This window comes from Rhincodon typus, chromosome 11, assembly GCF_021869965.1.
Source record: "Rhincodon typus isolate 14 chromosome 11, sRhiTyp1.1, whole genome shotgun sequence".
NCBI lineage: Eukaryota > Metazoa > Chordata > Chondrichthyes > Orectolobiformes > Rhincodontidae > Rhincodon > Rhincodon typus.
Genome location: NC_063342.1, coordinates 30,551,196 through 30,621,849, shown reverse-complemented (window position 1 = coordinate 30,621,849; position 70,654 = coordinate 30,551,196). Strand labels below are relative to the sequence as shown.

Below are 70,654 nucleotides of genomic sequence, written 5' to 3'. Positions count from 1 at the left end.
GCACCCCCATCTCCTACCCACTAACCTCATCCCGCCTCCTTGACCTGTCCGTCCTCCCTGGACTGACCTATCCCATCCCTAACTCCCCACCTAAGTTCACCTTTTACTGGCTTCAACCCTGCCTCTTTGACCTGTCTGTCTGCTCTCCACCTATCTTCTCCTTTTATCCGCTTCCCTCCCTCTCCCTATTTATTTCAGAATCCCCTTCCCCTCCCCCATTTCTGAAGAAGAGTCTCGACCCGAAATGTCAGCTTTCCTGCTCCTCTGCTGCTTGGCCTGCTGTGTTCATCCAGCTCTACACAGTGTTATCCTTGATTTGGAAATGTCAATTGTTGCTGGGTCAGAATGCTGCTATTCCCTTTGTAACTGCACTGAGTCTGCACCAATTTTCATGTACTATAGTGGTTTTAGAACATAAGTTTTATAACCTTTTTGAAGACATGGGGATATAGGCAATAAATATGGCCTAATCAGTGATACCCACATCTCTTGGATTAAAACGACATCATTCAGAAATATATTCAGATGGAAGCTTTGAAGGGAGAATTGCCACATGTTTTTGCACCTGATTAATTACAGAATAACTTTAATGATGGGTGTACCATGGAAATACCTTTGAAATAATTATTTTTCAAGCTACACATTGATCCGACTATCCTTACAGTGCAGGTTAGGAAGTATTGTTTGTTAGTCTAACTTTCAGTATGGTTTGGTGCTTTTAGGTAGAAAAATATATAATGCTACGTGAGTTTCCTTTTCTTAACCATTACATGTCTTTTTGAAGGTGGAATGTGTAGGGAGGACCAAAGACAAGCCATTGATCATGTTTACTCCCACGTCGGGCGTGGAAGTTGGATTGTCGCATGTTTATCATGGTATGGGTATATTTTTGCACCTGATTCATGGCTACCCAAGTTTTGTTTTTCCCACTTTTTTCACTGTGATAAATTCCTACTCAGTAATAATTTTGTAAAAGTCATACTATATTGTATTTGAAAGCAATTTAATTTACAAAAATCTTGTGCATTGAATATTTTTATCTTCATAATTGTGGAAAAGAAAGTGCCGTAGAGGAAATAACCAAATTTACTGAAAATAAATCAAATGAACTGGTGCTTGGAGATAGAGAATGTACATTTTTGTTTTAAATTTTGGATGTGCCTGGAATATTTTGTGGTTGCAGCAGTACTGGTCACTCCTATAAGTGATTTTATGCATTTTGCATCAGAGTTTGTTTCTGTTCTTTGCAATAACCAATTGTCCATCTGCAGTGGCATGGTTTGAGATTACAATCCTTATCTGAGCTGGATGTAATGGGCTGGATATACTGGAGTTTTTTTTTAGAAAGAAGGGAACTCCATATCTCTGAGATTCTGATCATGACTCCTTCGGAATGGTGAGGCATATTTCCGTTCTGATAGTTCTATACTATCCTAGAAACATCAGGAAATAATTTGTGCAATTCTTTACCACAGGGCTATGGAGGTTGGGTCATTAAGTATATTCAAAGCTGAGAGACATTTTAATTGGTAAGGAATTGAGGGTTATGTGGATAAGGCAGTAAAGAAGAGTAGTGGTTTATCAGATCAGTCATGATCTCATTGAATAGCAGAGCAGGCTGGATGGGCTAAATGGGCTACTTCTGCTCCTAAATCTTATGATGGTAAACCACACCTCCTTTTACACAGCAGTGAGCAACCATATGCTAAAATGTGAAAGTCTAGAATCTCAGCCACATACCATTTGACAGCAGCTGTCAATGTATAAGCTAAGTGTAAGATTTGGATTGCGGAAGGGTAGGATGCCAGTTAGGTAAGGGATTTTGAGCTGGCCTGAGTTGGGGGAATTCCGGGGGCAGGGGAAGTCTTCTGGAGGAGGTAAACCTGGGGGTGTTTGAGGTAGGTATCAGGTGAGTTGAATAGTTACACGTCAGTGAGACTATCTGTTCAGTGATCTGAGTTTTCCTGAGTAATTGTTTACTTACTTTCACCATTAGTCGATGAATTCTCTTATTTAAATGAACACTTTTAGAGATTGGAAAGTGTAGGGTATTGCCCAGTGGAACCTTAAATTTCTATGGCAATTCCCTGTGAGTAAATGATAGGAGTTCTGCAGGTTCTTAATGCACAACTCAAACCCAAACTGGCGTAACGACTGACGATTGGAAAATCCAAGCTCTTTCATGTTTGACCTTTTCCAAGCCTTTTAAACAACTATTTGCTGAAATGAGACTAAATAGGAATCATTCAGCAGTTTTATTTCACAGATAACAAGTGAACATACTGAGGAACAATTGAGGCAGATTAGTCTCGCCAAACTAAAATTGGGATTAACATAACCATATGGCACAGCATGGAAAAGCCTGACTGACCTGAGCACTTTCTTTTATTAATTCTGATCCCGAGAAGCAAAGAAATTATTGACGTGAATTGCATCATCAACACAATTTGAGTGATAAGATAACATCTGTATATGAAAGTGTCTAATCTTTGTCCTATGCGTTTGCATTAGTTTGCAGACTTGGGACTTGGAAAATTAGTTCTCCGGCTATAAAAAAAACAGTTCTAATTTGCAAGTATGGACTTATCCTCTATTTTCCCAGTCAATGTCTGTGCAACTGAAAGCATTGCTGGCCATTTTACAACACTTTCAAATCATTGGTTAAATTTAACTGTTCCATTTGTAACTTATCAGGTATCTTTGAAATTTTTTTGTATCTATAGCAGCTAGTTGTATACTGGTTTCTAATGGAGGCAAAATGTTATGTATGATTTATTTCCATGTAATTTGTTTGTCTCTTAGATTGCAGTGATGACTTTCAGGCATCAATTTCTGGAGGTTTAAATAATTCATCAAGATCCAAGCACGATGATAAAGATGATTCAAATTTCACTTCTGTTTCTAATGACTATTTGCCACCAAGGCCACTTTGTGAACAAGGTAGCAAAGAACTTACTGATCAGCTCAGACATGAGAAAAACAGAAGCAATGTCTTAGATTTGGAAGAAACTGTATCCACTTGCGTCAACCAAGGTTCCAAGGAAGGCCATGATGATTCATCTGGTTTAAGTGATACAACTCTTATTGATATCTACCCAAATATGCTAGCTTCGATGAGTAACTTGCTCGACCGTAGCTACAAGGCACAGACTGCCTCAAGATTAATAAAGCACTATCGACGTCTCCAGTTAAATGGGTGTAAATCAAAATTAAATACAACTCAAGATGGAATAAGAATGAAGGGCAAGGTAGATGTCCAAAAATTAAAGGTGGAGAGTTATCCCATTATTGAATTGGAAGCATGTGATGGAACCAACCAAGTGACTAGAAGTGTTTGTTCTCTGAAGAAATTCAAAACCACAGAATGTAATTTTGATGCAAGCGTGTCCATGACTGATGTTGAAGTTTTTGGGACTGTGCAACAAGTAAATTCCAAATCATCTGAAATTGAAGATTCCAACTTTAAAAATACTTATAATGATGCAATTAACTCTCAATTGCTACCAACAACTCCTTGCAACCCAAAAAGTCCAGTACTAGTTACAAATTGCTGCAAAATCAGCAAAACATTGAGTCTAAATGAAACTTTTGATGGATCTTATTTACCTCAACTAGATACCGTGATTAATTCCAGTTTCAAATGTTTGAGCCCAAAACCTAATCTGTCAAAGGCACAGGCACAATACTCCAGAAACGCTTTTAATCATCCACCTGAGGCAAAACTATCTCCATCAAATAAAAAAAATTCTGTTGCAATTTCCAGCAGATCACCATTTAGAATGCTTTTGTGTTCAAGTAATATTTCCTGTACTGGCCAAAAAAGTAAACAGAGACATTCATTTTCCTCTGAATGTTCTGTTTCAGCCATGTTCCATTCAATACAGAGTCCACTTAAAACTCAAGCAAGAGAGATGGATGCATTTGAATCAGTGTTTCAAAGCTTGGCTCATAATTCGCTCTCCTTTTCAACTGCTGTGAAACTTCCCAATATATTGAATGCCTGTTCTGTTCCTGGTAGAACCGTTACATCAGTAACATCTGTTATCAATTCACCTTCCCAACTATCAAGAAAACGTGCTGCTTGTACAGACCAGACAAGGGAAGCTTCTCAATTACCATTAAAGAGATTCTGCTCTTTCCCAGAGTCCTCTAGTTCAAGACAGAATAGTCCAGAAATGTTAACGCTGAATACCATATTGCAAGAACAGAATTACCACTGTACAGCAATAAGTGGCTTTTATTCACCAGGCAGCCAGCGGCACAGAGGGGTAAGGTCCTAATTGAATGCTTTTTTAAATAAAAATTCTGAGTGAATGTTGGCAGGATTTTAATAGAAACACGACCATTAATAATTGAAAGATCAATCCTGGATCATCATAAAAGCATTAGCAGTGAAGTTGTGGATTTTTGTCATTTCAAATTTGAGTTTTTGCTTTATTCATTCATGGGATGTGGGCATCACCCGCTAAGCCAGCATTTATTGCCTATCTCCAATTGCTTAGTGGGCAGTTAACTGTTAATCACATTACTGTGGTTCTGGAATCGTATACCAGACCAGGTAAGACTGGCAGGTTTCCTTCCTTAAAGAACACTGAGCCAGATTTGTTTTTTTAATGACATCATGATTAAGGTTACATGATAGCCATTGACAAGCTTTTTAATCCCAGATTTTTACCGAGTTCAAATTTCACCATCTGCCGTGTGAGATTTGAACCTATGTCTCCAGAACATCAACCTGTGGTTCTGGATTACTAAACCAGTGCCTCCCTTAGAGTTTTTCACCTGTGTATCACTCAGCTGTAGCAATGGATATGAGTTCAAACCAAAATGAAGCAAGAACCCTGCTTCACAAAGTGCATTCGCTTAATTATAGTTTTTCTTTTGTTCCTGTAGTGTACTGATGCCAGAATACTAAATATGCTTAACACAACTAGTAACTGTCAGGAGATCTTCAGATTAGCTACTGAAATATTAACTGAGAATTATTTTCATCAAGTATTAGTAGATTAATTTTAATCCGTGGTTGTGAAGAATATTTTACTTGTTTGTTTTAGGACACCTTTGACTGTTGTATAAATTGAAGGTATTTTGTTTGAAGGAAATGGCATGTTAAATTTAAGTTGGTTTCATTGTATTTTTGCACTATCCTATTAAGCTTATTTAGGATACAGTAATCTGAACAAAATGTAGTATTTTTATGCAGGAAATTGTTCACAAAATTAGCATAAATGGCTGCAGTGTGAATCTTTCCTTGCATTCTTCAAGACCCTATGCTTCAGTTGTATAGGAAAATTCATTGTCATTTGTTTCCTATTTTGATCATTTTAACTGCGAGTGGCTATGGAAACTATCTGATCTTGATAGATTAATCAAGGCTAGTAATTAATGATCTCTAATTAGGACCGGCTAAAAATCTTAGCCTGAATTTGGAGCAGTTAAATTGATTAAATTAATGGATTCTGTAAGTTGACCTTTAAAATCGTAGAGGTTTTCAAGTAGAAACTTAAATTCAGAATATCCGTGTCAGTAAATCTCTTTGAAGGATAAATGAAATTGCAAGGATTTGGGGAATTTGCAGGGAGTGCTGCTAACTGGGTTGCTTTTCAAATAAGCCAGTGCAAAGTTGATTGGCCAAATGGTCTTCATCTATCGATTTAATGTTACCATCTATCATGTTGCTTATAACATTGAGATATCTGTAGTACAGTTCATTTTTTGACATCAATTCTGTTTCTAATTTTTCACTTGCTTTACCCAGAACTTGACTGTGAGCCCATCTATTAAATGGGAACGTGTCTGTAGAAAATACTCCAGTCATGGTATGTATTCAAATATTTTGCTCAGCTCTTAGTTACACTTCATGTAATGCGATTGCTTTGTAACTGAAACAGCTTGAGCCTTTTAAGTTTATGGGCATTTAAGAACAGGTGGGCATCAAATGTTTTACAAGTTTTGTGTTGAAAACGTATCTAATTTCTAAAGTAACAACAATAAATTTAAGGTACAACTGCATCCCTGTTACCACTTCAGCTATGACACAACTGCCCCAAAGTCAGCTTTCAGTATGCAGGATCTTTGGATTTCAGAGATTTGGCCCTTCAGTCCATTGAGTTTGTGTCAACCTATTTCCACTAATCTAAACTATGTTGGTGAGGGGTTCCAGAGTACAGTTGGGATCCAGAGAGAATGTTTAGCAAGGAAAGATGAATGTTCAAAATTAGAAGAGACAGCAAGTGAATCAGGAAGCATAGTCATTACAGGCCAGTTAAGGCACAAGGGAGTTTGGCAAGGTTGGATGGTATTGACGCTAATGCTAGGAGTCTGACAAAAAAGGCAGATGTGTTGAGGGCCTAAGTTTAAAATATGGAAATATGATGTCATTGTTATCACTGAGACAGGGTTGAGAGGGCCAGGAAATGGGATCTCCAGGTGTGACAGAGGGAGGTAAAAGAAGAGGTGGTGTTGCAATTTTGATGAGAAGTTTATTGTAGCACTAAAGACGGATGACATCTTGGGCTTCTCAAATGGAGCTCTATGGGTAGAACTTAAAAACCAAAAAGGAACAATCACATTTCTGGGTGCGTACTGTGGCCCCCTAAAATAAATAGAAGAGCAGATATGTAGGCCAAATTCAGGGAAGTGTAAAAATAATGGAATAGTGATAATAGGAGTTTTGAAATTGACTACATCTGTTAATATCGGGCATAGTACGAAAGGTTTGGATGGAATGGAATTTTTAAAATGCATCCAGGTAGCTTTTTAAGCTATTGCATAGAAATCTCTAAGGGGAGATGTGGTCCTGGACTTCATTTTAGGTAACAGAGCGGGGCAAGTGATTGAAATGTCAGTGGGGAAGTATTTTACAGACAGTGGTCATAACTCTTTTAGATTCAAGATCCTTATTGAAAAGGACAGGAATGGCCCTGAAATCAAAGTTCTCAACTGGGGAAATGTTGATTTTAGTAAGATATGATTTGGCTAGAGTGGACTGTGGGCAGATTCATTCTGTCTCTGAACAGTGGGGTATGTTCAAGGAGGAGAAATGGAGAGTACAGGGCCAAGATCCTGTAAACCCCGGATACTGAGTGATATAGCATTAGATTAAAAGAAAAAGGGAAACTTATGGCAGATGAGGAGGATTGAGCAGCAGAAACCATAAAGCATTGTGGGATGTGCAAGAAGGAACTTAAAAAGACGATTAAGAGGGCTAGAAGGGAACATAAAGCATACTGGCAGGAAAGATAAAGGAAAATCTTAACATGTATTGTACATTAAGGAAAAGAGTATAGCCCATAAAGGACCACAGTGGTAATTTGTGCATGGAGCCAGAGAATGTAGGTCTGATTGAAAGTGAATACTTTGTGTCAGTGTTCATTAGTGGGAGAGACAATATGGGTACAGAAATCAGGGTGAAGATCTGACATATAATCAAAGAAATTAGCATAGACAGAGAGGAGGCTCTTGAGTGGTCTGGTGGGCTTAAAAGTAGATTCATTTCATCTGGCCTTGGTTATTTATCTCAGGTTGTTGGGTGAGGCAAGGGAGAAAGTGGACGGGGGTTTTGCAGAAATTTTCAGTTCTTTTCTGGCCACAAGAGAGGTGTCGGAGGACTGGAGCACAGCCAATGTGTTACATTATTCAAGAAGGGAGCGAGGATAAACCCACAGGCCCATCACTCTAACCTGAGTGGTGGGAAAACTGTTAGAAGCAATTTTGAGGAACATAACTAATTGGCATTTGGAAAAGCTGGGAATAGTCAGGAACAGTCACCATGATTTTGTTAACGCATGTTCATGTCTGACCAGCTTGAATAAATTTTCTTGAAGTGACCTGGTATGAGAATGAGGGCAATGTTTTTGACATAGTCTATTTGGACTGGCAAGGTTTTTGTTAAGGTCTCGCATGGGAGACTGATAACTAAGTTATGAGCCCATGGGATCCAAGGGAATTTGCTAAATTGAATCCATAATTGGCTGAATGGTAGGAAACAGAAGGTAATGGATGAGGGGGGGTCTTTTCCAATTGTAAGATGCAACAAATATCTCTCCATTGGCTATCTGTTTATATCGTAACAATTGTTTAAGCATATAGTCAACTCAAGCATGAGATTGGATAACTTGCAGTTCTTCTTGACTTAATCTATTTTTAGGACAAAATTTAGGATGGTGGCACAGTGACGGTGTTACCGGACTAGCTGTCCAGACACCCAAATATAATGCCTGGGGATGTGAATTCAAGTGACTGGCAGAATTTGAATTCTATCTGAAACATGGAATTGAAAGCAACTTGGTGAAGATCATGACAAGTATTGTTGATGTAAAACCAAGTTGTATTAATGTCCTTTTGGAAAGAAAATCTTAGTACGGCAAACTTTTTTATTAACCAGCACCTATGGTATCAGGAGTGCGCAGTTGATTTAAATATTCTGGTCAATCAAGATGTTCACATAATCAATGTAAAAACACACACTATGTAATAGAAACACAATGCAGGGTGTATACACATCACTGTTGTACTTTATTTACAACATAAATCACCGTAAATAATAATGCAATCTTGCCTTAAGTAAAACTTAACCAAGAGGCAGCCTTTTCATTTGCACGCGCAACTGACTACTTGGATATCAGAAATTGCAATAATACAGTAAATTTCTGATATTTTAGGTATATAATTTGTGTTGGTTTATCAAGAGTGGTGGTTTGTAAAGTGCTGGCTAAAACAAAGTTTGCTGTGCTTAGTAATAATAGTACTCGATGAATTGATAGCATCAGGAACAGAGGGAACTTGGGTTGTATGTCCGCAGATCCCTGAGGGTGGCAGGACAGGTTAATAGGGTAGTTTAAAAGGCATCAGGAACACTTGGTTTTGAGTGACGTAGATTTTAAGAAACGGGGAGGTGATGTTGGACAGTGGAGAGCTTTGGTTAGGCCATAGCTGCAGTACTCTGTGCAGTTCTGATCACCACACAGTGGGAATGATATGATTACACTGCTGGGGATGCAAAGGAGGTTCACCAGGATATTGCCTGGGATGGAGCATTGTAGCTGTGAAGAGAGGCTGGATATGTGGGGATTGTTTTCTTTGGCACAGAAGGTGGAGGGTGACCTCATAGAAGTGTATAAAATTGAGGGGCATGTACAGGGTGAGCAGAAAGCAACTGTTCACCTTATTCAAATGATCACTGAGAGGGCGTGTAATTTTAAAGTGATGGGCAGGAGGTTTAGAGGGAATTTAAGGAAAAGCTTTTACAACCAGAGGGTAGTAGAGGTCTGGAATGCACTTCCTGGGAGTTTAGTTGAGGTGGGAAACCTTACAACCTTTGAAAAGTACTTGGATAAGCACTTGAAGTATTATACTATTCCAGGCAATGGCAGTAGAGTAGGTGGGAGTATATTGTTGGTGGTACAGACTTAATGGACTGAAGGGCCTCGTTACTGTATGATTCAATGATCTATCATCAATACCGGTGTTCCCTACACATGAATGCCATCGACCATATTGCCGTGGTCCATAACAACCATGTTTTTCTGAAGATAATGAATGTCTTAAAGTCTGTCCTACATTATTCAACATCTGTAACTCTGAAATCAGTCCTGCAGGCTATATTTCATTTGTCTACAGATTTTTCAAATGGAAAGTGCGCAGTGTTAAATTTAATTTGTTTATTTTTAGGTACTGCTTTGCCTGTCATAAATAGTTCGGGAAACACTGAGAGTTTATGTTTATCACCTAGACTTCGAAACAGGTATGCAGTGAAGTATTAGTTTTGTGGTACAGGTTATTCATATTCACTTACCCTACACTGTGACTGGCCTGATACCTAGACTGACCTAGGTTTATGTAGTGTGGGCAAATTAAGTAAACCTTGGCTTTTTTTTTAAATGATAGAAATTATCAAGCTCTTGTAATTTTGTGCTTTAATGTAAAACTGCAATATCATTGGATGTCAATTCTGTTACAATATTATTATGAAAGCTTAGTTTCTCCACCAAATGTAAAGTTTCTTAGTAATGCATTTCTGACCTGCTCTTCAATAACGAGTGCACAAGATAATGACACTTGGTGCTTGGGGCTTCTGAGGAATATATGCATGCATTTGGAGATGAAAAATAAGCATTGTGGTTTTACAGTACTATAAACAATGTTTAAAGTGAAACTGTTTTCAGTTCCTTTCCATCTAATTTGTTGAATTATTGTGCAATGGGGAGCAACACGCTAAACTGCAGTGCATGTAATTAATTTCACCATCTGCTGTTGATTAGCACAGAATATTTGATTTGTGCTCAATTTTAATATAATCACAGTGATCTGAGGAGTGTACAACTCTAAATTGTCCAGTAATTTGAATAAATTTATTTGTAGCGTTAATGTGAAATTCATAGACATTTGACTGATTTAAGAGTAGAAGAAACAAATTAAAAGCTAGAGTGTTGTATTTAGTGAGGGGAATAATAACGTTTTTATTTCCTCCCAACAGAGTGTCTAGAAAACTGGTCTATAACAAACTGAACACGCCAGTCTGACTAAAACTGTGAAGTGTGCCCCAAACCAGTTTTTGGTTGTTTCTAAGAGTTAATCCTTTTTATCATGCCTATATAACAAAATTTGAATGAGAAATTAATTACCTACTAAATGTATTTTGTTACAATTTTAGTTCTTATTTCACAATTTTGGTAAATATTACAGCTAATCAAATTTTCCACTTTTATGTGCTTTTGAACTTTTTTTTGCTAACTTTTATATATTGAGTTCAATTTTATGGAATTGTTATTTGTATATAGTAGATTATCAACATTACTAAGACCCCTATGAATTATTTGATATGAAAGCAACTCTATTCATGCCATCAGTTGAAGACTCATTGCATGGTGTTTTAAACTTGGTGTGATAACCCTGGCATCAGGGCCAAACTGATTCTGAAGCAAATCCAGCAAAATGCTCCTCCAGGAAGTCTTGATCCTCTTTGCCCCATAATTGAGAAGCATTCACGACAAGTGCAGAGTCAAAGAAACTTCCTTCACTATAGATTGCTGTTTGTGTGAAATTTTCCTTGGTTTCTATGACCTTGCCTGTAAAATGACTTGTAATTTCTTGTTCATGTTTCTTTGTAAATTTGAATTGTACCTGCATCAAGAGAAAATGCTGAAGGTACATTCATTTATTGTCTTGGCATTAGTCATGATCAATAAGCAGCCAGCATATATTTTGTTTCAATTTCTGTGCTTAGGAGATAAATTAAGAAGTAAACTTGGAATAAATGAGAATCCACAATTGTTTCTATTATAATGACTTCACAACTAAAAGAGACAAGGCCCATACAGCAAAGGCTGTGGACAACATATCCTGACAATGTTTGTTTGTTTGTTTGTTTGTTTGTTTGTTTATTCATGGGAATTGGGTATTGCTGGCTATTGCCTACCACACTGTTGGGGTCTGCAGCATTTCAGGCCAGATCAGGTAAGGATAGCAAATTTCCTCCTCTATTTACATTAGTGAATCAGGTGCATTTTTACTCCAGATGCTTATTGAATTCAAATTTCACCATCTATCTTGGTGGGATTTGCACCCATGTCTCTAGGGCATTAACCTGGGGTTCTGGATTACCTGTCCAATGTCATTGCATCGCTGCTTTATGTATTGGCTATACAGCTGAAGCCAAGTGCTGTAAGGCTAGCCATGCCACAGCAAGCTGTTCTAGCGCAACCATAACACTGACATCTATCTGACCAAAGGAAAATTGCCCAACCATGCCCTGCTGATAAAATAAATCTAATCTTGCCAATTACGATTCCACCAGCCTGTCCACAGTAATCAGGAAACTGCTGCAAAGTGTTGCTGGCTGTGCTATCAAATGACATTTATTCACCAATAATCTGCTTACTGATACCTTTGAGTTCTGCTAGGGCAAATGAATCCAGACCTCCTTGTAGTGTTGATTCAACTTTGGGCAAGAAGTGAAGTGCAACAGAGAGATGAGAATGACTGCCCTTGATGGCAAGGCAGAATTTGGGGTGCAGTATTAAGGACCTGTACCAAAATTAAGGTGGATGAGAATCCAGGACTAAATTCTCCACTAGTTGGAGCCATATTTGACTGAGAAGTGGCTGTGGTTGTTGTAAGTCAATCATCTTGCCATAACATTAGTTAGGCTATAGCTGGGTACTGTGCAGTTCTGGTTGCCACACTACAGGAAGGATGTGATTGCATGAGAAAGGATGTAGAAGAGTTTCACCAGGATATTGCCTGTGTTGGAGAAATTCAGCTATGAAGAGGTTAATGGTGTTTTCCTTAGCCTTTTCTGCACTAAGGGAAGATCTGATTAAATGCCCTTCAGAAATTTGTACACCTCCGTGTAGACAGGGAGATATATTCCCTTTAGAGTGATCAATAACCAGGGTCCTACCTTCATGGTAAAGAACAGGAGGTTTAGAGCAAAGTTGAGGAAAAATATTTTCACCCAGAGGATTGTAGCTATCTGGAATTCATTGCCTAAAAGGAATGTCCAAAGTGGTAGCTGTAAGACATTTAAGAACTGTAGATGAACATGTGAAATGCCAGGCCTACAAAGCTGTGGCCTCAGTGCTGAAAAATAGGATTGGAATAGAAGCATGCTTTGTGACTAAAACACACACCAAGGGGCTGAAGGGCCTTTTTTCCATGCTGGAAAAAACATTCTGACTCTATGTCAGCCATGGACATCATTGCAAGTGTGCCTCCTTCACTTTTGAAGTGAATTGATGGTGGGGAAATTGAAATGTCTGTTAAGATAGTGTTCAATGCTGTTAAAATTATCCTTCTGTACTTCAGCACAAGATATACCAATTCAATTCACTCCATGTGATATCAAGAAATGGTTGGAGGCACTGATAACATTCCAGCAATAGTCCTGAAAACTTGTGTTCCAGAACTTGCCTCTCCCCTAACCAAGCTGTTCCAGTAGTTACCCAAAAATGTGGTAAATCGCCCAGGTATGTCCTATATATTAAAAAGTAGGACAAATCCAACCCACCCAATGACAGTAGACTGATGGGACAGTAAATCATCAGTGAAGTGATGGAAGGTGTCATCAACAGTGCTATCAAGCAGCACCTGCTCGGCAATAAATTGCTTGGTGACATTCAGTTTGAGTTCCGCCAGCTGAGCCCCTGACCTCTACAGCCTTAGTCCAAACATGGACAAAAGAGCCGAATTCCAGAGGTGAGGTGAGAGTGACAGCCCTTGACATCAAGGATGCATTTGACCGAGTGTGGCATTAAGGAGCTCTAGCAAAACTGGAATCAAGGGGTAACGGGGGACAAACTTTCTGGTGTTAGAGTCATACCCAGGCACATAGGAAAATGGTCATGGATGTTAGAGGTCAGTCATCTCAGCTCCAGGGCATCTCTGCAGGAGTTCCTCGGTAGTGTCCTAGGCCCAACTATCTTCAGCTGCTTCATCAATGACCTTCCCTCCATCATAAGGTCAGAAGTGGGGATGTTCGCCAATGATTGCACAGTATTCAGCACCATTCATGACAACTCAAACACTGGAGCAGTCTGTGTCCAAATGCAACAAGATCTGAACAATATCCAGACTTGGGCTGACAAGTGGCAAGTAACATTCGTCTCACACAAATGCCAGGCTATGACCATCACCAATAAGAAACAATCTGACCACCATCCCTTGACATTCAACGGTGTTACCATCACTGAATCACCTACTGTCAACATCCTGGGAGTTATTATTGATCAGAAACTCGGCTGGACTCACCACATAAATGCAGTGGCTACAAGAGCAGGTCAGAAGCTAGGAATATTGTGGTGAGTAACTCACCTGACTTCTGAAAGCCTGTTCACCACCTACAAGGCACAAGTCAGGAATGTGATGGCTTACTCCCCACTTGCCTGGATGAATGCACCCCCTTCAACACTGAAGTTTGACACCATCCAGTATAAATCAGCCCGCTTGATTGACACTATCCACAAGCATCCATTCCCTCCACCACCAAAGCTCAGTAGCAGTGGTGTGTACTATCTACAAGATGCACTGCAGAAGTTACCAAAGATCCTTAGACAGCACCTTCCAAATGCACAACTGCTTCCATCTAGAAAGACCAGGGCAGGAGATATATGCAAACAACACCACATTCAAGTTCGCCTCCAAGCCACACACCATCGTGACTTGGAAATATTTCGACACTCCTTCACTGTCACTGAGTCCAGATCATGGAATTCCCTCCCTAATAGCATTGTGGGTCAACCCACAGCAGGAGGAATGCAGCGGTTCAAGAAGGCAGCTCACCACCACCTTCTCAAGGGCAACTAGGGACGGGCAATAAATGCTGGCCAGCCAACAATGCCCACATCTCAAAAAATGAATTTTTTTTTAAAAAATGTGTATTCTAGGATGTTATGGGAAAGTAGGGAAGTAATTGCAAGGCCTCTAGCAAACATATGTTATCATCTATAGGTGAGGTGCCAGAAAACTGAAGGGTGGCTATGTTGAGCCTTTATATCAAAAAGACTGCAAGGAAAAGCAGGAAACTATAGACCAGTCATTGGTGGGTAAGTTGTTGAAGGGGATTCTGAGAGCTAGGATTTACAAACATTTGGACAGGCAAGGACTAATTAGGGATAAAGTCAAATCACACAACACCAGGTTATAGTCCAACAGGTTTATTTGAAATCACAAGCTTTTGGAGCACTGTCCTTTGTCAGGTGAAGTAGTGGGAAGTGCATAGGCACAAATTTTTTTAGATGGAGACATCATTGCAAGAAACTTCCAAGTAATTAAGAGTGTCAAAAGATAGTACAAATCGTGTGAGTGGTGTGTTGACAGGCTGAATAAGAAGTCTTTGTAGGTGGTCAAAAGTGTCAAACGGTATCACAAATGTCAACAGCTAAATAGCAAGTAAAAGGATAACCTATGCTCCGATTAATTGAGGCAGTGTGACAATTACAAAAATCAAAAATAAGATGTTGCTAGAGATAAACCAAATGGCTGGAATAACACCATAGGAATAAGGGTCACATGACAAGGGTCTAACCAAAGTAACAAGTTATCTAAAACTGTACAAGCTAATTAAAGTAGAGAGATCATAACAAGCAATCAAGGTGATGGTGTCAAAAACAGAACAGTAAGGAAGATTTTACAAACACAGAACAGTATGGTGGGTTTACACGTAGCGCGACATGAACCCAAGATCATGGTTGAGGCTGTCTTCATGGGTATGGAACTTGGCTATCAGTTCCTGATTAGTGATTTTGGGCTGTTGTGTATCTCAAAGGCCACCTTGGAAGATGCTTACCCAAAGATCAGAAGTGTTCCACAACTAGGAGGGAACACGCTTGCCTGGCGATTGTTGCGTGGTGTCTATTCATCCATTGTCATAGCATCCACATCATGATTAGAGATGGTCAGCATGGTGTTGTGTGTGGGAAATTGTGTCACAAACTTGATTGAGTTTTTTGAAGATGTGATCAAGAAGATAAATGAGGGTACAGCGATAGACATCTACATGGACTTTAATAAGGCCTTCCACATGATTTCAGATAATAGACTTATTTGTAAGGTTAGACCACGTGGGATCCAGGTAAAGCTTGCCAATTGGATGCAAAAATTGACTTGACATTAGTGGATTGAGGGTGGTGGAGGGTTGTTTTACTGACTGGAGGCCTGTGGCCAGCAGGTGTTCCTCAAGGATCAGTGCTGGATCCACTATTGTTTCTCAATTATATGAACGATTTAGATGAGAATATAGGAAGCATAGTTGGTAAGTCTCTGGATGACACCAGAATTGATGGTATAGTAGACAGTGAGGAAAGTTATCCAAGATTACAAAGGGATCTTGATCAATTGGACTAATAGACTGAGGATTGGCAGATGGAGTTTAATTTAGATAAATGTGAGTTGTTACATTTTGGTAACTCAAACCAGGGCAGACTTATACAGTTTACGGTAGGGCCCTGGGCAGTGTTGCCAAACAGAGAGACCTAGGGGTTCAAGTACATAATTCCTTGAAAGTGGCTTCATAGGTAGACAGGGTCATAAAGAAGGCAGTTGGCAGGCCTACTTTCATTGGTCGAAGCATCAAGTATAGGAGTTGAGACGTCGTGTTGCGGCTGTATAGAACATTGGTGAGATCATCTTTGGAATATTGCTTACAATTCTGGTCTCCCTGCTATAGGAAAGATGTTGTTAAACTTTAAATGGTTCAGAAAAGATTTACCAGGATGTTGCTGGGATTGGAGGGTTTGAGCTACAGGGAGAGGCTGAGTAGACTGGGGCCTATTTTCCTGTCAGAGCCTAAGGGGAGACCTTATAGAGGTTTATAAAATCACAAGGGGCATTGTTTAGGTGGATAGCAATGGTCTTTTCCCTAGGGTAGGGGAGTTCAAAACTAGAAGCCGTAGGTTTAAGGTGAGAGAGGACACAATTAAACAGGGACTGAGGGACAACTTTTTCATACAAAGGATGGTGCGTATATGGAATGAACTGCCAGAGGAAGTGGCAGATGCAGGTACAGATACAACTTTTAAAAAATATTTGGCCAGGTACATGAATTATAAAGGTTAGAGGGATATGGGCCAAACACAGGTAAATGGGACTAGTTGGCGTACACAAGTTAGACCAAAGGTTCTGTTTCTGTGCTATATGACTTTATAATATCCTGTCTATTCTTCTATCTCAATACCACATTTCTGCCTTCTCTCCATACCCCTTGTTGCCTTTAATATCTAAAAACGTATCAATCTCTTTTTAAAAATATATTCAGTGACTTTGTCTCCACAACCTTATGCAGTAGAAATTTCTACGGATTGGCTGTATTTTAAGTGAAAAAATCTTTCCACATCTTAGTTCTAAAAGGTCTACCCTGTATCCTAAGAGTGGTTCCCCTGGTTCTAGACTCTCCAACCAGGAAAAATATCCTCCCTACATCTCGTCTTCCAGCCCAGTTAGAATTTTATATGTTTCAATCAGATTCCATTTCACCTTTCTAAACTCTACTGAATACAGGCCCAATTCAATGAATCTCTGCTCAGGACAGTCCTGCCAGCCCACTGAACCTCTGTTGCTCTCCCACTATGGTAAGTATATCCTTTTTTTAAAAGAGAGACAAACTGCACACAATACTCCAGGTGTAGTCTCACCAAGGCAAGACATCCTCAAATCCTAAACTCAAATTCTCTTGCAACAAAAGTCAGTATAACGTTTATCTTCCTAATTTCATGCTATTCAGTTCTGAGGAGGGGTCACTCGACACGAAACTTTAACTTTGATTTCTCTCCACAGATGTTGCCAGATCTGCTGAGATTTTCCAGCAATTTTTGGTTTTGTATTAATCCATACCAGTACATTATCTCCTATCCTTTAATTGCTTTAATTTTACTAATTTGCTTTAACTTTATTAACCAACCTCCTGTGGAGAACTTTTACCGTAAATCTTCTGAAAATCTAAGTCTACTACATCCATTGACTCTCCTTTAACCTCCTACCCTTTGCATGTTTATGATGTTTATATTTACTATATTTGAATCCACAATTGCAATTAAGAACTTCATTTCATGTTTAAATGCTCCATCCTGTGCACAAATTCACTTCTAAAATGAAGCAATCAAATAAGGTCCCTAGCCATCCTAGTTTAGAAACCGCCAGGGGTTTCTCTCCTACTGTTTACTGCAATCCTGCCTTCATTGATCAATATTAGGATTCCTACAGTTCTAGGCACTATAGGATTGGCCTTATTAGTTGTAAATCTCACAAGTTTGACACTGAAATAGGATGCATCAAAGCCATCCTGCAGGATAATGGCTACACTGATCAGCTCATTTATTTGTCACTGAATAGGTGTAAAAAGTCCTAAAAAGTGCCCAGCTTATCTGGAAGCATAAGCATTGTCAAAAGTTTAAACAGCTGGTGAATTTAACTACTTCAGATCCTACAATGCAGAAGCAAAACAAATGGTGTTTGCCACTTACTGGATGCAGCTGTAAAGCCGAAAAGATGTTTTGCCTATTGTGCAGATGATTACTGTGGTATATGAATTTAAATGCTGGTGTGGTGCTAGGTATGTAGGGCAGACATCCCAATAACTGACATATCAACAGCAAATCCCGTTGACTGTTTGCAACAAACGGGCTACAGACCATACCCAACCAACCGTTTTTCCAAAGCTCACAACAGTGTCTAATATAATCAAAGTGAAGAGTTATGCTAACAATCAATTTAGGATTGTCAGTCAGGCTTGAAGTGTGGGATCATTGTGTGTATTGGAAACTATGGAAAATGCACAGATGAAGCATGTACACATTTGTGCCTGTTTCAGCTCAATAAAACAGGCTACAACTATTCTCTGGTCAAAATATTGCCTTGGGACATTGACCAATCCAATTTTACCTGCCTGATTTAAAGATCGCTTGGCAGTTAACTGTCAGTCATCATTAATTAGTACATTCTCATTGGCAATGCCTCTTCCAATCAAAGGCCTCTAGCCAGCCAGTCAGCATTCTCCTCTCATACAGTATAAGTGTTTTTCTTTTACTTTGGTAATTCTTGCAAATTGTCATATTAATTGCAAGATGAAAATCTTCAACAAATTGCATGTTTTTCAAATATGGGTAAGTCAGCAGAAGTGCTAACTGTATCAAATTCCATTCTTTGATTCCATGTACCTTGGTAATGGAATGGTGACGGTACTAGAAGTTAACCTCTTGGTGAAGTCCTGCCTGACTTTTGGTCATGGTTTCATGGTAGTGTTTTTTATTTTGGTGTTGAAGTTTCACTGCAGGATGTGAACAAGTGACTGATGATTCAGTGCAGTACATTGTTGAAGTTTTTCTTTTGGATAACTTAAAGTTGAGAGCCCACCTATCTTCTTGGTGGAGTGTGTGAAAGGAATTGAAGAAAAACTTTCTATGCACAGATAGTACTTCAACTTTTTTTGTCCAAGTTGATTTTAGAGCCGAGTTTGGTTTCCTTTGCAAATTTTAACAGATTGCATTGAGTTCCTAAATCCATTTCATTAGACACCACAGTAGCCTGACAATTCCTTGAGACATCCCCTCTGAGTACATATGTGAATGCTAATCCTCTAGGAATAACTTCTCTAATAAATGTATTTTTCTATCTTTCAGCCAATTCTTATTCATTCACAAAATGTTCCATGAAACTATATTGTATTGGGTCTTTCATTGAATTATTAAGTGTTAGTAATTCATATATATTTTCTGATAACTTACTATTTAATTGTTTTTAAATTTTGTAATTTAAAAATTTTAAGATAGTATGCCTTACATTGAAAAATAACATTGTCGCATCATTAAAAGGTAAAGTCGCCATAGTCCTATGTAAATAGCTAAGAAACTTGGAAAGACCTCCAGCAGATAGACTGAAAATGTCCCAGGTGTGACTCTATTGTAAATTTTCATCAGCTTTAAAAACTACTTAGGCCAAGAGGTATAATCAAAATGTAATACTTTATTTAAATAAACATTAAGTTACAATCTGCATGTGTTACTTTTACTTTAGAACACATAGTATATAAGGGAAAGTAATTAGTATTACCATTATGATGACAAATTCACAAATAATACATAGAAACAAAGGGAATAGACGCAGGAGTTGGCCATTCATCAATTCCGCCATTCAATCTGATCATGGTTGATCATTCAACTCAGTGCCCTATACCTGCTTTTTTCCCATACCCTTTGACCCCTGTAAAAACTATAGCTGATTCCTTGAAAACATTAAATAATTTGAGCTCAGCCACTTTCTAGTTGAAGAAATTCCTTCTCATCTCAGACATAAATGGCCAATTCTGTATCCTTAGACTGTGATCACTTTTTCTGGACTCCCCAGTCATGGGGAACATCCTTCCTGCATTTACTCTGTCTAGTCCTGTTGGAATTCTACAGGCTTCTACGAGATCTCCCTTCATTCTTCTAAACGCCAGTGAATATTGTCCTGACCGATCCAGTATCCTCACATAAGACATCCTTTGTCAGATAAAGAGACTGAATCTCACACAATACACCAGGCACAGTCTCACCAATGCACCGTACAGTGGCAGCAAAATATCTCTGCTCCTGTACTTAACGTATGTACTATCACTTTTGCTTTCACTGTCACTGTGATTAATGTCTCCTTTTAGAGACTCTTTTCAAAGTCTGCTCCTAGTCTGAAACATTAAAGGATAATTGTGATAATTCCTATTCAGTTAAAAGAAAAAAAGATGGAGGATCACAATCACATTGACCACAACATTCACCAAGAAGTGACATTCCACTGTACCATGGTTATCATGCCTCACTACAGGCAACAACTGAAGCTTTCCCATTAAACTTTGACTTAAAATGTTATTTTTAATTTTGCACTGTGTTGGTGACTATTTGAAAAAGGCCAGCTTGTGGGCTCTTGCTCATTCATTTGAATGATAGAAGAGTCTGATCAGTGAGTGAAGGACAGAGTTCTTACATCAGAAAGCATTTTCTCTAAGTCTTAAACCAACCACATCTTCGAATGCAATTTGACGTGTGCAACCACAAGATGACTAACTTTCCATATATATAGCTGTCTCTTTAAATACACAGCTTGCCATGTATCAGACCATAAACGGAAATGTCAGATTAGAAATTGAGATTTATTGGTGCCTTATAGTCGCCAGTCTGTATTAACACTTTTAGGGATGTTGGTTTTTCCTTGCCTGTGACAGAACCCAGGCGTAAAATGGTGCAATGGGGAACTGTGTTCATGTAGACATTTTATAAGGTAAAAGACAATTAAAATGCATTAACAACATAAATTTGACACCATTTTACCTCCCAAGGCACTTCACAGGATTATAAAACCAAAACAACTGAATCTTATAAGGTATTAAGTCAGATGACCAAAAGGCTGGTCAAAGGGACACGTTTTTAGGAATATTTTAAGAAAGAGAGAAATTGAGGGAAGGATGCTCAGCGTTAAGGCCTCAACAGGTGAAGGCCAACTAGAGTGATCAAAAGCAGGTATTTATAAGGCCAGAGTTAGAAGATATTTTGGTGGGTTACAGAGGATTACAGACAGAATGAGGGAGGCAATGGACTTGAGATGAGAATTTTAAAATTGAGACATTACTTAACTGAGAACAAGTGTAGTTTACTGAGCACTGAAGAGAAGGTGAACGTGATTTGATGTGAATTAGGACATGGACAGCAGAAATTTAGCTTTCAGGGATTGGACACTGGAGCTTGGTCAAAAATGTATTAGAATATTCAAGACTAGAAGCACATCTAATTTTTGTTTTAAATACAGTTTACTAGTCTTTTTATATTTAGGCTTATTTTAAAACTAATGGCATTACTAAACAATACAGCTCTGGCAGATGACTGAATTCGTAAAGTGACATCAATTTTAAACATTCAAACAGTTGGATATTGTAATGGAAGTTACACCTAAACTTTAATTCCCAGTTTAAAGATATTGCTGTATACCATGCTGGTTTACCTATCTGAACTCTATTTGAATAAGTACAGGCAGAGATGAAACACCTCTAACATTGTTGTCTTCAATGAGTAACAAAATGGTGACGTTCAACAAGTGAATGGACTTGAAACTCAGACAGGTTAAAACCCCTTTGGTTAAAAATGTAGCGCACTGAAACTGGTGAATTATGGAAAAATGGATTATTGATTGGGATGTTTATTTTTCAGTGCTATTTGTTGCTTATGAATTCCAGAATGAAGTTTCTTAGATGGAATTTTTTTGGAATTGTAATGTAAATTTGAAACTAAAAGTTGTTTGTTCTTTCTGATATTTCCATGTAAATGATGACAACACATTTCAATGCGAATTTTTTTCGCAATAAACTTGTTCCTTTTACATATTTCTCTGAACATCCTATTACTTCATGATTAATCTTACTAGTGTTGATACAAGCACCAACTAAAGGTCATCTTATATTATCAAATGCTGTAACTGTATCATTTAATGACAGATTGCTTTGCAATGTCTTTACTCTGCCATAAAAAGTAATCGGATCATCATGTATAGTTTCTTCTCTTCCACCTTCGTTAAAAGAAATCTGATCACTATTCAGGTAAATGCTGGGTCTTGAGGTCAATGCATGTGAATTAAGCGGCACATTATCATCCTCCAGTATGTTATTATTCATCTTTTGTTTTTCCATCTTTCTGTGTCGTTTTTTCCGTTCCACTGGAAGGTCTAGAGATGCATAGCACATTTGATTTTCAGCCACCACCTATAAACAAATACAGCAGCCTATTAGAACATGGAGATTATTTCAAGTTCAAAATACATTTGAAAGGATTTAGGTGACTTTGCCCCAGTGGCACAGCATTTGACTTTGCTCACATGTCAGTGTAGCAGTTCACACATTTTTCCTTTCAATACAAAAATAGAGTTTGTGTTTATTCAAAGAAAATGTCACGGATTCTAGTGAAAATATGCAATATTGCCACTGGTCTGTAGCAGTAACTGAAGGTTGATATAAGAAACAATTGATAGAAAGTACAATTGAAAGAAAATTGCTATTTTAATACTAAAGTACTAAGAATGTTCCTCACAGATTTAATGTAGCTGCTTTAACTTTCAGGAGTTACTACACTGTCGTGATTTCTGACCCCTTTCATTACTTATTACAGTTCTTCTTTTTAAAATACACACCTGACAATAGAAGTATTTTTTTCCCACCATGTCTACAATGGTGGGGAGCATCACTAGCTACCCTTGTCTAGTAGAAAACTCTGGACATGCTGCCTATGATTTTCTGTCTTAGCCTGCTCTGCTAAGTCGATGTGTTCAGAAACTACCTGCATGGGTTGCCTTTGACAGTAAGCAGGTATTTAAGCAAACAACCCACCATCTTCTAACCTTTTTGTTTGATTTTATTTCTCCCCAAGAATTTTCAACAGGTAACTGCTGCTTGAGCACAAATAATCATTTCTGTAACTTTCTTTGCAACCACTCTGAAACTTCTACCCACCCTAGCTGCACAACAACAATCCAAAGGCCACCAACCCTGCACCTAAAAGGAAAATCTCATGACATTTTAAATGCTGGAAAATCTGTGGAAGGTTGCTGAGATGTAGGACTAGTTCAGCTCCTCAGGCTGGCAGAATTTGCCTTTTAATTTAAAATAGGGGATTTTAGTATCAATGATGCTCAATGCCAGATTAGCCAAGGTGAAGAAATTATGTAAGAAACGGCCAACTTGAACTGTTTTCATTCAATGGCATTATCCTTATCCTGCTAACTCCCAATCTCTTAGTGGCTGCGCCAGAGTTTGGAGTGTACCAAACTCCAATTCATTAAGAGGGCAATCTGGGAAGATAGTATTTAAAGCAAAATGGGCTTTTTGGGAGTCAGCATTGGTGAATGGGCAATTTTACAATAATGTCTGCGAGCTGTCAAGACCACTAGGTCTGGACTTAGTAGCACTAGTATTTGGAAAAAAAGAACAAGATATCAAAGCAGCTCTGGTAATAAAATACATCAATGTTTGAAGCCATTACTGAGACATTCAACCCATGTTAATCCAATTTAGATTTAAATCTAGTTTCCACAGTATAAGCTTGACTCTGAGATAGCACTCTCGTCTTCAATTTTGAATATTGACAGCTTAAGATTTAGCCAGAGACCGACAAAAATAAATTAAGATTAGGCTGCGCGGCCCCTTTGAGCCTGCTCTGCTAAGTCAATAAAATCATGGCTGATCTGAGTGTAAACTTAGCTCAAAATTCTCACCAACCCTTGCGTGATAACATTTTACACCCTGGCTTATTAATAATCTATCTCTGCCTTAAAAATATTCAAATACGTGGCTTCCATTCCCCTTTGAGAAAGTCTTTTAAAAACATTTCACCCTCTCTAAGAAAAGTATTCTTCTCTGTTTTAAATGGGTAACCCCTCATTTTGAAACAGTGAGCCTTGGTTCTAAATTCTCCCACAAGAGAAAGCTCCATTTCCACCCTGTCAGGACAACTCAGGATCTTGTGTTTTAATTATGAAACGTTTTTGCTCTTCTAAACTCTACCTGCCCAACTTTTTCTCATAATTCATATCCCCAACTCCAGTTCTATGTTACTAGCCTGGTAAAACCTTCTCTGAACTATTTCCAATGCATTTGCATCCTTTTATTAAATAAAAAAAAAATCAATACTCTACATAATTGTCCAGATAATGAGGAGTACAGATAGAGTTGATGGTAGTTGTCTTTTCCCAAGATGGGGGATTTCAAGACTAGGGACACATTTTTAAGGTGAGAGGAGAGAGATTTAAAAAAGACATGAGGGACAAGTTTTTTTACATAGAGGGTGGTTCACGTGTGGAATGAACTTCCTGAGGAAGTGGTGGATGTGGGCACAATTACAATGTTTAAAAGATATTTGGATAAGTACATGTATAGGAAATGTTTGGAGGGATATGGGCCAGGAGCAGGCAGGTGGGACTAGTTTGGTTTGGGATTATGTTCAGCATGGACTAATTGGACCGAATGGTCTGTTTCTGTACTATATGACTCTATGAGATCTCAGCAATGCCCTGTATAACCTTCCCACTTCTGTGTTCAATTTCCCCGGCATTAAATTACAACATTCTGTCAGCTTTCCTCGTTACATATAGGGTCATACTGTCATACAGCACTTGCTGAACCTGTAGACCAACCTTTTGCAATTTATGCACTAAGGTACAAAGAGACTAAGCACTGCACTGTTAGAGATGCTGTTTGCTCGATGACACTCCATCTGCACTCTTGAATTGATATAAAACATCTAATGACATTATTTGATGAGAGCAAGAAATCTACCCTGGTGTGTTGGCCAATATCTCTACTTCAGCTAACACTAAAAATTATAATCAAGTAATTTATTTAATTTCTATTTTATCTATTTTATGTTTGAAAATTAACAGCCTCATTTCCTACAGCAGAACAGCAGCCATTGTTCATTGGATAGAAAGTGTTTTGAGGTAATGAAAGGGACTACATCACTGTCAACTCCTCTTTGGGAAGCAAAACTCTACTGATTATTCCTTAGTGAAATGCAAACTCCAATTGAGCGTCCTGCTGAGATGGAATGTGCATATTCGACAAAGAAATAATGATGAATGTTTATAGTTTTGTATTTACCATAAATAGTTTGGAAGCAGGCATATACTGGACGTTCAATAACAATAGAATACCAGATAGAAGATAATTTGCAAGTGAAAAATATAGGAAATTAGAACTGTTTTACAGTGTGCATTGATATGATCTGGAATGCAAGGCCTCAAAGGGTGGAAAAAGCAAACTAAATGGTAACTTTCAAAGAAGACTGGATAATTGACTGAAGAGTAAAAAGATGCTGGAGTAGTCACAAAATCACTTTTTGCACTTGTGAATTTTATTAGCACAGATGCAGTACTATATTGTAAACAAAATTACTTTTTAAAGCTGTAGGCAACTGCGTAAGAAATTTGTACTTTGTGTGATTCTAAAAGCACATTAGCACCCTCTCTTGCAATGACATTTAGATTTTGTTATATATTAAAGAATTATGCTGTAGTGACAAATGCATTAACATCAAATCAATGTAGTTTAAATGCAGTTACACCATAAACAATTGGTTCTACTAAACAATAGCAGGGTTTTGCACCTTAGTGATGTTATGTAATAATTTCTTTCTAGAGCTGCAATCCAGAATATGATTGTGACAAAGCAAATATTGTAATATAGCCATTATTTTAAAGTTATGCTGCACTAAGGCACATTTCAAAATATATAAGTAATATTTTGCAATTTGGTACAAAGTTGTATCCCCTTGATATAAATACCTTGGTTTCATCTCCAGATCCACTAGTTGGCGTCATGGCTTCATAACAGCTCTCACCTTCAACTTGTAAAAACAAAAAGTACATCATCTTACACTTTCTGATAATTTTCTGTGGCCAAAAATTTTTTATTGTTATTAACTCAAGGTCATCTTTTCAATTCGTAATGTATAACAATGCCACTGCTATTTTAGTTGCCAACTTGTACAGAATTGACTCGTGGTATCTTACCAAATCAGGAAATGTTATTGGAAAATATGCAGCTCCTTCATTTAGCAAGATAATTGATAACTCTGTTTAAGTGCATGGTATCCCACATAATTCCCAGAAATTACTCATTTCTTCTGCTCAAGGTTTAGTGTTCACTGTGGATACAAAACTTTGAGGAAAATATGAAGGCTTTGGAGTGGGTACAGAAAAAGACTAACTGGAGTAGTTCACTGGAACAGAGATTGCTGTAAGGCGGATAGACGGGAGCAGTGAATGCAACAAATTCAATGTATCAAAACACATTGTTCTGTGCAATCAAATTGTTTTTTTTCAGAAAGTGCCTGTCTCAATGTAAATACAAAATTAAGAACATTTAGTTTCTCGCATTGTATACACAATATGCAGTATCATTTTGCAATTAAACACATTGGAATTTTGTTTATTCAGTTTTATATATTAAGATTTCACTTTAAAGTTTCAAATTTCTTAAGCACACAAATACATTTCTCTTTTTTATGTTTCAATTATTTAACATCTTTTAAACATCTTAAATGAGGTACAAACCTATTAAATTTGTGCTGATGATTTTGATATGTTTATACTGCATGTATGATAATAGCATTCTTAGTAATTTCCAGGCTTTAGTTGTCTCAGATTTAATAAGTCACTCATACATTTCACTTTATATATTTAGAATAAGAAGCCTACCTGTGTAATCCTGGTTGAGATTGCCATAAATTGGATTATCATCAACTTCCTGAGTCACAGAACTAAGGGGAAAAAAGGCAATTACTTTAAAGAAAGAACTAAGCCATTAAAACAGAGATAGTAGGAACTGCCAATGCTGGAGAATCTGAGATAACAAGGTGTAGGGCTGGATGAACACAGCAGGTCAAGCAGCATCAGAGGAGCAGAAAAGCTGATGTTTTGGGTCTACGCCCTTTTTCAGAAATGGGGAGGGGAAGGGAATTCTGAAATAAATAGGGAGAGAGGGGGAGGCGGATAGAAGATGGATAAAGGAGAGGATAGGTGGAGAGGAGACAGACAGGTCAAAGAGGCAGGATTGGAGCCAGTAAAAGTGAGTGTAGGTGGGGAGTTAGGGAGGGGATAGGTCAGTCCAGGGAGGACGGACAGGTCAAGGAGGCGGGATGAGGCTAGTAGGTAGGAGATGGGGTGGGGCTTGAGGTGGGAGGAAGGACAGGTTAGGGAGGCGGAGATGAGCTGGGCTGGTTTTGGGACGTGGTCGGGGGAGGGGAGATTTTGAAGCGCTGCCTCATGCTCCCACGAGGAGCTCAAACAGTTCATCCACCTCACCAACACCTTCCACCCCAACCTTAAGTTCACGTAGACCATCTCTGATACCTCTCTCTCCTTCCTGGACCTCTCTGTTTCCATCTCTGGCAACCACCTGGAAACTGATATCCATTTCAAACCTACTGACTCCCACAGCTACCTACAATACACCTCCTCTCACCCACCTTCCTGCAAAAATGCCATCCCCTATTCCCAATTCCTTCGCCTCCGCTGCATCTGCTCCCGAGATGAGGCATTCCACTCCCGGACATCCCAGATGTCCTCATTTTTAAAGGACCGCAACTTCCCCTCCACAGTGGTCGAAAATGCCCTCGACCGTGTCTCTCGCATTTCCCGCAACTCATCCCTCACACCCCCTCCCCGCAATAACAACCATACCAGAATCCCCCTCATCCTCATGTACCACCCCACCAACCTCCGGCTCCAACGCATCATCCTCCGACATTTCCACCATCTGCAATCTGACCCCACTTCAAAGATATTTTTCCCTCCCCATCCTTATCTGCTTTCCGGAGGGACCACTCTCTCCATGACTCCCTTGTCCGCTCCACACTCCCCACCAGCCCCACCACACCCGGCAGTTTTCCTGCAACCGCAGGAAGTGCTACACCTGCCCCTACACCTCCCCCCTCACCCCCATCCCAGGCCCCAAGAAGACCTTCCACATCAAACAGATGTTTACCTGCACATCTGTTTATGTGGTATACTGTATCCGCTGATCTCAATGTGGCCTCCTCTACATCGGGGAAACCAAGCGTAGGCTTGGGGACCGCTTTGTGGAACACCTATGGTCGGTTCGTGACAAACAACTGCACCTCCCAGTCGCGAACCATTTCAACTCCCCCTCCCACTCCTTGGACAATATGTCCATCCTGGGCCTCCTGCAGTGCCACAATGATGCCACCCGAAGGTTGCAGGAACAGCATCTCATATTTCGCTTGGGAACCCTGCAGCCCAATGGTATCAATGTGGACTTCACAAGCTTCAAAATCTCCCCTCCCCTGACCACATCACAAAACCAGCCCAGCTCGTCCCTGCCTCCCTAACCTGTCCTTCATCCCACCTATCCACTCCTCCTACCTTAAGCCCCACCCCCATCTCCTACCTACTAGCCTCATCCCGCCTCCTTGACCTGTCCGTCCTCCCTAGACTAGACCCAAAACATTAACTCTGACTTTTTCTTCACAGATGCTGCCAGACCTGCTGAGCTTTTCCAGCAACTTCTGTTTTTATTCCGTGTTTTGGATTACTAGACCAGTGACATTGCCATTGCATCACCAGCTCTCCTACATTGATTGATTGAAACCTGTGTAATAAGTTTCACATGTTGGAGATGAAAGATATCATCTGCAATATCAATCTTGGAAACAAGGAACTCAGACATAGAAATACACACACCAGGTTGTATTTCAAGAAACTGCTTTTGGCACAGCAAACGAGTTGAATTTGTGACTGCAAAATCGGAGAAATTTCACATTCCCTGCTTTTTAAGGACAAAGCATTTACCAACACAAATTGGCGTTGAACAACCAGATCCCAGAACTTAAGAAATCTGCAATAATTGACAGCAAGCAAACAACTGTGGTCTCAAGTTAAATCCTTCACAGCTCAATATCTTCCTAAGAATTTTAATCTGTTTATTTCTTTCCTAATGTATTGGACACTTTTTTTTAACTTTATATGTTTGTATAGGTATGTTTGGCATTGCGTTATTATTTGTCTTGTGGTTAGCATGTAAAAAAATTATTTTTTCTTTCACTCAAAGAAACCTCATGGCATCTTACTGGTACTACAGAAATTGGATAACTACATTTTTATTAGCGGTCTGGCTTCATGATTAAAATTAGTACAAATTTCCATTGTAAACAACCAAAGAGAGGAAGTGAATCACCCCTCCCTGGTTGTCAAAATATATAAGGGTATGCTGAATGTATTTATTGAATTGTAAATCTCATTGGTTAATGCACTATATAACTCCTCTGCTGTTCAATGTGAACATGGCAGATCTCCTGCATTTTGTTTCTTTACTCTTCATTTTCTTTGTATCTAAAAATCTATAAATCCCTTTCTTGGATTTATTTATGTGATATACATTAGATGACTACTTAGTAACTATTTCAGGCAGGTTTAATTCAGCTCACTCATTTGCCAAAAGTATTCCTTTTCAATATTTTGAATAACCATGTATTCTATTTGTTAATAAGAATCTAACTAGTAACTTCTGGAAATTGAAAAGACTGTATCGTTTTATTTTTCTGAATTTTTGATTGAGGACTGAAAAGGGAAATATGTTAAATGTTTTATGGCTGAAATGTTTTAAAAGCACTGAAAGATTGGTGCATTTTTTAAAAGCAAGTTACCTGGCACTCATAACACACTCATTGTTTACACTGGCATTTTGTTCAAGCAGTGGGGAAAGTCTAGCTTCAGCTAAACTTGAGCCAAGGGCTGTGTGGAATTGGAAATGTGGCTGGCAACATGTAGCTGATTGGTCTTTGAAAAGGTGACCAGTTATTGATGACAAAGGCTTTCTGCCTGCCAACAACTTCCAAGTACCTAAACCACTCCTGGGTATGAGTGTTTGGGGAGAAGCCATTGGATCTCCAAAAGGGAAGCTGTCCCCTTTCTCCTATGTGAAAATCACCCAAGGTGAAGAAAACCAGTTTACTTTCCCTCATCAGTTACTGAAAACTGTAGCTTTTAACCAATAAGTCAGAGATCTTATGTGTGAATCAGCTATCCTCTGGTTCCTGCAAGCAAGTGACAGTACCTGGAGAAGGAAAATCAAGGAGTAGCATGTTCTGGGATAAAAGGATTATCTCAATGAACCATGTAGACAGAGATCTTTACCACCTTGCCAGTCTTTCCCTTCACTCCTAAGAACCATTTCTTTTTCCTGTCTGCGTTTGTCTGTATGTAAACGTATATAGGCAGAGTTTATAATCTACTTACTTGTAATAAGTAGCAATTCTTGTAAATTTCTGTAATAATTATTCATTAGTTCCATCCAATATCTGAAGCATTTGAAATAAATTTGTGCCACAATATTGTGATTCATTGCTAGCTTAAATCTTTGAGCTAAGAATCTTAGAATCTAAGAATAAAATCTCATCTAATGTGTTGACTCCTTGGATACTGACTAATTTCTATTAATAAGTGCTTATGTAAACTTTTCCTAAAAGGTGAATACATTTTGTGGCCTGGTCCATTTGCTTGTAATAGCTATTATTGATTCAAATGTATTTCAACAGTAATATCTAGAAAACCTTTTTAAATGGACTTGATTGCAATTAAAAACATTAAGAAATGAAGAAATGAAGTAACTTGTTTCTTTATTTACTTTTTAAAACCCGAATTAGTGATTTATGAGACATGATAGGTAATTGATATAGAAATTGTGCAGATTACTCCTAGTTTATGTAAGCCAAATTGCAGAATCTAGTTAAAACTTTCAGGTCCAAATGTATACTTTTATTGTTCATCTGGTGATTTCCTCGGCATGCAACTTACCACTTTTGACACTTGAATTAGTAACACTCTCTATCTTTCCTCTATCGGATTAGATCCACTTAAACAATTTTGTGGAAAATTATTTAACTTCTATTACAGGAAAATTTGCCTGTTGATTTCAGGGCAGCGATAATAGAGGATTATTTCTAAACAGCTGTGCTTTAAGATAATCAATTTGTGTTTAATAATTTACTAAGAACGTCAGGCATTAGAATAAAGCCTTTGAATTATCTAATTGTCTCACCATATCCAATTTTTCTGTATAAATCTGAATTCCTGAAGCATATTAGATAAGGCAATGTCGACAAATCAAAGAAGTTGGATTATACGGATCACAATTGGAATCCTGTGTTCTGGGCTCCTCCACAACACCACATGCACTGTGTCCTGTGTCAGCTACATACTGGTGCATACAGGATGGTCTTCTAAATTCAGTGACACCCTGGCTGGTATGATTTATGTGGTAAAAATAGCTTAATATATGGCACAGTTAAGGGACTGTACACATGATGGTAGGACCCTTGTACAAATCTGAGTCCTTAGGCTCAAACAAAACTCAAATAATTATTCCTTTGAGAAATATATTTCTCTGGTTAAAAAAGAATCAGCTGTTGCTCCAGATGAACTGGAATATAAATTGATATTTCCATACCTCTGCAATTGTTTGACACTTCGGTATATTGATCTGGGAGCTGTAAATGAGAAAAAGTTTGATTCATTCTTAAAAGTCAAATAACCATAATTTCAAAAGTACAAATTATTGAAACATAGTAGAGTGATGTTTGAAATTGAATCTCTTTTGATCTACTGTGATTTTTTAATGGCCCTATCTTGTTTTATAAACCAGCCAAATGATATTTCAAAGAGTATAATGCCAGAAAAGTTAGGAGTAAACATGCTGATCTACATTGTATCAGCTCATTTGGCAAACACTGTCCTTTCATTAACTGTCCTATGGTTGTTCTTTTGGAATTCATACTCATCATTAAGGATTAGGAAGTGACCAGCAGGAGACAATATTGTTTCCTTTCTCCAAAGATTGACTTTGACACTTTGAATTACAAAGGTGCATTTTTGTCCACACATTGCCACATTTCTGAGTCCATGTTACAATAGTCCAGCACTTTTACAGGTTTGCCTGCACATAGGAAATGAATATAGCGGTGATTTTGTGATGTATTGGGAAACCGCCTTTGAACGCAGAAACAATGAAAAGTTATAGTGGTGATCTGAAAGAATTTGTTACCATGAGACATGTTCACTTATGCATTATCTGACATTCATTTGTTACTTGAAGTTGATAACATAGTATTTACAATCTATTGTCTGCTTTAAACAGCACTGAAATATCAAATTCCAATTCATATACATTCCCATATTCAGAACATGAAAACTAGCTTTCAGTAATAGTCAAATCCTAAACTCACCTTAAAGTTGCAAAAAAAGTTAATATTCTTGTTAAAGGATGATTTTTTTTCGTACAAAAAGAATGGCCATTTAAGGAAAGCTACTCAACTGCCATATTTAAAAAGGAAATGTTTGTTTTCCATCACCATTAAATGTCCATAGAAATCACCAGACTAAGTTTAAAGAATAAACTGAACTATTTGCTTCCACTTTTCTTTAGCTTATTCTGTTCTAATTTCTTCTGTCATTTTATTTCTCCTTGCATCTGTCATTTTCCATTAATTGTGTTTGTTATAGATACATAGCAACATAGAAAAAACGGAACAGGAATAGACCATTCAGCCCTATGTGCCTGCTCCACCCGATCGTATAGCTCAGTAACCTGTTCCAGCTTTTACTTTGTGTTCTTTGATCCTTTTCACTGTAAGAACTAAATCTTGCTTATTCTTGAAAGCATTCAATGTTTTGGCCACAAACACTTTCTGTAGCTGAGAATTTCACAGGCACAATACTCTCTAGGTGAAGAAATTTCTCCTCAGCTCAGTCCGAAATAGCTTACCCCATATCCTTAGATTGTGACCCCTGGTTCTGAGCTCCCTGCTCATCAGGAACATCCTTCCTGCATTCACCCTGTCTAATCCTGTTTGAATTTCATAGGTTTCGATGAGATCCCCCCTCGTTCTTCTAAACCCCAATGAGTGTAGTCCTATCTGAGGAGCAGGAAAGCTGACGTTTGGGGTCGGGACCCTTCTTCAAACGTCAGCTTTCCTGTTCCTCTAATGCTGCCTGGCCTGCTGTGCTCTTCCAGCTCCACACTGTGTTATCTCAGACTCCAGCATGGGCAATTCTTACTATCTCTGCAGTCCTATCTGATCCAGTCTCTCTTCATAGTCAGTCCTGCTTATCCCTTTCTTTTGCAATCTTTACTTCCACCCAATTTTTCCTCTTTTAGTCAGGAAATGCAGGCAGGGATACAGTGCAAGGCTGGGCCTTGCTAGACAGCAGTAGTAATAGTGCGTCCATGGTTGGTGTCTATCAACGTGTTTAACAAGTCACTAAAAATGATGGTGGCATCGAAAGTGAGACTTAATGCTGAAAACAGTTGCTCATAATTATGAGGAAACTAAGATGCTTGTTGGCAAACTTGGACACTGAATGATGGAAAGGTGCTCACCTTTTTGTCGGTTGGCTGTGCAGTAGATAACATTCACCACAACAGAAGTTATCAGAGCTAAAGTGATAATCCCCAAAAATCCCCAAATTCCAATGTGACAACTGGCGAATGCCTCTGTAAAAATAAATGATCAGTCATTATTGCACATTGCCAAAAGCAGATTAAAAAAAAATCCAGGCCAGTTGTGATAGGTTACTATCTATCAAACTGATTCCGCCATTAGAAAGTTTGTGTTGTCTGGCCTAACCATGCATTCAGTTCCAGTGATCTGGGCTTTAATGTGTTTCTGATCAGTCAGTGCTGCTCCAAATGTGAACTAAAAGTTCAAGCAATACATCAGGCAATAGAAATGTTGGAAGGGGAAGCAAACAGGCATCACAAATACTCTACACACAGTACCTTAGAGAAATAAAAACCGTTTCTAACTCGGTTCTGAAAGTCAACGTAGCAAAAAGGTGACGGTGTGCTTCTCTTTGTCACTCGTTTAACAGACAATACTGCTTGGGCATGCATTGCACTATTACGTGTCCAGACTACATTTTAGAATTGTAGAATACCCACAGTGGAAATGGGCCATTCGGCCCAACAAGTCCATACCGACGCTCCGAACAGCATCCTGCCCAGACCCATCCCCGTAACCCTGCATTTCCCGTGGCTAATGCACCTAACCTACATATCCCCAGACACTATGGACAATTTAGCATGGCCAATCCATCTAACCTGCACACCTTTGGACTGTGGGAGAAAACCGGAGCACCCAGAGGAAACCCACGCAGACACGGGGAGAATGTGCAAACTCCACACGGACAGTCGCCCGAGGGTGGAAGCGAACCCGGGACTTACAGCGTACTTCCAGTGCAAGAGACGTTAGCGTTCATCTCCCTAACAGGGGGCCAGTGCTGATGGGGAGTTTCTTACCCTCCGATCACTGGCTATTCACAGTTCTCCAAGTACAACCGCAATCTTGATGAATGGGAAATGCCAATTATTCAACATGTTTTATGCCATCTCACAGAACACCTTTACACAAATCACCAGATTATTCTGGTGCACGAAAGAAAGACGTTGCTCGGTGTAAATCAACTGTAATACGGCTCCACTGTCACTAGGTAATAAATGTTCTAAACAGTGCTCCATCGCGCACCATTGTGGCTAGTTACTCCGATGTAAGCGTGCAATCTTTTCGAGCGATTAAATAGCGTGCCTAAATCGTCATATATGTTACAAAATAAACGAAACAGAATTAGAAACCTATTTTGTTCACTTTTCCGTTAGCTGCCTTTATAAAGATGAGGATCATAACGTACCCATGGTATTTCCAATTCTGTAACACGGCCAGCTGTCGGAAATGCAGACAGACTCATCTGAAGCTCCCCAGCGTTGGTTGGTATGCTTCTTTCAGTCAGTACACACTGTCAGATCGTCTGGTAAACACAGACCGACCGGAAATCGCCGACTTTGTTGCGATGTTACATTTCACATCAGAGGAGCCCTTGAGCAGCATTTTTTTTTCTCACATTTCCTCGTTAATCTTGATTAAGAATAAAAGTTAAATGGCAACAAACAAAACATGGGAGCACAAGAATAGTACATGATCATATTCTCATGGTACATCAGTGAGGCCTTCTTTCGTATTGACTTTTCTTCCCAACATTGTGCATGAACATTTAAAGTAATGAATTAGGCATGGGTGTTAACAAACGATTTTGATTTCGTCACTGAAAGCATTAAACAAACTTGAGCCAATGTATTTCAGTATGATTCCCCATTTGGGACCCCATTCCTGCAGCTTGTTACATCTTCCGTACAAATGAAGCTGCAGCACAGATGATGCAGATAAAAAGTAGGTTCTCTGATGTAGGCTTCAAATTTACTTGAGACAACCGTTATGGAATGATCCACAATGAGTTAGGCCTTACCCATCAGATCTCAGCTGGATTTATATTTGAGGGTGTGGATAGCGGAAACATCTTCCCAGCTCCTATGCTATAAAACCCCCTTCACCCTGAAGTGTCTGTCCCCAAATCCATACAATTTCTATCTTATCCTTCAAGGTACGGCGGTGTTCAGAGTAGATTAGGAACATGTACGCAAGAAACACATCCATGAACAATGTCATGCTCAAAAACATGTCCGTCTAGTTGTAGTCCACCAAACTAGCATACAGAAAATTGGACATTAAATTGCAGATCAGTATAGTATGTTTACAACAGCGAACAAACCATGAATGAACTGACCTCAAACAAATAGACAAAACAACTCATCACTTCATTTGGATCAACACTGTTGCATGGAATTGGATTCACATCAAGAACAAACTTGTCAAACGACTCTCGGAACTCCCTGTTGGCATCAACAATGACCTCATGACTCTCTGTCTACAACTTGCTACAAACCAGCGGACAATGGTTGTGAGTGACTATGCTCCAACATTTGATGCCACAGATCAGTCTAAAGAAGGCTTCTACTCTGCTCTGGATGCCATACTCACCAACATACTGAAGGAAGATAAAATTATTATCCTTGGGGATTTTAACACCAGGGTTGTAAAGGAACCATCGAAAAGGAAGGAGTGAGGAATTGCAGCTCCAATGGAATTCTTATGTTCACCAAATGTGCGGAGCTCATCATTACCAACACATTGTTCATCCAAAAAGTCAAGTACAAGACATTTTAGTGCCCTACACATCAAAGCACTGGCAGATGATTGACCATGTCATCATTCGATCTGGATTCCAAAAGGATGGCCTCATTACCAAAGTAATGACCAATGCAAATAATTGCTGGACAGCCCACCAGCTCATCTGCTCCTCAATATCCATCAAATGCTGCCAGAAGCAGCTGAAAATGAAGAAACAGTTCAGAAAACAGCTCAATGTTAAGAGGCTTCAAGAGCCAAGCAGACTAGCAAACTTCCAATACCTTCACCAATGTCTCCAAAGGATTCATTTTAATGGAGTGGAGGAAATCTGAGAAGTGCTGAAGATAGCTATCACCTCATGCTGTGAAGAAACCATCAGCTATAAGAACAGGAAATATCAAGACTTTATCGACAAGAATGACTACATCATCCAAGACCTCATCAACAAGAAGAGGAAAGCTCTCCATGCCTGGCAAAACATCACCACCAGCAAGGCAAAGAGGAGAACTCATTAAACCACAATGGCAGAGTTACAAAGAAGAATGAGGGAAATCAATAACCAATTGTGGACTGAGAAAGCTAAGGAACTGCAACTCCTGAATGACAAACATGAAACCAGGGTTTCTTCAGGACCACCATGGCAATATACAGACCTGACACTTTTGACCTCAAATTGATGCAGAGTAAGGATGGAACCCTTTTGAGAGACAGAGAAAACATCAGCGTCCAATGGAGAGAACACTTCCAAGAGTTCCTTAACCATGATACAATTGTCAACAAAGAAGTGCTTGAGGAAATCCCCCAACACACCACCCTCCCGCCCTGCCCCCCCCATCAAAAGTGATCTTAGACATCCACCTAGTGTGGCTGAAGTTGAAGCTGCTATTAGACACGTAAAAAATGGAAAAGCTGCAGGAATAGATGGGATTCCATTGGAGATTTCCAAACTTGGAGGGGCAGAGCTTTCTCATAATCAATTATTCCTGAAAATCTGGGACAAAGAAGAAAACCCTGTCGATCTTAGGGATGCTGCCATCGCCACTCTTTTCAAGAATGGAGACAAGGTGGACTGTAGAAGCTACCTAGGAATCTCCCCACTCTATCACCAGGAAGATCATCACCTGAATCTTTGTTAAACACCTTCTCCCTGTATTGGAGGAAATCATTCCTGAAAGCCAGTGTGGCTTCCAACTAAACTGTGAAACTGTGGACATGATTTTTTACTGCTCAGCAACTCTAAGAGACATGTCAGGAGTATTAACTTTACTTGGCCTTCATGAACCTGAGCAAGGCTTTTGACTCAGTCAGTCAATCAGGAAGTGCTATGGAAGACTCTGTCAAAGGGCAGCTGTCCAGTGAAATTCATCAACATCCTCCTCTCCTCCATGACAAGATATCAACAACAGTCCTCAGCAACATTAAGTCCTCAACTGTAACTATCCACAGCACCAATATAGACTGCAATGAACATTTAAGACAAAGAGCATATGATACCATAGCAACTTAGACTCCTGAGTGAATTATAATGCACAAGTTGGCATTGACAGATAAAATGTGAAAATCAATGGCTAGCAGATAGAACCAGAGTATTTAAACCATGAAATTTCGTGTTTTGTGCACCTGTCCTTTTGTAGCAGTTTGATAAAATGTTATCAGGATTCATGCCTTGATAGGTGGTGGACATTAGACTGGAAATAGATTCAAATCAAATGGGTCATTTTTAAGCTGGCAAGTTGTGGTGGAGTACCACAAGGATCAGTGCAGGGACACCTTCTGTATACGACCTATATTAATTATATAGATGATGGAACTGATGTATAATAGTGGATAATATAAATATAGGAGGAAAAGAAGAAAGAAACAAGGGAGTTACAAAAAGGATGTAGATAGTTAAGGGAATGTGTAAAAATTTGGAAGATTGAGTATAATGTAGGAAAATGTGAGGTTGCTCCCTTTGGAAGGGAAGAATAGCAGAAAGCTATTGAAATAGGGAGGCTGAGGTAAAGAGGGAACTGGGGTGTTTGTATAGGAACACAGAGCAGTAGTTAGGTAAAAATTAGGAACACAGCAGCAATGGTGTAAAGAGCAGGAACACAGAGCAATGGCAGTGTAGAGGCAGAAAACAGAACAATGGCAGTGTAAAAGAAAAGTAAAAAGAGGCAGTGTAAAGAGTGGGAACACAGAGTGATAAGTGTAAAGAGTGGGAACACAGTGCAAGGGCAGTGGATGGAGAAGGAATACCAAGTTGTGGCAATGCGAAAGTGGTGACACCGTAAAGAGAGGGAATATGAGTGGTGACAGTCTAAAGGGCAAGAACACAGATCAGTGACAGTGTAAAGAGAAGGAATACAGAGGGATGGCTGTATAAATAACTGGAACACAGATCACTGAAGTGGGAACACAAAGCAACCTCTGTCTAAAGTGTGGAGCTATAAGTGTTCAGAAATTTAAAAAAAAATTTAACCTCACAGGGAAGAAAATAAGTACACGTTTCATATGTATTTTTCTCCTTTCTTCCTTTAAACCAGCACATTCATTCAAATTAAGACCTGAGATGTGAAAAAATTCAAACATCTTTAGGATAACATAGAACATACAACATTACTGCACAGGACCATGCCCTTCAGCCCACCATGACTGCCAACCATGATGCCATTCTAAACTAATTGCATCTGTCTGCACATGGTCTGTATCCATCTATCCCCTGTCTGTTTGTGTGTCTGTTTAAATGCTTTTTAAACTTTATTAACGTATCTGTTTCCACAATGTCCCTTGGCAACACATTCCAGGCACTTAACTCACACATCTCCTTTAAACTTTTCCTCCCTCACCTTAAACCTGTGCCTCCTAGTATTTGATATATTTACCTTTGGGAAAAGACTCTGGCTATCCATTCTATCATACCTCTCATAATTTTATTTACTTCTATAAGGTCACCCCTCAACCTCTGATGCTCTCGTGAAAACAATCCAAGTTTCTCCAACCTCTCCTTGTAGCTAATACACTTAATCCAGTCAAATGAACTAATAACAGCATAAATTCAGAGATGGTCTACAATTTGAAATAAGATATAGAGGGTGCTAGGAAAATCATTTGGCTACAGGTATGTTACGGAGGTAGTGTAGAACAGTTATCAAAAGGTCAAAACCTTTCATCTTTTCATTCACTTCATCACATATTAAAGCAACCTTACAGCCACACTAACCCTAAATTGACTTTCTCATTTTCTTAGATATGCTATTTCTTGTCCTGTCGTGAGACAATTTATTACCGGAAGTGCTGAAGGAGGTAATTTTAAATGTAAGCATTGACACACAAACATAATATTTGGAAAGCATCCACACTGTTGTAAGTAAATCATATTGATTGATTAACCAAAGATTAGAACAGTGATTGTCAAGAGGTGTAATAATAAACAAATATCTTCAACGACTCAAGAAATAATACAAGAGTTAATAATGTAGCTCTTGTTAACAAAGCATAAAACCTCAAAGTTCTGCAATAAGTCACCTGCACACAAGCTGCGAAAATAACAGGAGCTGGTTTCGCGCTCAGCTTGTTTATGCTGACAGCATGCTTTTTATTGATTCAATTGAATTGCATGTAACCATTATGACAAATGAAATATAGCCAACAACACAGCACTTAATTAAATGAAGCTTGCTTAAAGTGCTTTGATTTGAATGTTGCGTTATCATGTATTGTTAGGGAATAAAAAGCATTACAAATCTTTCTTGTGAATGCAACTGATTTTCAATTGTTTTCCGCCGGGCTGCTGTAAGTTTGTTATGTCCTCAATGTTATAAAAAAAGCCATTGTAGAAATGTGGCAAAGAGAGGAAGGAAGACAACTCTGCAGTTAGTTAGTTACTGATATAGAAGTGGTTAGCATCCATGCTGTGGTTATACGTTTGAGTGGGATGCTTTGTTATTTCTGTCACTGTCAAATTCTTAGATCGCCACTAGAATATTTATCTCCACTAGAAAATGCCAGCTAACATGGACGGTCTCTGGTCTGGATAGGCAAAATTGCAGGAAGGTAAGCAATTATTATCAGCACAACAGGGAGGAGAGAAACTTGACAATTATGGGCAGAAATGTAAGTTTTTAAAATATGGCAATATATAATGGGCAAGAACTTGTGATAGGTCATCATACAATGGTCTAGTATATGTCAGTCCATCTACAATCCTGTTTCTAGTTTTAATTGAGTTTACCAAGCTTAACAACTATCTAAAGAACAATAACAAAATGACTCTGATACTACTCAGATATATCAATCCAGATGATCAATTACAACATCATTGTTTTAAGAAAGGAAAATGCAATTTAACCTTTTCCTTACTTCCCTGCAGCACAGAAGCACAGTGTATAACATATGTATTTTCAGAGGACAAAATCCCCATTAGGCTCAACAAGCTTGTCCATTTTGATAGCTCAACTCTTATTCTTACTCAATTCCTCATGTACTTTATTTTCCAAAAAAGATTTCCTGTTGCATTTTGAACTGTAGTGTTAATAATGTTCACTTCATCTCCTATGCAATGGACATATCCTATAACTTTGGGCAGGGCTTATGCTGTGGGTTTCTGGTCTTCACTGCCATGCTCAAAAGGGAACCATAGGCCCATATCATGTGGGTACCATTCATACAACATGGTTTTCCTCTGAGTAACAAATTAATGGCTAGCAGGCTCATTCTCTAATTTGACAAGCGATCAATTAATGAGTGGCTATTAATGAGCTGAATTGACTAGTTGCCACGTGTGGGCAGAATTCCCTGCTTTTCTGCCCTCTAACCCTTTAATGCATTCCACATAATAAGCACTCAGTACTGAAACCATTCACCAAAGTGGGGCATTTACCATAACTAATTCTAAGAGGGGCTTGATGAGTTGCTGCGGTACACCTTACATATCGTACACATTTCTGTCACTGTACATTGGTGATGGAAAAAGTGAGGGAATGGGGTGCCAGTCAAGTGGACTGCTGTGTGATTGATGGTATCAAGCTTCTTGAATGTGGTTGGAACATACATTCATCTAAGCAAGTGGGAATACTTCCTTATTGTGCCTAATAGGCAGGCTTTGGGAAGTCAGAAAGAAAGCTACATGCTGCAGAATTCCCAGCCTCTGACCTGTTTTTGTAGCTACTGTAATTATAAGGCTGGCCCAGTCAATGGTAATCCCCAGGATGTTGACAGCGGGGATTTCAGCTATGGCAATGTTGTCGAATGTCAAAGGAAGAATGTTATAGTCTCTCTTGTTGAGGAGAGTCATTTTACTTGTCACATCAGCCCAGACCTAAAGGTTGCCCACAACTTGCTGTGTGTGAACATGGGTTAAATCAGTATTGGAGGAGTTGCAAATAGAATTGCATATTGTGCAGTTATCAATGAACATTCCCACTTCTGATGAAACAGCTGAAGATTATTGGGCTGACAGCATTGAAGTAATTTGTGAGATGTTTATCACTTCAGAGGAAGAGTTAAGTTAGTTTATAATTATCTCTTATCTTTCCATTGTTTATTCTAGATATCTGAACATTTGTTAAAGGAATGTGTGCTAGGAAGTGTTATCTGACTCCTGGTCGTCTTGGGGATGATACCCATCCCCATGACATCACCTTGCTAAAATTTGTTTTGGCATTAGAGTTGCCTTTAATTACCGTATCCTACAGCAAAGAACCAGGCCAGTGGCTCCATTGGATTTTGTGTCCCTTTGCCAATCGCTCTTCATCCACCGCATTACCATACAGTCTATTATTTCTCCTCTACATGAGCATCTTTCCTTTTAATTGTGTCCAGGCATTGAGTACAAAATGTTCCAAACTTATCTGATTCCTGATCTGTCCTTATTTTGTAAATCTTTGTGTTCCTTAAGGTGAGGAATGTTAATGCTGCAGAACAGAACATTCTGCCAATTTTTGCACTTGCAGATTAGACTTGGTGCAGAATAAACTTCAGTCCCGACAAAAATGCAAAATCAGAACTCACCCTCCTGCACCAATATACATTTTTCCTATTGGATGCTCAGAACATTTCAACACCCTAAATAAAAGGTATCACTAACAAACAATGACCACCCACCAAAAATATGGCTGGAATTTTATACCTTGCCGAATCAATATCAGCAGAGGTAGGCCATATACCCTTTGACCCTGCTCTGCAATTCCATTTAAATTAATGCTGTTTTCTCACTTGATCCTTGATTCTCTTAGTGCTTAAAAATCTAACAATCTACTGTGTCTGAATCTTGATGGTTAGAGAATTCCAAAGACTCACCCACATCCCATTGAAGAAATTTCTCCTCATCTTAATTCTAAGTAGCACATCCCTTATCCTGAAATAATGACCTATACTTTTTTATAATTGTAGTGAAAATTGTTAAAATATGGATGCAGACATCCAAACCAAATCAGCCTTTCTATTTTTATATTTACAACACAGTAAAATTAAAACCAAAGACCCCCACTAGTTACTCCAATGGTTCCTAACCAGACTTCTGATTAACCAATACCAGGCTTTGCAAGTAATGAGCTACAGCCACTAGTTTTGTATCATAAACAAAAGATTTAACCATTTATTAAATACACAATACTTCAGTAGAGAAAAATTAAACAATAACCTAATCTAATTAATCTAATTAATGCCTAAACCAAAACATTTGTTTTCAGTCCCCATTCACACAAAAGACAGATTGACAAACCAACACAGTTAAGAGATAAATAAAACTGGTTACATTACTTAAATGGTTTTCATGATGCATTTTTCACAGGCATAAGTGTGGACTCCTTGGTCACTTTTCTGGAAATATTGATCAGGGTCACCTTTTCAATTCACTCAGGTAAAAGCAATAATACTTCTAACTCACCTTTCTACTCTTTCAGTTTCAGAAGATTTGTGTGGGAGATTAGGCAGGGAACTTTCAAATCTACATGCTATGTACGCAGCAGCCAAACTCATCTCTACTGAAAACATAGTTCAAAAACCCAACTTCAATACCTGTTTCAGAGATAGTAGGAACTGCAGATGCTGGAGAATCTGAGACAACAAGGTGCAGGGCTGGATGAACACAGAAAGCAATGTTGAAAAGCCATCACTCACTGAGAAATCAAGGTTTTCTGCAATATTCACCACTCCTGAGGAAATAGGACTACAGTTAAATTGTTGGGACTATGGTTTTACTCTCATTACTCTAAAATCTTTAAACTGCAACTGCCTTTACCTTTCTGTCTCTACTAAACATACCTCTGCCCTCACCTCTATGTGCTATTACTTGTCTTTATATCTTTAATGTTGCTTTAATTTTCTTTGGTTAAATAGATAATAAACTCCACTCTCTTTAAAACTTTGAAATTTACTCTCTATCATTTTTTGATATGGTTAACTAAGTTTAATTGAAATGATAGCTATGTGCTTAAAAAAAAGTTGTTGTGACTGACTGAGAGGGGTTTAGAAAAGGGAATGAATTGTCCCCCCTTGCCTGCCGCTAGCAACATCCTCCAGACGAGGAAAAAACCTCTCATCAGCTATCTTTTCAAGTCCTCTCAGAATATTATGCATTTCAGATAAATTTTCTTTTAAGAATCCCTACAGTGTGGAAACAGGCCCTTCAGCCCAACAAGTCCACACCAACCCTCAGAGCATCCCACCCAGAACCCATCCCCCTCTAATCTACACATCCCTGAACACTATGGGCAATTTGGCATGGCCAATCCACCTAACCTGCACATCTTTGGACTGTGGGAGGAAACCAGAGCACCCGGAGGAAACCCACACAGACATGGGGAGAATGTGCAAACTCCACATAGACAGTCACCTGAGGGTGGAATTGAACCTGGGTCCCTGGCACTGTGAGGCAGCAGTGCTAACCACTGTGCCACCATTTCAAAATAATGGCCCCACTGTACTCAACCTGATAGGCCGACCTTCCTTCCAATACCAGAAATATACCTTGACTTTCTGACGCCAAAGGATAAAGGCCTGTCAGTCCTCACTGTTTAGGACATAACGTGAACTGTGGTTGCTTTAGGACCTGTGAGTCATACTCCATTCCGAAGTCCCTCCTCATGAAAGAAGAATATTATAAAATAAATGAATAAGTTCATAATCGTCCACTTACAGCAAAATATTTCATAGGTTAAAGATGTGACTAATTAATAAAGTAAGGCTGAGAAATATGGGATAAAGTCCCTCATTGAACAGAACTTAAACATGACAACTTGACCGAGATTAGATCTTAGACAGTGAGCATGTTGTGCCTTCTGCACTTGTGGTGGGACATCTTCTAAAAACATCTTATATTTTCCATTGTACTAAAATGATCTGCGAGTTGAAAAAGAACACATTCTTCTGTTATGATAAATCCACAAACCAGCAACAGATAGGGCTTGTGCTGTCTGCAGAACATTGCAGCAAGCTTTTCAATGCAAAAATACCACAAAAGATAGAAACCCAGAAAGACGGATTTATATGCTTTTGTTTGCATTTATCCTGTTGCATTCATTCCATTTGTTAAAATGTCCAAATTTGGATATTGGCCTTGAATATATCTTTGAATGACATATTTGCAGCAAGGATTTGGTCGAACAAAGATATTTACTTTAGCAGTACGTTTTGTCAGTTGCAAGTTATTAATTTCATATATTGTTATGTTAAGAATCTATAGTTTTCAGAATATCCAATGTTGAAAACTGATAAAACTAAAAGGTAGAAAAAGGCCATTGAAAGTATAAATTAATGTGTGTTAGAATATTGTGTGGCTTATTAAGCTCATTTGGGACCTTAAATTGAAATAAGTACAATGGCCCATTCAGTAAAACCGTAAGGATAATTAGTTCTCTTTCAGTTTCAGAAACATGGGGCCCGCTCTGCTATTTTTTCTTAGTTTAAGTGCAAGATTGCACCTGCCAGTACCTTCAGTCTGAGACTCTACCAGTATATGAGGAATTGAGAAGAAAGATGGTTTTCTTGCATAACCTAGATTGGCACCTGTGCCACTGCAGCTCATCTCAGGCACTTGCTCAAGGGAAAAGGCTCCAAATTGTGGCATTGGGTGTGTGATCTGGGTGTTGGGCTCCCATGAAAAGATGACATTTATGTGTCATTAATTCTTGTTACATGATCTAATAAATTTTAAATTAAAAAATACAGGTTTTTGAGATCCAGGTTACCATTCCGTGCCATTTAAGGCTGTGATGAGATGGAATTTCTTCATGCAGAGGGCAGTGAATCTATGGAATTCTCTAACCCTGAGACCTGTGGAAGCATTGAGCATGTTGAAGAAATACAGATGTAATCCATTGTCACCCTATCCAATTCTCCCTAATTTAGTATTTTCTCACCATTGTAGAGCAGATTTGGTGGTACTGAAGCAGATTTACAAAAATCATGGTAAGTCATTTTAAGATTTAAGTAATTGGTTCACCACAATGTCTGAGGTAGTCATTTTTTTAGATCATGGCATAGCCATGGTTCAGCTTTCAGTGGTTGAAATTTGTTTTCTTTGGACCAGAGGAGGCCAAGGGGAAAATTGATTGTGATTTATAAATTAAAGAGCAGGTCACAGTCCAACAAGTTTATTTGAAAACACAAGCTTACTCCTTCTTCAGGTGTTAGTGAGAGAGGTAGTATCAGACTCCGAAAGTTTGTGTTTTCAAACAGACCTGATGGACTATAACCTGGTGTTGTGTGGTTTCTGACCTTGTCCATTCCAGTCCAACTTCATTACCTCCACATTGTAAATTAAAGAGGTACCAAGATAGATTGGACAGGAATGATCTATATCCATTAGCAAAGAGTGAATTGGGTGGGGACAAAAGATTTAAATTAATTGGGGAAAGAATTACAAAGAAGTTGAGGAGGGTGTTGATGTTCTGGAACTCATGAGCAGGAAGGATGTTCACTGCAAAACCTCAGTAAGCTAAAAAAAGACACTTGGATATGGAGTTGGGTAGCATCACCTACAGGGCTAGAGATGCCAAGCAAGAAGGCAAGACTTTAATGGCTGGCCCAGCCTTGATGGGTCAGTGGACTCTTCTATGCAGTATTTTCTTCAATGTTATATTGACCTATGTCTAGGCTTTTCCTAATAAGTGTTGATTTGAAAAAGGAAATACCTGCAGAATGGCTAACTCTTACGACATAAAATAAGGAGCATTTAAATTGTGGAAATGTGAAAGGTGTGTCTTCTGGTAACCATAAGACCAGGGGAAGGTGTTGATGATTATGACAGTGGGGTTGTGGTGGAGATGAAATGGAACGAGGAATGTTGGTGATCATATATCCCCAACAGCCACACTGTCCCTGATTGTAAAACAAAAACTGTTGATGTCAGGAATAGGATACCACAGAAGTTGAGGTTTAATTGGTTTTAAATTTGAGGGAAGCAATAGATTTAGATTGTTAGTTAAACATGGGTGGGGGAGGTCCTTAAGTGAAACCAGAAGATACAACGACATTGGAAGATGGCAGGGCATGCTCGATAGAAAGTTTGACTGTAAAAGCTGGGGAAGTTGGAATAGAAGATGCATTGGCAGTGATGGAGGAATGTGGCAGATATAGACTCTATCTTTGAGTCTCTAAAGGAGGTTCAGAGGGCAAATATAAAGTTAAAATCGGTGCAGAATAATCTATCCTAAGGCATCACATGTGTGCCTTCCAGTTGAATAAGAAAACACAAGGGTCGAGGGAACAAATTAAAAAGTTACGGAAGGAAACTGACAACTTACACATTTACTTACAACAGGAGATAGAAGCATGTGATAAAGCATATTATTTGAAAAGAAACAGATAGAGAAAATGCTGGAAAAAAAGACTAAATTACAAGCGAATAATGTCAAATTACGGGAATAACTAAAGATGCTGGATACTTTGAGAATGTTACTTTGTTAACAGTATTGCTGTGCCTGAAGCAAATAACAACATTTGCATAACCAAAATGAAATGCATCCAGATGCAATTTGGCAATAATGAGCAGTGATAGCTGCAATCTCTAGTAATTGAATAAGTGAGTGTGATACATGCTGGGACAGTAAATGAGAACTGTTTCCATTATGATTTCAGCCTTTATTCGGATAATGTTGTTGAGGGACGCAGCAGGTATTGGTGACGCAAAATCCCAGGCTAACAAGACAGAGTCCATTATGAGATAGTAAGATAGGACCGCAACTTCCCTCGTCCCCACTTCAGTGGTCGAAAACGCCCTCGACCACATCTCTTGCGTTACCCGCACCTCTGCCCTCACAGCCCCTCCCTGCAACAAAAACAAAGACAGAATCCCCCTTGGCCTCACGTATCACCCCGCTAACCTCCAGATTCAACATATCATTCTCTGACACTTCCGTCATCTGCAATCTGACCCCATAACCAAGGATATATTTCCCTTCCCACCCCATCTGCCTTCCGTAGGGACTGCTCTCTCCACGGATCCCTCGTCTGCTCCACACTCCCCACTAGCCCCACCACCCCCAGCACCTTTCCCTGCAACCGCAGGAAGTGCTACATCTGCCCCTACACCTCCTCCCTCACCTCCATCCAAGGAACCAAAAAAACCTTCCACATCAGACAGAAGTTCACCTGTACATCCGATAATGTGGTCTACTGCATCCGCTGCTCCGGATGTGGCCTCTTCTATTTACATCGGTGAGACCAAGTGGAGGCTCAGAGACTGCTTTATAGAACACCTGCGCTCTGTTTGCGACAAATGACAACACTTCCCAGTCACGAACCATTTCAACTCCCCCTCTCACTCCCTGGACGACATGTCCATCCTGGGCCTCCTCCAGTGTCACAATGACGCCACCTGGAAACTGAGGAACCGCACCTCATATTCTGCCTTGGGACCCTACAACCCAATGGTCTAAATGTGGACTTTACCAGTTTCAAAATCTCCCCACCCCCAGCCTCATCCCATGACTAATCCTCCCTCTCATCCCCACCTCCTTGACCTGACACAACCTGTCCATCTTCTCTCCCACCTATCCGCTCTTCCCACTTCACTGACCAATCCCCACCACTCCCTACCTGCACCCACCTATCACCATTCCACCTACCTTCCCCAGCCCCACCCCTCCTCTCTCTATTTATTTCTCAGCTCCCTTCCCCATCCCCCATTTATGAAGAAGGGTCCCGACCCAAAACATCAGCTTTCCTGTTCCTCTAATGCTGCCTGGCCTGCTGTGTTCCTCCAGCTCTACACTGTGTTATCTCAGCCCATTATGACTTCCACTGAGCTCCCAGGGAGCAATGCTGCCCCCTCAGCGATAAAATGGTTGTGGGAGACAAATAGTCCATACCATCGACAGTGGAAACCATCAACAACTAATGTTAATTGACACTGGCTCCTCTGCCATCATTACCCATGACGCCACTCCAAACTCCATGACAATCCCAACAAAACACAACAGATGACCTTGAACTCCCTGAGACAGAATGGGAAAATGTAGTTCCTCCAGTGATTCTAGCCAGTGCTGTGTCATTGTCAAAATGCTTATCCCTCTGCCTCACCTTTCCACGGAAGTGAGGTGAAGCCAGCATGCAAATGTATCTGGATCAGCGAAAGGAAGAAGGCAGAACAGATGGGCGAAGGGCCCTCCAAAGTACCATTAGAGGTCACAACCCTGCACAAGGTTCTGTCTCCCAGAGAAGCTAAAGAGGCTGCCAGTGAAAATTAGTTTATTCACAGAGAGCTTCTAGGACTGTTAAAATGAGAGCATTCATTAAATTTGACTGAAATTGTTGCTAAAACAAAGTGTGTTCTGAAACTTTTTGAAGAAGGGTCGTTGGACCCAAAACATTAACCCTAACTTCTCTTTATAGATGCTGCCAGACTTGCTGTGTTTTCCAGCAATTTACATTTTTATTTAAAATCTTACCTCACACATTTTGCAATGCTAGACATTTTGTCTTGGTCATTACTAAATTTTATATTTATAAATTTACAGATTGGACATTATTAACCCATTGGGATTCTAATCAGGGAAGTGTACATGAAACTAATCAAGTAACAGTTTTTAGTTTGAAAATGTGTGTGCCCTTGCCCATACCCCTTTATTATGAATGACAATTGAGTTGGATGGTTCCACTACCATAAAATTGAAACCATAGGAGGAGACTAAGTCCAATCTCCCCCCTACTCTTGACCCAGAGATTAGATCACCTTGAAGTCAAGAATCTATGGTATGATGTTGGGATACTGATGTAAAAATGCAGAAGGATTTTGTTACATCAGCAGGAACTAAAATAGTGAAAGTACAGTGAAGAATGGATTTTAAATCTGTCCACCTACTTGACAAAATGGTTAATATGGTCTGAAGGGTAAAAAAAATCTTTTAAACGATGAAAGCATTGATACATAATCCACAGAGAAAATGACTTTAAGGCAATCAAAGTGATCCTAGTGAGAAGGATAAATATTAAAGTAAATTTTGGGTACGGACAATTGAAGTCTAAGTGGGTGGGTGTATATTAATCAGAATTCTCAAGATGGGTACAGGTGAAGGGAGAGCCGGAGAAGCTTTTATGTCCATGCATAATCTGTCACTGTAGTTGTATGTGCTGCAATCAGCCAAGGATAAGCCAAAGTGGGGAAAAAGGAAACGGTGGAGGAACTGGATAAGTACTTCGCATTAGGCTTCACAGTGGAAGACACCAGCAGCATTTCAGAACTTCAAGAGAGTCGGGGACAGAGGTGAGGATAGAAGATAGACAGAGGATAGAATGGTGACCTTTATTTCAAGGGAAATGGAGTATAAAAATAGGAAAGTCTTTCTAAAACCATACACAGAAATAATTAGATCACACTTAGAATATTGTCTGGTCCCCTTTGACTGCTCAGCAGTTACTCATTCCTTTTATGTCTGCACACCCTCAAGCTGTGGGGTGATCACATTCAATAACATTATAATCACAAAACTCTCAACCTCATGGATGTTCCACAGCACTGCCAGCTGCTGCTCAGGCTCTGAAACCTGGAACATTAGCTGTCCCAAAAGATAACGATACCTACATATAACATAACAAGGTGTAGAGCTGGATGAACAGAGCAGGTCAAGCAGCATCAGAGAAGCAGGAAAGCTGATGTTTCGGGTCTGGACCTTTCTTCAGACCCATTTCTCTGCTCCTCTGATGCTGCTTGGCCTGCTGTGTTCATCCAGCTCTACACCTTGTTATCTCAGTTTCTCCAGCATCGGCAGTTCCTACTATCTCTGAATCGATACCTACATATGTTCCACAGAGTCAGTCTACTGTTGCTGTTGACTTACCCCAGAGGCTATAATAGTGGCTGCTATTTGTAATGATCACATTTTGCACTTTTAGTCAGAAGCTTGGTTGTGGCAATAACTACAATATGGTCACTTGTTGACCAAGTGGACTTGAGGGTTTCCTACTTTTTAAGATCACTGTTTATTGTAATTGCAGCTCAGCAATTGTTTAACCTTATTTACACTGCATCATGATGCTCTGAAAATAAACCTATTTCTTCATGGAGTAATTCAAGAGGGCAGCTCACCAACACCTTCTCAAGGGCAACTAGGCACGGGCAATAAATGAGGCCAATGAGGCCCACGTCCCACCAATGAATAAAATAAAAAACTGTTGGAGTTGTATCCAAAATTGTTTGCCCATTCTTAATTTCCCTACACTAAGTTCCCCAGGACCTGATGAAGTGTTATCCCAGGACTTTGTGGGAGGGTTGGGAGGAAATTGTGGGGTCCCTAGCAGAGATATTTGTATTATCGACAGCCACGGGTGAAGTGCCTGAAGTTTGTAGGGTGGCTAATGTTGTGCCATTATTTAAGAAAGGCTGCAGGGAAATGCCTGGGATTTACAGACCGTTGAGCTTAACATCTGTGGTGGGTAAGTTGTTAGAGGGGATTCTGAGAGACAGGATCTACAGACATTTGGAGAGGCAAAGACACATTTGGGATAGTCAGCATGGCTTTATGCATGGGAAATCATGTCTCATGAATTTGGTTCAGTTGTTTCAAGGGGTGGCCAAGAAAGTAGATGTGGGTGGTTTAGTGGACGTTGTCTACATGGACTTAAGCAAGGTCTTTTACAAGGTACCTACCGCATGGTGGGTTGTTGAGTAAGGTTAATTCTCACAGGATCCAGGGACAGCTAGCCAATTGGATACAAAATTGGCTTGAGGGTAGATGACAGAGGGTGGTTGTAGATCATTGTTTTTCAAACTGGAGTCTTGTGACCAGCGGTGTGCCACAGGGATCAGTGCTGGGTCCACTGTTAGTCATTATTCACTTAAATATTTAGATGAGAATTTACGGTTAGTAAATTTGCAGATGACACCAAGGTAGGTGGTACGGTGGACAACGAAGAAGGTTATCTGGGAATACAGCGAGATCTTGATCAGCTGGGCAAGTGGGCTGATGAATGGCAGATAGGGTTCAATTTAGATAAATGCAAGGGCAGGATTTTCACAGTCAATAGTATTGCCCTGAGTAATGTTGTAGAACAAAGAGATCCAGGGGCACAAGTTCATAGCTCCTTGAAAGTAGAGTCACAGGTAGACAGGGTAGTGAAGAAAACTGTTGGCATGCTTACTTTCATCGGTCAGTGTTCCATATAGGAGTTGGACATCTTGTTGCAGCTGTTGGTAGGGCCACTTTTGGATGACTGCATGCATTTCTGGTGACTCTACTATAGAAGGGAGATTATTAAACTAGAAAGAATGCAGACAAGATTTATCAGGATGCTACCTGGACCACAAGATTTGAGTTAAAAGGTGAGGTTGGATAGGCTGGGACTTCTCTCCCTGGAGCATAGGAGACTGAGGGGTGACCTTATAGAGGTCAATAAAATCATGACAGGCATAGATAAGGTAGATAGTCAATAACTTTTCCCCGTGGTAGGAGAGTCTAAAACTAGAGGGCAAAGGTTTAAGGTGAGAGGGGAGAGATAAAAAAAGGGTCCAGAGTGACAATTTTTTCACACAGAGGGTAGTGAGTATCCAGAATGGGCTGCCAGAGGAAGTTGTGTGGTGAGTATAGTTTTATCATAAGTCCATAGATGGGATGGGTATGGAGAGATATGGACCAAATGGTAGCAAATGGGACAAGATTAATTGTGTAAACTAGGCAGCATGGACAAGTTGGGCTGAAGGGCCTACTTCCATGCTGTAAACCTGTATAACTAGGGGTGGGAGGAATGCATGCTGTCAGATTCTGGAAGGTGGGCAGGAGTTTCACATTCAGTGGTGGAGTGCTGTTGAACCCCAGAGAGGGAGTGGGTATCAGGTGTCAGGGGTGCCATGTGGGTGTTGGGTCCCGGGAAGAGAGGGAATTGTCCGGGATGGGGGGAATGGGGCAGGATGGTGTCAGGTCCATTTGTCTGGACACTGAGGTCTGAGGTTATTTTTGGTCCCAGGGTGGGGAGAGAAGGATTTGGTGTACTGGGCAGAGACCGCAGGCTAGTGTTGAATTCCAGGCAGAGAGGGGGCTATCAGATTCCAGGGACAGGTCCAGTGGCAGGAGTGGTATTGGGTCCTCAGGGAGGGAGTGGGTATCAGGTTAAGGTCCGGGTTTAAGGGATCAGGAAGTATAGTTAGGAGTGCTGCGATAAATTAAGGGATTAATTGAATAGTTATACGAGTTAGACTAGGTTTGTCATTGTTTAAGATTTTCAGCATAACTGCAGCAGGACCCTCCAAATTCTGATTTAAATGGATACTTTCGGAGGATTCCAGGTGCAGGAGAATTGCTCATCGGTATCTTTAACTTCCTGGACAATTCCCCCAGAGTCTGCTACACCAGGGTCTTGATATTTAGTTCACTGCAGAAATGACGATCTGTCTATTAGAAAACGGGGCCTTGTTTTTATTCTATGGGATCCTGATTATGTCTCTGAGAGAGCCCTGGAAGCATCTAGAAGCAAACAAAAAAAGTTGAGTCTGCGATGAGTTTCATGTCCAGCAGACTTGCTGATCTCTGCCCTCACCTGACGCAATGTACAAACATATGAATTAGGAATAGAATTCAGGCCTTTCAGCCTGCCTCACTATACAATAAGATCACAGCTGAACTAAGTGTAACCTCTGCCTTTGAAAGTACTATTCTTCCAAGGTGTCAAAGAAGCTGACTCTCCACCTGGACTTACAACTGTGCCTGTTTTAATGTGCATCTTGCAAGCTCGACCCCAGCCCCCTACGCTGCTCCCTCTTTGCTCCCCATCTGCAGGTCTCTCCACAGCAAGCTGTTACTCTTGATGATGGTCCCTTTCCTCCACAATCCACATCCAAAACACCATCCACTCTGATCTGAGTCCAACTACATGCAGAAATTAACCTCTCCCAAATGTGCCCAGCAAAGCCTTTCTCAGGTGGAGGCACTGAATGTTTATTAATAGATCTGTCCGACTTTCAATAAGCCCCATAAATTGTTGTCCTCTTCTCGTATTGGTTTCAGTGATTAGTTTCAGGAAGCACAGAGAAACCATGGTGGAGACATCATTAAGTAAGAATGCATATGGAAATAGTGCTGAAATTTTTCAATCGACACCTCTAAATTAGCCCATCTCTCAGGTGCTGGTTACACATAACCAACCCTGCATGTCCAAGTTGAACCCAAAAGTTGGTGCTTTGGAGCAGTGTGAGCACTCTTGGCCACTTTGAAACTCTCATCACTCGCTCTTAAACCCACATATTTCTTCAGATTAAGCCTCCACCCTAATAACGTTAAAATCGATGCAAATTACAGCACTATAATGTCAGGGTGACATTTGTAATATACACTACATGGTCCAAAAATTTAATCCGATTTTCAATTGCAATTACCATCCACAATAATATTAAAGTAAATATGAATCTATAACCTACCTTACAAATTGTTGGGTAATTTACGAATTGAAATAGTTACTAAATTTTGCACTGAACTGTCATCTAGCGGAAATAATATATTTCCTGTAATAGATGAGAATGCAGAATCAACCAGTATTTAAGGAAGTTGGTATCAAAATACAGATGGATTATATGATAAAAAAAAAGACTTTGGGTTCTAAAAAAAGCTCAACAGAAATTGAACCACATGCACTCAGCCTCTAAAATGTCGTGGCTTACCGTTATGTTTAGTGCAAATTATGAGTGCTTGATTATTCGCATTGAAAGTCTGCATGTTCTAGGTGGCAATTGAGTGATGTCAACAAAGTGCTAGCAACACAAACCAATTCCTTGGTGTGACCTTTGTGATTAACAGTGGTGTAGCATGGCGTGCATTCATAGCAAAACATTAATTAAACCTGGATAAAAATGTGCCTTTCCTCCACAATCCACATCCAAAACACCATCCACTCTGATCTGAGTCCAACCAAATGCAGAAATTAACCTCTCCCAATTCTGCCCAGCAAAGCCTTTCTCAGGTGGAGGCCAGAAAGCAGTTTTAAGCACTGAATGTTTATTAATAGATATGCCCCCCCCACCCCGTCACATCATCTGGAATAGATAGGGCACATAAAGGGTACTTACCCAACTCTCATTTCCTTGGCCTCTTTTTAACTGTATTCCTCAATTGCTGTTCACATATTGCAAGTCAATGTTCTCTTGTTTTTCCTCCAGTCCAAGGGTTGCTCTTCTCTGTAAATTTACGTGAAATGCCTATCACCTAGAGGAAAGTTAGTCAGCCTCTGCATGTTAGAACAGTTTAACATGGTTTAAATTGGTCAAAGTATCTTAGTATTTTCCTACCATTTTAACTCAGGAAAATCTATTAACAAAGACTGCTTGGAAATTCAGAAAATACAGACCTCCGCATACTCATTCTTTTAAAAAGACACTGATGCTTCCTAAATTCAAGGAATTCCTGAGTCATCTGAACTGAAGTCAAACTAAGATAGTGATTCTTGTCTGTTTTCTTTGTTTGTGGTAAACGTAGCAGTTTAAACATTTCATCAATTAACATCATGGGTATTCTGCTAGATATTTAACTGAATAACATACTTTCATGGAAAGTATGAAGTTGGGGTCACTGTTCCAAATTACTTTCTTCCCACTTTGTTAAAATGTTACCTTCACAGAACTAAAACCAAAATCCATCTACTTCTGTCTTTAAAATCTAAATTTTCAAATGATGATAGTGTACCTTATATACCTTTGTCATACATTCAGGTCAAAAGACAGTCCATACCAAAGTGAGGAGACCGATGTTAAGATATCACATGTTAAATAGTCTGAAAAGTCAATTGACTTATGCATTTATGGATCCAAAATAAAACATGTAGAACAGAGAAAAAGGGCAAATGATTAGAAATGGACAATACCTAAATATGTGGCCTCAGCAAATGTGTATCTATTGCATAAGAAATTGATTCTGAACAGGTTAATGTTAGAGATTGCATTGTGCTGATATTATGTGACCTTGGGTGAAGAAAGCAGAGCCCAGCTTGAGATCCTGATAGAGATAGTTGTATTAACTTTGCCTCCTGATAGTCTTAGTTATTGTGCTTAACAATGTAGCTTGTAGTTACTGTTATTATGCAATAAACTATATGTTAAGACAAGTACCTCTTCTTATTAAGCCTCACCAATGGTTCATCCTCTACTGCTGTTGGAAAGACAGTGTTCAGAAACCAGTGGTCTGGAGATGAACATTTCAATCTAATTTTGATAAGTTTTCAATGCAGTCCTGTAAGTTTCCATTGGTCATTTGAATTTTGTCTTAGTTACGGTGCTGTAAGAGCTGTAAGTGTAAGAGCTGTTTATCTTGTGTAAGGCTCATTTAACATAATAGAGAGGCAGCCATTAACTTTTTGTGGTTGGTTCTGTGGCTCATACAACAGCAGATTTAACTCAAAATACCAAGGTAGCTGTATAGTATAAATATGGGTCATGTTGCTTCTTAAAGTCAATGTGCACTTTGGGTAGTCATGAGTATCCTCCAGAAATAAATACAATTCTGGTTTACTTGTATAAGACCTTGTGGAAAGATAAAACAATTTGCATTAATTGCTTGCTATTTAATGTAACACAAACATTCGCCAATTTATATTGAAGTTTGTGTGTTTCAAAATCACTCAGGCTGGAATTTGCACAGAGGCTATTATGTTCAGATTAATAGATCAAATATTATTATTCTGAGATGATTTGGCGCACCCAATGTATTTTTCTTAAGGACAGTGGAAGGAGAAGCCCAAAGCTTCAACAAAGGAGCAATGCTGCTTCTGGCTCACAAAGCAAACGTAAGAAACCTTAATCTGCTTTTTCAATGGCCCGTGTCTCCTTGGTACCCAGGATTGTTGATAAAGTCAATACCTGTTGCAAGATGTAAAACTGTGCTTTAAAATATAATCGCTTCATCAGATTCCAAAAGTAGGATGTCATGGCCCTATAACCTACCCTGGGCAAAAGCCTTAAACACTGCCTGAAGTATCCCTGTGAAAATGATGTGGGGTTATGATTATAGCTATGATATAATGATTACCATGGCACCTCTATTTCAAATTTTGAATCAAGTTCCCATAAGGTTTTAAACTGTTGGCTGTACCTTCCTCAGAAATAGGAGGCTGCAATTTAGAATGAGGTCTACATTGTATTCAGGAAAGAACTGGGTGAGTTATTAAGTGGGCCTTTCATTTTCTATATTTGAAGTGAGATAAAACTGATCTTAAAACAAAATCTAAACTTTGAATTACTTTTTGAGGTAAATACACTGTTAAAGAGGCAGCCAATTGTTTGACTGCAAGGTCCCAAGAAAGTAAAAGAAAAATTGAATCTATTTTTGATGTCGGAAATGGAAAGGGAAATGTCACCAAGTGATTGAGAGAATTTCCTGCTCTTTTAGATTTTAACTGAAAAATTGCTGAGCGCAGAACAGTAAGAATGCAAAACAAGTACACATCTCAATAAACAAAAAAGGATAGCGACATGTTTTAAATTTCACGCAAAGACAGTGTGTAGAACAACATTTTAGCATATTTTCTTATTACACTGAGACTGAGCTTGCTATTAGCTTCAACTGACTAATCCTGGTATCATAACCAGATAGCAGAGTGAATGGGCTAATTCAAACACATTGTGTTCCCAAATTCCCTCACAATATAGAGAGCTGTCAATGGCACATACTATGCATTAAATAAAATCCACATACAAATACTTCCACATTGTGAACAGGAACGGGAACGTGATTGATTGCAGAATAAAAGATACAGGGAAGTATAGGGAGAGATTGGATAATTCTTGGAATAAGCCAAATGAATAGCTTTAGAAATCAATTGCAGGCTGTAAAACAATATGTAGACAGGTCTGAAGATGGATAACTCAATAAAAGAGAGATAAAGAATAAAGAGAGTGAAGAAGATTAGCATGATTAAAGATGAACCAGGCAATTGGATGAAGGGTACGGAATTTGAAGAAGTGATAGGGCTAAAATGCATGGGTATTGGGTATTGGATATTGAATGGAGAAGGAGGTCATGAAGTTTGATAAGGCCTAAAAATGGGTGATTGTGATGAACCTTCTGACACAAACTGCGGGCAAACCTTACGCTAGCTGCTCACTACCATGATTGCAGCATGCAGCAAATGCTAAATTTGGGGCTGAGTGACTGCACACCTGAGCAAGTGGGTCATGCAGAATAAAGCTAACTAGAACATCTAGGAATCAGACTGCACCTCTTAAAACGGAGATGTGTTCAGATGCTTTAGATACCAGAATTGACTGGGAGCAGTGGCTGAACAGGAAGAGCACTAGTATAGCTGCATGCCATGTCAGAGGACATAATCCAAGGATCTCTGATACAGAAGTGGAGGTTTAGTGCAGAAGATAATAGGAGAGAAATTGTCTATCTATAGGGAACAAACGAACATTTCAAGTAGATAGATTGAAATGAATGGTTGCAGATGACCATCATGGTCAATGCCAGCAATGTGGTCCCAAAGACCTGAATACATTGCTGCAAGAAATTCAATGACCTCACAAAACTGGTCAGGTTTAGTGAATGCACCGCCACATGATTTAACCCTGCAAAGGAACCATTCATTTCACATAATCCTTTATGCACTATAATCCTGTTCACTTAACTATCAATAATTTCTATCAACCACAGCTCATATATAAAATTCATAGCTTCAACATTGCTACAAACCTCACATCCACAACTCATGAGTTGCAAACACTGCCAGGTATTCAATCATGACAGTCACATCAACCAAACAGATTGCATGCACTCATTGAAACACGTCACACTCTATTTGCAAGACAAAGTGGTGCAGGAGCATAGAGTAAGTGGGAGACAGGAACAACTGTATTTTCTCACCTCTAAGGAGTACTTGGATCTCATTAGAAAGGCCACAGTTGAGGCTGTAGCTAGATTTGAACTTAAACTGCCAAAGAGGAAGCCACAGATCCTTGTTCTGATATCCTATTTATCCTTATTCCACAAAATTTCAACTGAGCTACAAACTAGAGGTTTTGTAAGGATGCGTTTTTAATTTCCACCTCCTCTTACCACAGATATCCCTTGTGCATTTCTCCTTTCATATAAATGTGAATTGTAACCTGGCCCATTAGTGGTGCAGGAGCAAGAAGTGGAAGAAAAGGAAGAATCTGATGATGGAGAAACACTGCCAGGCGATCTCACCTTATGCCACAATCTCAGATCCTGATATTGCACATATTTTAGAGAATATTTTAGAGGTGGGATCTACGTATGGTCAGTCAGTGGGCATGAGTAACCTGTAGCACTATTCTAAATTGTTTGGCACATTGGAAAGCATGTCAGAAAGCATGTGATCACTCTCAAAAAACTGTAAAGATCAAAAATCAGCCCTGCATGAGTTCAGAGATCATATTTTCCAAATGGCGGTCAACTCCATGTGGACCTAATCATGATGCAGTGTCTGGTGCCAGGTGCAATTGCAGTTTATGTAGATGCCACCTGAAATCCGGCTATAATAGAAGCTCAGACTGAAATCACATGAACACAGCCTGTACTTGCTGCCATTAGAGCTGCGAATGCCATGTGGAAAGGGATTTGGAAGGAGAAAACTATTATCTAACTCTATTTTTGATTCATTTATGAGATGTGGGCATCACTGGCTAGGGCAGTATTCATTGTCTATTCCTGCTTTCTGTTGAAAAACTAGTGGTGAGCTTCTTTCTTGAAGTGCTTCAATCGTTGGGCTATAGGTACACCCACAGTGCTGTCACGGAGCAAGATCCAGGACCTTTTATTTAAATCCATGAGATGTTGGCTAGGCCAGCTTTTATTAACATTTCCTCATTCTATTTTGGACCATCCCATAGTGACCCAATGATAGTGAAGGAATGACAATATAGTTCCAAGACAGAGTGATGTGTGACTTGAAAGAACTTGCAGCTGGTGGTGTTCTCATGCAGACAGACTTTGTCCTTCAGGGTGGTAGAAGTCTTGGGTTTGAGAAGTACCATGGAAGGAGCCTTAGTGAGTTGCAGCAATTCACATTGCTAAGGTTGCTGAGGTGTATCCTGGAGAAATGAAAATGACTCTCTGGAGAACGAACTTTTGCAGATTAAAGCCAGAACCAAGAGTGTAATTAAAAGACATTAGCTGTAAAATCCAGCCAGAAAATGACACCGCTGGTAGCAGACTGACGTTACACATTGAATGTTGGCACAATCTTCCTACTCTATGTAAAACTAACAACTTACTTGAAATAGCATTTGGCAGTCAGCACCAGAATGTGCTCTTTGTGTTTGAAACCCCAGTCGTAGCACCAAAATTATCAGTGTTGTGCTATTGAATTTTGCAGCCAGGGCATCTGAAAATTAACATTGGAGATAAAATTCCTGCCTAATAAACAGGCTAAGTGACAACAACAAGCTGACTTGTACACCCCATCTACTTTTTGTTTCTAAGATTAATTCAATACCTAGAGGAGGTCTTGAGTTCCGGTGAATTCTATGCCCTGGACCAGAAACACCATGTTGAATTCTCGTGCCAGGATTTGATAGACACAGAGGACTATTGGTCGTATGTTCCTATGGGTTGGGAAACCTTCCACCACCTCCCCAAAAAGTGTGTGTGAATGTTTAAAAAAAAGCCAGTTTTTATGCATTACACCAATTGAACGCAATTATTGCTTGTATAAACAGTGTAAGGTATACATTGTATCTTTCAGTGTTAATTCTACTACTGCTGCAAAAGCTCCACTTCTGGGCTAGTTTTCACTTTATAATAAACACTTGAAGTGTGGTGCAATTTTCTTTTCATTCTTATGGTAATACATTTGATGAAATTTTGGTTTATGACATCTGGAGTGTAATAACTGTGGGCTCTGGGGATTCAAGGCAAGCACCTTCCTGTTTGTGATAAAGATAGATTGTGGCATTGTTTCTATTCACACCGTAAAAGGTTTGCAGAAATAAATGTTACTTCTTTATAACTATAGATATTTTCAATCAACCCTTTCTGACATGTTGTGGCACACCTCTAGGGCAGTTGGAACTTGAATCCAGATATCCTGGCTCAGAGGTAGGGATACTATCACTGCACTACAAGACCCATTGAGTTTTATTGTGAAAAATGCATTAGCTGAGGTGGCTGGATGGATCATTTGCAGTGCATAGTCACACTGACGCCACAGATTCAATTCCTGTACTGGCTAAGGTCAGCATGAAGGTTCTGTCTTCTCAAACTCTACCCTAGCTTGAGGTGTGGTGACCCTGAGGTTAAACTCACCACCAGTTCTCTCTCTTTTCATTACTACTATATTTTCACTACTATATGTATGTTGTGGAAGTTTTCTTTCAATGGGAAATGCCAAGTATGAAGAATTAATGCCTCCAAATTTACCCCTTTTGCTTTTCTGAAAGTATCGTATCAGTTTGACTGTTGGGTGACTGTTGTAGTTTGCCCTTGACCATGGAAATGAGGTGGTCTTGAGCTTGAGTTACTTTCCTTATTCATATTAGGATGATAGAGTCATAGAGCTCCATAGCATAGGAAAGGGCCTATTTGCCCATCGAGACTGCACTGGCCAGAAACAACCACCTAATTATTTTAATCCCAGGGTGTTGAACTACAGGACAGCAAAAACACATTCAGCGCAGGTCAATGGATTATGGTCGGTGAAGGAACGTCCTCAATTTCTGTGTTTATGAAAGTATCGAATTAATATTTAAAAAGCAGATGGCAGCTTGCTTTAATGCAATGGAGATACTCTTAAGTATTGCAAGCTCTCAGCTGGTTTTCGAGCAGCAAACTGGTTTTATTACTCTAAAAGAGATTTAACGTTTTAAAATATTACTAATCAGATTATAAACTCCAGTTCCAGGTCCTGCACAGCTGCCTTTGCTTCCTCACTATTGACAAAATGCAAACAATCTTTTGCACTATACCAGACACATTATAATACTTGTACAAGAGAAAAGGAAGTTCTTACTCTCCAATGTGTTTGGCGTCATCTTTGCACAAGTTTACTGCGGTAAATGAATTTCAAAGCTTATCATGGGCAGGATGAGGAAATTGCTTAAGGCTGTGCAGCACCTGATGCAGAATACCATGTTGAAAAAAGTAAGAAACAAGGGCTTGAACAATGTTCGACTGCTCATTTCTTGTGAGGTTCAGCAGCATTCTGGATCAAAAAACTCTGAATTAAAACTTGCGCTGTGCTTTGTTTCACATTTTGCTGATGTAAATCAATAAAAAGACTGATTTGTATTTTGAAAACTTCGATAGACTTTCAAAAATGTGGAGGGAAGCTTTAGTTTGGCTGATATTTCATAGCTTAATGATATTAGCTCTACTTAATACACACTGAATTAAGGGCACCTTATGTTAGGAAAGAAAAACCACATTTGAATTGCTCCTTTAATCTTCTCAGGACATCTCACAATCAATATAGTATTTTTGAAATCCCGTCTGCAATGCAAGCAGACACAGCTGTCAATTGGAGGGAATTTCAAATAATGTTATTGTTAGCCACTGCTTCAATGTTTTTAAATGATTCATCCTCAAGATGTGGGCGCTACTAGTAATGCCAGCATTTATCATTTATCTGTAGTCATCCAGGAAGAGGTGGATGGATCTTCTACCTGAATAATGCACCTTGAGGCAGTTTGATGTAATTGAGTGGCTTGCTAGGCCACTCGAGAGAGAGTGGTTGAGAGACAGATGTGCTAGTGTAAGATCAGTACAGTCCCACACAATGCACTGAGACATGACTAATTAATCTTTTCCAGGAGGATAAATATTTAATAAGACACCAAAGAACCCTCCCTCTTTTATTTGAATGATGCCTTGGGATCGTTCACATCCACATGGTAGATAATGCCTCAGTTTAACATCTGTCTGAAAGAAGCCAGGTATCCTTCACTTAAAGATTTCAATGAACCAGTTTTTGCAAGCATCGAACAACATTGAGGTCATTTTTACTGATTGTGTTTTGATGCATTTACAATATTTTAACTAGACTTAAACACTCAAAGGATGGGATCTGAAGTCAAATCCTTGGATTATTAGTTCAGGTCTGGTTAGCAGTCCAGTAGTACAACCATACACTAATGTATCTGTATTATGAAACTCCAAAAGGAGTTGTAGTGAGTCAGTACAGTTCATTGCAAGATTCAACCATTTAATTATACTTGCCCCTCTGCTGCCCTCTGTCTGTTAGAGAGGTGTAAATGAAAACAGTTCAATAATGGCCAACAAGTGCAATTACAACAAGATGATAAATAAGGCTGTCATGAAATTTTCTTTTACATTTCATTTGACAAAGTAAGGACTGGAGAACCTTTTTGGAACTCATATATAGTTGTTTTGGGTTAAGTTTTAATGATGAGAAAGATTTCATCAAGTGTGCAATTATGCTCAGGTTCAGAGTGAGACAACACAACATGTAAACAAAAGTCAACTAAGAAATATTTAGGGATGATGGGGGAAATTCAATCCTAACACTCAGCTAGAAAAATTATAAATGATAGTTATGTATTTGGCTGAAGGAAAATTAAATAAGGAAATGATGATAATGTAAATGTTTTCTTCATTCGAGGTGATGGCTAACAAATCTTACCCTACAGTCCAAAGACCTATTCTGAAATTAACAAGTTTCTGAACTCATATTATGTCACATTCAAGACTGAAATTTCACTGAAACTTGCATTCCATGAAAATAAACAGTTGCCAAATGAGGCTTTTCAGGCTGCATGTTAAAGAAATCGTTTTGTCACTGTCATAATACATTTATATATCAAGTGAATATCAATTTTATGTCAAGGAAATCTAACAAAGGGAGCCCATAATAGACATCTAATTGTCCAAATCTGTCCTGTATTCCAAAATGAAAATGAGAAGGAAAGTGGAAATCGCAGAATCACGGAGGTGTCACATGCAGAAGGTGGCCATTCAGCCCATTGTATCTGCACCAGCTCTTCAAATGTGCATTATTACCCACTTCCAATCTCCTGTTTCTCCCCTGTATCCTTGCACATTATTTCTGTGCAAATAGTCATCTAATGCCCTCTCCAATGCCACATTTTTCGGCAGTGCACTCCATACCCTAACTGTTTGCTGAATGAAAACATTTTGCTCACCTCACATTTACTTCTTTTGCAAATCACTTTAAATATATGATCCCTTGTTCTCAATCCAGTTTCTCCCTATTTCCTCTATCCAGCCCTCCTCATGATTTAGAAAATGTTTATCAGATGTCTGCTTAGCTTTCTTCTCTCCAAGGAGAACAGGCCAAGGAGAATACTTCTCTAATGTATCTTCATAACTGAATTTTCTACTTGCTGTAAACATTCTTGTAAACTGCTTCTACACTCTCTCCAATGCATTCACTTCCTTCCTATAATAGTGTCCAGAACTATATACAATACTACAGTTGAGGTCCAACAAGTGTCTTAGACAAGCTCAATATCACCTCTTGCCCTTATATTCTATGTTGCAAGAGCAAGATCAAGCTAAACCAAATAGAAAATACCCAGATGGAAAGAGAAACAATGCAGATATTTTATTTGAAAGAATAAAAGGAGGGTGATGAGAAAAATGTTCTTATGTTACAACTTGTCAAATGATAATAATTCTGTTGACTTATGCTGTTAAGTATCTGTCATACATGTTATTGTGAGATTACAGTGCAATAAAAACAAGAATGCAACTCAACCTGTTAGATTTTCAGGCATTATTCTTGTTGGTTGAAATCGCATTGTAATCTGCAAACTTATGTACATGTACCGTTTAAGGCATAAATTGTTTTGTTTAATACCACTCTCTGACACCCTCTTTGTTGGGAATATGGAATAAAGTTTAATAATGACTGCTTCCAGCCGAGCATATAGTACTTCTAATATTTTGACAAGGTTAACCCCTCAGTTGGCCACAATAAAGATTTTAAATTACTGTTATCACGCAACTATACAGCAGTCCAATAATGATACAAGTTGAGTGGAATCAAATCAGAAGCACGTCACAAGGTTTACCTGAGTGAAAGAAAGACGAATTGTATCACTTAATAACCCTAAGAAAATGAATAAAACATGAAATCAAACACAAACAAACTCAAGTATAATGTTTAAAAAGTGGTGAGTGTCCAGGAAGAAAGGAAGGAAGATCAAGAACTTGCAGTTTAAAAAGTCCTTGCGTTTAGACTGAGATCATAGTTGTTTAATTGATGATTTGTATCCTCATCATTGGCAGAGGAGTTAAACTGATATTTTGCATCAGTGTTTATGGTGGAAGATACTTAATCTAAGAAATCATAATCTAATCAAGCAGAGTTAGTGTGGCTTCATGAAAGGGAAATTGTGCCTGACTAACGGTGTTTTTCAAGGAAGTCTCAACAAGAATGGATAGAGGGAAACCAGTAGAGGTGTTGGATTTGGACTTCCAGAAGCCATTTGATAAGGCACCTTCCAAATGATTAAGTCATAGGATAGGTGTTGAAGGTAGTATATTGGCATGGATCGAGAATTGGCTCATGGGCAGGAAACAGCGAGTGGGGAGAAGGAGTTATTTATCAGGTTGGCGATTCGTGACCAATGGGTTCCACAGGGATCAATGCTGGAATTGTGACCTTTTACAAGATATGTAAGGGAGGAAGGGAGTTAATGTACTGTAGCCAGATTTGCGGATGACACAAAAATATATGGAAAGTCAGGTTGTGAGAGGAATACAAACACTTATAGAGAGATATTGATAGGTTAAGTAAGCAGACAAAAAGTTGGCGACTTGAATTATAATGTGGAAAAATGAGAAGTTGTTCATTTTGGAAAGTACAACAAAAAAACCAGAATATTATTTAAATGGAGAAAACTGAAGAAAGCTGCAACATAAAGAGACTTAGGGGAGCATGTGCATGAACCACAGAAAGCAGGTAATCGGAAAGGCTAATGGAATGTTTGTCCTTATTTCAGGGGGTTGGAATATAAGAGCAGGGAAGTTTTACTGCAATTGTACAAGGTGCTGGCAAAACCACATCTGGAGTACTGAGAGCAATTTTGATCCCCTCATATAAGGAAAGATATCATTTCATTGGAGGCAGTTCAAAGAAAGTTCTCTAGGATGATCCCTGGTATGGAGGGATTGTCTTATGAGCAAAGGCTAAACAGGTTGGGATTCTACTCATTGGATTTTAGAAGAATGAAAAGTGATCTCATTGAAACATATCATATTCTTAAGGGGCTTGTCAGAGTAATTGCTGAAAGGAGTTTCCCCTCATGGGAGAGTCTAGGACCAGATGACTTAGTCACAGATGTGCCAATTTAAGACTGAGATTTGAAGGAATTTCTTCTCTCAGAGAGTAGTGAGTCTTTGGAACTCCATGTCACAGACAGTTGTGTTGGCAATATCCTTGAGTATACTTAGGGCTCAGATAGATAGATTCGTGATCAGTCGGGGAATCAAGAGCTAGGGAGAAAGGGCAGGAAAGTGGATGTGTACAATGTTGGATCAGCCATGATCCTATTGAATGGTGGAGCAGACTCAAGGGGTTGAATGGCCTACCGCTGAACTTATTTCTTATGATCAGTAGCAAGTTTTGAAGAAAATATTGAGTTTTGGAAATTGGAATTTCTCCAACTTGTTTTAACACTGGGACAAAGATTGGAAGAAACACAAAGAGAGAGAGAGAGAGAGGTGGGTGGCAGGGAGGGGTGCAGGTGGTGGGGAGAAAGAGAGAGAGATTCTATTGCAAGAACTACATCATTCTTCTCACAACCCAAATATGCTTGCCTGAATTATAGTTCCATTGTATATTCATGAGTCTGACTTGTTTTCTTTCAAGATAGATAACCTGCAGATGACTTTCAGCCCAGTATGTAAAAATTCCAGAAAGGTATAAATCAAACAAGAGCTACAAATATGAATATGATTCAATTGTTTTGATGACATTTTAATTTCAATTCAAACAGGGTCATGTTTATTGATGGTTCCATGGCTTGCTAAAATAATTGTGGTTAGGTGATCAATGCAGCAATCTAAAGTCAATGTTCTTTTCCACTTTAAAACCATCTTATTCTTTGTAAGTTCTCAGGTGTTAAAAATCAAATGATGAAAATTGATTATTCATTTTATAACACAGTACAGTGTTTAACAATAAGGGTCATTAAGTACTTAATTTTGTAGTAAAGTCAAGAATTTGAGGAGTATGCATTTAGAGGACAAATCACTTGAGTACAGAGTCCAAACAAGCCTTTATAGTTTCCCAATGTACTATCCCTAGGAAGAATGGTCACACATGCAACTTGCAGTGTCTGTGTTTACAAAGCAAAGCAATATTTTCTAATAAATCTTTTCAGAAATATTATTTCCCTCACCTCTGGAGTAGGGGGACTTGAAGCTAGGCCTGCTGGTATCAGAGGTAGGGACACTACCACTGTACCACAAGAGCCACAACAAAACAGTGCATCAGTAACCAGTTAAATGATTGCAGGTGAGTACTTTGTGCAGTTAAGTTCTTAACTAGGATGAACATGTCACCAAGAAATCTATAATTACTGCCTATTCACAACGATTGACAGATTAGCTTAACTGTCATAAAGTTCAATAAAGTCAAAATGCTGCAGATGCTGTGGATATAAATTAAAACAGATAATGTTGCAAACATGAAAGAGTCAAAGAAGTTATATTTTAATAAGAAGGATATGCTGATAGAGTTCTATGAAGAGGACTGGGAGGAAGCTCATATGGAATATTAACATTAATTTAGACCAGTTGGCCTGAATGCCTGCTCCTGTACAGAGTCAAAAATCACATGACACCAGGTGATAGTCCAACAGGTTTATTTGAAATCACAAGCTTTCGGAGCATAGTCCTTTCAGTGGGTGCACCTGACGAAGGGGCTGCACTTCGAAAGCTTGTGATTTCATATAAACCTGTTGGACTATAACCTGGTGTGATGTGATTTTTGACTTTGTACAACCCAGTCCAACACTGGCACCTCAACATCATGTTCCTGTACAGTACGTCAGTAGCTGTGTCTTTAAGTTGCTTCACTATCCCCCTCTATTGGTGAAACTGGAAAACATCATTGATAAAAGATGCCAAGAAAACAATGCAAATATTTCTAATTGAGGTCTGTGCACCTAACGTCATTTTAAATGAGTGGCTTCACAAAAAAACAGACCTTTAAGCATTTTCACTTTTCTGACAATGTAATTAACCCTAATAAAGAAAACCAAATTCATGTTTCTTCACATAACATTTGATAGTACATTAGCAGCTAACTAACTGCTGTAATACCAGCTCCTCAGGTCCACCACACAAAAGCACTTGAATAATTTTTTGAAATAATCAAATAATCCATTCTGGCAAAATGATGATTGAAAGTGAGCTGAGGTGACTAAGACAATTGTTTTAAACTGAAAGAAAACAGTTATAATTATCTATATTTTGATGCTTTTGCTGTTGTAATCATTAAGTGTATGCTGTACCAAAGCTTCTAGGATTACTTCCCTAGGAATGTTCAAATCCAGGCTATTGTGTTGTTAGGGGTTAAATCTGCCATGTTAATGTGAGATAGTATGTGTTATCTCAAGAAATGATACAATGTTATATAATCTTCCTTATTTTCTTGCGGCCTTGTGATAAGATAAAGTAGCAGTGAGATGCTTCTTAAATAAATTAATAATTCCTTTACCTCAGCAGATTCTAAATTTTGTTTAACAGTGCAATAAGTGAAAAAATATTATATGGTGAAAATGAGTAAAAAACACTATGGCAAGATCTTTGCTGTTACTGAAAAACTTTGAGTGGATCCCATCTCCCAATCAAGCACAAGTATAGATAAATCAGTGGGAGGATTTATAAGGTATCTCACTACATTTGGCCTCAGTGCAAAGCTAGGCATTGAGTAGGGCCTGGGCTCTGCTGCAAAAGTGCACTAAAGATGCCTTTTAAGAAAAATCAAAGAGTGTTGATATCTCTGATATTTTTGTTCACTTTGACCCTGGAGCTACCCACTAACATTGCTGCAGATGTATCTTTTACAGGACTGGAAGCTGTATTCTCGAAACTGCAGAAAGATAAAAACAATAGTCTAATTCACAATGGATCTCTTCATTGACAGAAGCTGAAGAGATGTGAAGTGATAGAAAAAGAAGCATTAGTTGCTACAAGGGCTTGTGAAAAGTAAACAGCTTTATATGTTCTTTGTCTTCACTTCAAGATAGAAGCAAAGTCTTCGTAACAACCATAAATTTTTTAGGAGTTAGCAAAAACGTAACCCCAAGTACAAAAATTCATATTGGGAATGATGAGATTCTCTAAGGTTTTGGAGTAGATCTGTAGCTCACGTTGTGGGTGTTGAGGTTGGTTGGCTCGCCGAGCTGGTTTGTTGTTCCGCAGACGTTTCGTTACCGTGCTTGGTAACATCCTCAGTGCAGCTGATGATTTGCTAAATGATGAGATTTGCTAAAAAGACAGAATATGTTCTGGGAAGACCGCAAACTATGGCAGATGTTTTACCCCATATCCCTATATAGTTTTAATTAAAGAGGTGGAAACCTTTACATTGATAACAACCACAACTTTACCAGTGCCCATTCAGCAACTGAATCAAATCTGAGATACACAGAAACTTGGTGAACAATGTTCTCAGGTCAAAGGATGGTTATCAAACATGCCACACAATCCCACTCTCAGACTGTACTATGAATAGAGAGAACAGCCCATTGTAGTGGTAGATTTACTCATCTGTCATGAGATATTTGTCTTGTCAGGACTCCTGACACTTGATATGTTTCAATAACTGCACTCAGAGCATCTGGGTAACACAAATGTTGAGCCAAAGCAAGATATTTTGATTTTTGGCTAGGTGTCCAAAAATCATTGGAAGAGATTATATCAAGCTGTATTAGTTACACTATTATCACCAGGAGACAAAAGGACCATTGAAGTCATCTTCCTTTCCATTAAGGATATGGGGAATATCTTGGGACAGACCTCTTCAAATAAAGAGGTAAAATCTTCTTGATGGTAGTGGACAACCATTCTAGATGGATAAAAGTCAGGGAACTGGAGGGTCACATATCTGAAACAGTGATCAGATTGCTGAAGGAGATGTTTGTAACACTTGGAATCCCAGATCTTGTACTGTCAGGCAATGGGTGACAGTTTTATCAATGAATACTTTAGAGAGTTCTACAGTACTGCAGAGAATGCCTTAAATGGAAAAAAATGAGTGGGGAAAGGGTTCTGAAGAGGGTAAATGTCGGCTCACAAGGGAAAAGGATGAGGCAGCATTGCAGGGCAGCTATTTAGGGATTGATCCCAGAGTTGGACAGGAAGGGACAGTGTGTACAAACATAACAAAAGCAGCAAATAGGGTCAAAGGAAGAAAACCGGTTTTAAGGCAAAAAATTATATATGCTTCAAGGTTATTTCCTCTTACGGGAAAGTCTCGGACCAGAGGGTATGTTCTCATGCCCATTTAAGTCAGAGATGAGGAAGAATTTCTTCCGCCAGAGGTAATGAAATTCTTTACTGCAGAGAGCTGTTGACACTAGCTCGTTAGGTATACTCAAGGCCAAGATAGATAGATATTTAATACTGAGGGAATTCAAAGGTTTTGAGGAAAAGGCACTAAAGTAGAGTTGAGAGTTATCAGATTGGCCATGATCTCATTGAATGGCAGAGCAGAATTCATGTGATGAATGGCTTACATCTTCTCCTAAGTCTTATAGTCATGACATCTTATGGATTGGACCATATTACTTGCTCATAGAGATCCTCTCATGCCAATTTTGTAGCAGCAAGAGAAGTATATGCAGTGAAATCATTGCTGGAAGAGAATGATAGCATTCAACTTGCATTTCTGAGCTCTCATTTAACTTCACACCATCATGAGTTAGCTCCATGTGAACCCGACATTTGGGAGGAAGACTGAGAAATCAACTCCCTACTCTCCCATAAACATTCATGCTGCACGCACAAGATGATGACTTGAAAGAAATGACAGAGAAAGAGGTTGATGACTGTTCCAGTCAGATGTGGAACCAGGGCCAAACATCACCACCACCGACCAGATCTCCAATCAGGAGAGCCTGATTAAGTGGTGGAACAGACATCCCACCCAACATCTACCTTATTCAATCAGAAAATGGCACACTGCAATGCAACAGATAGGAAGCAACATTCTAAAGTTGAAGCAGTCATTAACACAAACAATCCAAAGATGCTACATTTATCATG

General features: G+C 39.2%; 2 protein-coding genes across 3 annotated transcripts in view; one reads left to right on the top strand and one right to left on the bottom strand.

Annotated features, from left to right (window-relative positions):
• LOC109929592 overlaps window positions 1-11,283 on the top strand; it is a 40,332-nt gene extending 29,049 nt beyond the window's left edge. Inside the window, exons 7-11 of the mRNA XM_048602941.1 lie at window positions 785-875; window positions 2,803-4,268; window positions 5,759-5,819; window positions 9,673-9,745; window positions 10,478-11,283. Of these exons, the coding sequence (XP_048458898.1) occupies window positions 785-875; window positions 2,803-4,268; window positions 5,759-5,819; window positions 9,673-9,745; window positions 10,478-10,523 (1,737 nt within the window). The 3' untranslated portion in view covers window positions 10,524-11,283. The remainder of the gene's footprint in view (window positions 1-784; window positions 876-2,802; window positions 4,269-5,758; window positions 5,820-9,672; window positions 9,746-10,477) is intronic.
• An 8,152-nt stretch (window positions 11,284-19,435) lies between these two features.
• Window positions 19,436-51,656, bottom strand: LOC109931385 (T-cell receptor-associated transmembrane adapter 1). 2 transcript variants are annotated; one of them, XM_020530991.2, is made up of 7 exons: window positions 51,603-51,656; window positions 34,705-34,928; window positions 33,398-33,511; window positions 31,469-31,508; window positions 26,701-26,762; window positions 25,786-25,847; window positions 19,436-22,216 (listed from the first exon to the last, which is right to left on the bottom strand). In XM_020530991.2, exons 2-7 carry the CDS (start codon window positions 34,706-34,708, stop codon window positions 21,908-21,910), a joined length of 591 nt encoding a protein of 196 aa, XP_020386580.1. In that variant the 5' UTR covers window positions 34,709-34,928; window positions 51,603-51,656; the 3' UTR covers window positions 19,436-21,907. The 2 variants fall into 2 exon arrangements, with proteins under 2 accessions (XP_020386580.1, XP_048458897.1); XM_048602940.1 differs by lacking the exon at window positions 33,398-33,511.
• Between the last annotated feature and the right edge of the window lie 18,998 nt (window positions 51,657-70,654).

Coding starts and splice junctions, on each gene's coding strand:
- LOC109931385 (XM_020530991.2), bottom strand. Junction 25,848..26,700: donor TCTCAACCAGGATTACACAG/GTAGGCTTCTTA, acceptor TGTTTTTACAAG/TTGAAGGTGAGAGCTGTTAT. Junction 22,217..25,785: donor GATCTGGAGATGAAACCAAG/GTATTTATATCA, acceptor ATTTGTTTATAG/GTGGTGGCTGAAAATCAAAT.